The sequence below is a fragment of the Capricornis sumatraensis genome, chromosome 19 (assembly GCF_032405125.1).
Source record: "Capricornis sumatraensis isolate serow.1 chromosome 19, serow.2, whole genome shotgun sequence".
Taxonomy (NCBI): Eukaryota; Metazoa; Chordata; class Mammalia; order Artiodactyla; family Bovidae; genus Capricornis; species Capricornis sumatraensis.
Genome location: NC_091087.1, coordinates 73,174,138 through 73,245,594, shown reverse-complemented (window position 1 = coordinate 73,245,594; position 71,457 = coordinate 73,174,138). Strand labels below are relative to the sequence as shown.

The window sequence follows — 71,457 nt, the reverse complement described above, 5'->3', positions numbered from 1 at the left end:
AGCACCCCACTTCCTACAGAGTGGGTCTGTGGTTTGATATGATGGTCCACGGGCCTCACGCCAAGGGACTTTGCATTCTGTGAGCTCGAAGAGGGTGATGCCGGCTGAGGCCCTGTGGGAAGAAAAGGTAACCTACACCTCTTACACTATTTCTTGATTCCTCATTGCCTCTTCCAGGATGGAAGCAGTCCAGGGAAGTTAACTTGCTTCTAAGAGGCTGGTGGGTTTCCTTCAGGAATGAGGCCCTACTAGGGTCTCAGCATGGGGCCCTGTTGCTGGAAGGTTGGACAAACAGCTGTGGCACAAGCTAGACCAGCCTTGGAAAGTGAGAACCCAGGCAGCTGGGCTGCCTTAAGCTCTCTCGATGGCTATTGCAGTCGCATGCCCACTGTTCCAGTGTGGGGGTGGCCATTCAGGGGCTGGCTGCGGTCAGAAGGCTGTCTCTCTCTCTGTTGTTGCTATTCAATCGCTAACTCATGTCTGACTGCTTGCAACCCCATGGATTGCAGCTCCCAGGCTTCCCTGTCCTTCATTATCTCCCGGAGTTTGCTCAAACTCATGCCCATTGTGTCGATGATGCCATCCAATCATCTCATCCTCTGTCGCCCCCTTCTCCTCTTGCCTTCAGTCTTTCCTGGCATCAGGGTCTTTCCTAATGAGTCAGCTCTTCACATCAGGTGGCCAAAGTATTGGAGCTTCAGCATCAGTCCTTCTAATGAATATCCAGAGTTGATTTCCTTTCGGATTGATTGGTTTGATCTTTCTGCAGTCTTATCCAGCACCACAATTCGAAAGTATCAATTCTTCAGCGCTCAGCTTTCTTTATGGGCCAGCTCTCACATCTGTACATGACTACTGGAAAATACACAGCTTTGACTATACAGATCTTTGTCAGCAAAGTGATATCTCTCCGTTTTAATAAGCTGTCTAGGTTTGTCTTCGCTTTCCTCCTAACGAGCAAGCATCTTTTAATTTCATGACTACAGTCACCGTTTGTGGTGATTTTGGAGTCCAAGAAAATAAAATCTGTCACTGTTTCCAGTTTTCCCTCATCTTTTTGCTGTGAATTGATACTGGATGCCATGATCTTAGTTTTTTGAATGTTGAATTTTAAGCCAGCCTTTTCACTCTCCTCTTTCACCCTCATCAAGAGGCTCTTTAGTTCCTCTTCACTTTCTGCCATTAGAGTGGTATCATCTGCATATCTGAAGTTGTTGATATTTCTCCTGGCAATCTGGATTCCAGCTTGTGGTTCATCCACCCCAGCATTTTGCCTGAGGTACTCTGCATAGAAGTTAACTAAGCAAGGTGACATATAGCCTCGACGAACTCCTTTCCCAATTTGGAACCAGTCCATTGTTCCTTGTCCAGTTCTAAATGTTGCTTCTTGACCCGCACACAGATTTCCCACTCTTCAGGGCGATTCCTGGAAGGGGTGTTTTCTAGTGGATATTTTAAAAAATCATTAAAGCATTATTTATTTATTTGGCTGTGCTGGGTCTTAGTTGTGGCATGCGAGATCTCTAGTTGTAGCATGTGAGCGCTTAGTTGCAGCATGACCAGGGATTGAACCCAGGCCCCCTGCATTGTGAGTGTGGGGTCTTAGCCACTGGACCACCAGGGAAGTCCCTCTGGGGGGTGTTAACATATAATACCTGATGTTTTCTCCACATATGCACACTCCATCCGCACACTTCCACCCCAGGATCCCTGAGCTTCTATTTCTACTCCCAGGCCTCTGGCCAGGTGACGGAGCGATTAGTCACTGCGCACGCATCCAGCTATACTCTAACTCTGGGCTCCTTCTCCTTCCACACAGAGTGGACGACTGCCCTAAGTCTTGCGGCTTTATTTGCAAGACTCTCCCTTTCTATTGCTCTCAAGGCCATTACAGGCGGTTTGGAGCAGCCAATGTCCGTTTTCAGTTCGCACCCATTTCCTGAACCATCGCTGTGCTCACCATATACTATCCCTCCATGAGCCAAGCTCACACTGTCCCTCATCAGCTGGTCATGAAAATTTCACGTGGTTAGAAGTGTGAGCTGAAGGAGAGGAAGCGGCATCATCTAGTCCTTAACTAAACTGTGCTCAATCTGAGGCGTGGCACGCAGGGGTTTTATGCTGGAGTACTGCTGGGCTTTCCCATTCTACTGGTTTCCTCTACTCTGCATTGTTCACTGAAGAAGGCTTTCTTATCTCTCTTTGCTATTCTCTGGAACTCTGCATTCAGTTGGGTGTAACTTTCCCTTTCCCCTTTGCCTTTCACGTCTCTTTTCTCAGCTATCTGTAAGCCCAATATGGGGAAAAAGTGGAAAGAGTGACAGATTTTTTGGGGGGTGGGGGCTCCAAAATCACTGTGGGTGTTGACTGGAGCCATGAAATTAAAAGATGCTTGCTTCTTGGAAGAAAAGCTATGACAAACCTAGACAGTATATGAAAAAGCAGAGACATTACTTTGCCAACAAAGGTCCATCTAGTCAAAGCTATGGTTTTTTCAGTAGTCATGTACAGACGTGAGAGTTGGACCATAAAGAAGTCTGAGGGCAGAAGAACTGATGCTTTGGGACTGTGGTGTTGGAGTAGACTCGTGAAAGTCCGTTGGACGGCAAGGGGATCAAACCAGTCAGTCCTAAAGGAAATCAACCCTGAATTTTCATCGGAAGGACTGATACTGAAGCTGAAGCTCCAATCCTTTGGCCACTTGATGTGAAGAGATAGTTGAATGGCATCATCGACTCAATGGACATGAGTCTGAGCAAACTCTGGGAGATAGTGGAGGACAGGGAAGCCTGATGTGCTGCAGACCATCGGGTCACACAGAATTGGACGCGACTTAGCAACAGAATGACCAGCAGCAACTGCTGGACTTAACTGACCTTATGTCTTGGCAGGTCTGACAGAACCCACTTCATGCTAGCAGATTCTGACCACATGGTCCCTTGGTTTCCCATGGCTGAGCACAGTCTCTGGGAGGGTCCACACCACGAGCTGTTTATTGAAAGACGCATAATTCTCCATTGTAGATGCCATGGGCTTGATCCAGAAATGGAAGCATGTGATTTGAGATTTTCCCATTGGGGTTTGCTGTAAAATCTTGGTGTCTTTTCCCACTGCTGATAACCTCTAAGGTCATAACATAGGACAGATCATATGGTCCAGGGGGCAAGGAAGCTTGTTCCGCAGCCTGAACCTGCTGCAGAGCCTCTTCCTGCTTCCAGGTCCCACTCAGAGTTAGCATTCTCTTGGGCCACCAGGTATGGGTGAATGTTGTCGTTGTCCAGTCACTTAGTCGTGTCTGACTCTTTGCGACCCCATGGACTGCAGCACATCAGGCTACCCTGTCCTTCACCATCTGCTGGAGTTTACTCAAATTCATGTCCATTGAATTGGTGATGCCATCCAACCATCTCATCCTCTCTCGCCCCCTTCTCCTCCTGCCCTCAGTCTTTCCCAATATCAGGGTCTTTTCTAATGAGCTGGCTCTTCTCACCAAATGGCCAAAGTACTGGAGCTTCAGCTTCAGCATCAGTCCTTCCCATGAATATTCAGGGTTGATTTCATTTAGGATGGACTGGTGTGATCTCCCTGCAGTCCAGGGGACTCTCAAGAAGATTTTTGAGAGTGAATACAGGCAAGTATCCCCAGGTGTGGAGCATGCTGCCCCGAAAACTCAGAGGCCTTCCGCACTTTGTGTTTCCTTCCTTGTGGAGCGGGTAGAGGAGGGGTGCAAGATGCAATGATTTGTCCTTTGCTTTTGAACAGATCCTGAGAGCACTGCCCTAGGTCACTGGATCGCTAATATTTGCTGATCCAGCAGGCATGCGAATCTTCACCGGGTTTATCTCTCTCCCTTTGGAGACGAGGCCTCCACTGTGTCCATCCAGCTCGTGTTGCATGGTAGCCTCTTGGTAGTGGACCAAAGTGATGTTCTGTGGGGCATCCAGCCAGGAATGTGATGGGGACTTCAGACTGAAATGTGTCAGGGATGAGAGAGAGCGCCGTAGTGCAAGACGAGATGTGTACTATAGTTCTTCCCGAGTCCATGAGAACTGTTCTGTACGCTCATTTCTTATGGGGATGAAAAGAACACAATGGTCCTGTACCTCGTGTCCCAGCCACATTCATCATCGCTAACAAAGACCACATCTGCTACAGGGGTTGCGGCTGGGGCAGCTACTGGCTTGAGTTAATGGTAATTCGTCACCACCGTGCAAAATCCTTCAGGGCTTTGGGGCGCTGACAGGCAGATGAAATGGAAATATGATGGGGACCGCACTCTGCGTCATTTACCTCTTGAAGGTGGCATTCGCGTGTGCCATTCTCTGGTGTGTGATTTTGGTTTTGGCCCAAGTGGGAGAAGGCAGTTTCAGATGAGGCCAAGGTCAGGGTGGTATCAACTACCAAACAAGTCTGTCCAAACTGTTCATTCCAGCTCCAGGGAAATGACCACTGGACCGCAGACTGGGGCCTCACAGGAAGCCACGCCCGGGTCAGGACTCCGTCGCCCCCAGCGGTCTCATTCTGTCAGGGTCATCTGGTCTCTGATATCATCATCAACTCGAATCTTGTGTCCAACAGCCTTTGGGGTGTCTGGGCATCCTCCTTTCTCAGTCTAAAGATGCTCAAGGCGCTCAAATCAGTAGCCTCACCCTCATGTGTGGAAGGACTGGCGCGTTACCGCCTTGTACACTTGCGGTGGCCCAGGGCCCTTCCTCCTGAAGAAGTGTCCGTCGGATTCCCGGTCTGAAAACTAGCTCCAGAGGGAAGCCAGGAGGGGAGCTGAGACTTTTTATTGGGGCAGCTACCGTCAGCATCCTGATCAGTCATTCTCGATTTCTTTTCACCGTGCAGGTTGCACTTTGCCCTCCGTGGCTGCCCAGCTGTTCTGCCCCATGCTCCAATAACCAGGTTAACCGTTTCCAGAGCCCCCGAATGCCACTGTGATCCTGTTGCTCATTAGACTGGTTATTGTTGTTTAGTCACCAAGTCATGTCTGACTCTTTGCGACCCCATAGACTATAGCCCGCCAGCCTCCTCTGTCCACCCAAGAATACTGGAGTGGGTTGCCATTTCCTTCTCCAGGAGATCTTCCCAACCCAGGGATTGAACCTGAGTCTCCAGCACTGCAGGCGGATTCTCTACCACTGACCCCTCTGGGAATGTCCATCACAGTGGTTCTTCTGTCTACTTTCCTACAGCTCCACGTTGCCCCCTTGCCTCTCCCATGTTACCCCCTTGCAGTCAGGGAGCCTGGTTCTGCAGGCTTAGCCCTGGCTGTCACTAGCCCTGGATCTGGAGGACAGACGTCACCGTGGTGTTCGAACTTTCCTTACATTCCTTCCCGCTTCGGTGAATGGTGTCCTTTCCAGGTCTCTGCATTCATTGTCAGCTTGAATCCTGTGTCCGACAGCCTTCCACGCGCCTGGGTCAGTTCCTATTGTGCTGGTCTCACCACTCTCGGAGCCTCGGGCGTCTTCCTGGATCTCCCCCATCTGACCAGCAGGCAAGGGGACCACGAAAGTAAGACACGTGAGACTTTGCTGTGGAGGGGTGAGTCTCACGTTGCATTGGGCAGAACTCAGCATCGGGAGAGGGGAATGATTTGATAACTACCCCGCTGGTCCCTGCCACCCCCCTCCAAGGTATCCTGGGCAAAAGAAGTAAGCTTGCCTCCAGTGGGCTGAACTAGGGGGCCTCACAGTTGGGCCCCACAGGACACCCTGCCAGCCTTCCCTGAGAACCTGCCTGCTTGAGGGCTCGGGATCCAGAGGGGCCCCAGCCTGGTGGGGAGGTTGACTCCTGAGTAAAGGATGGTCACCCTGGGGCACGGCTGAGCCCCTGCCGGAACAATCTGGAGGAGCAGTAAAGCCTTCTAGGGGAGGGGTGGACGGGGAGCATGCCAGGACAGGCACTCTGGCTGTCCCTGGGCACAGGCCCCGCAGGCTGACAGTGAAGCATGGCGCACACAGAGGGAGCAGCTTAGGCAAAGGTTCAGGGAACTGCGGCGACTCCGAGTGGCTGCGAGGCTGGGGAGGGGCCGGTGGGGAGGGCTGGGAGCACCCCGCTGAGGATCCAGAGGGGACACCCCCTGGTTCCCTGGCGCCTGACTCCCTTTTGCCACCCTACGCCTTGAGCACATCAGAGTCAACTTTCCAAAACAAACCCGGGCTGTGTCATGGCGGGATCGAAGCCCTCCCTGGCTCCCACCCCTCCAGAGCCCACACTCCTTCACTGGCACAGACTCCCCATCCAGGCTGAGTCCGCCCAGCACGGTTCCTGGACCCACCTCTCCACGGGGCTCCCAGCGGCCGGCTCTGGCCCTTATGTGGGTGTTCTGTTGTGGCTCAGCCGGTGGGGCCCTTCTGCTCCCCACTCGAGGCCTTTGCTCCTCTGTTCCCATCCACTGGGATGCTCATCCCCCATTGGTCTTCCAGTTGATTCCTACTTGGCCCTCAGGAGCCGCCTCCTCCAGGAAGTCTTCTCTGATTCCCTCCCCAGCACAGTGGCTGGCCCATTTGGTCATCCTGAAAGATGGCTGCCATCGTTGGCCAGCACCATCTCCTGCTCCAGGTGGAGACTCTGCGAGCAAGGCCAGGGGCCACGCTGGACTCCTCTCTGGGGTCCCAGCCTGCAGCCTGCAACCCAAAGCTGAGCAGCCCACAGGCTGGATGAGAAGAAAGCGAGGAGATGACGCCCTTAAGCTCTGCAAAGACATTTTCCCAAGCAGCTGGCAAGGCCCCCACCCGCTCTGGGGGATTTTCCAATCTGCTCCAAAAAGGCCCAGCTCTGAGCATACTGGGATCATTCCGGGACACGGCGAGGCCCACTTCACTAGCCCTGGCCACGGGCAGAGCATGTCTGAAGGTCCCTTCTCCTGCTTTTCCTCTTCCCCCCCTTTTCCCTCCTGCTTTTCCTGGCAGCGGGGCAATTGGAGATGAGGCGAGATGAGCCTCCCAGAGCCCTTCTCTCCTTGGCAGCCTCTGGCCCCATCCCAGACCTCATCCCAGCACAGGCAGCATCCTTGTGTGGCATAGAGGCTAGCACAACCTGGATGACTCGCAGCGCCAGGGACCTGCAGAGACGATGCTGGCAAGGGGGTGGGGGTGCGACTGTATCTCGGAGGGTGGGTGCCAGGGAACCTGGGCTGCCTGCCCTGCTCCCCTCCGTTTCGTGTTCCTGGGCCTGTGTGTTGGGGACGGGGGTTGCCGGGAGCTGGCTGCTGGCAGCGGGGGTGCTCCTACTGGTCCAGGGGTGGAGGGGGAGGCTATGGATGGCCAGGAGCAGGGTGTGGGTGGAGGCAGAGGGAAGAAGGGACTGGGTCAGCTGTGCCAACGTGACGGGCATCTCCTGGGATTTCCAGAGACCGAGCGGAAACTCTTTGCAGAGGGGCTTGTTCCTCGCTCTGTCTGGCACCGCCTGGGACCTTCTGGGAGTTGTTTTGCTCGTGGTAATTGGTGAGAAGTTTGTTTCTAAAAGTCTGCCCAGAACCCCAAAGTGGAAGCAGGCAGAGGGCCAGGGTGAGTGGAGAATGTTCTTTTCAAACACATTTTTAAAAGAATGTGTTCAGGTCTGCTCTTTGGACTTTGCGAGTTTAGAATTTGGAGTTAATTTAAACAGGGCTGGGTGGGGGCCCACCTTTGCCCCCTGAGGCCCTGGAGGACAGAGGGGGTGTCCCTGGCCCTGGGGAACCGGCTGCCCTGGGGCAAATGACCTCATGCTAATCACAGGCGCTTCTTATCTGTGCAGGGGAGCCAGCCCCTTGGGGTGTCACTGCCTCGGTGTGGGCTCCGCTGCTGAGAGTAAGGGGGAGGGCATCTGCCTGGCCTCCTCTGTGGTCAGAAGCCAGTGCCCTTTGCCAAGTGCTCAGCCCGGGTAGAAAGGCAGGAGTCTGCCCATCCCAGTCCCAGCTCCGACTCTGAACTCAGCTGGTTTCTGCTGTTCACAGACAGCTGCCACCCAGCCAGACTGCCTGACCTTCACAGAGTAGGCTGGTAAATGCAGAGAGAGAGAAATGAGACCCCATGTCCCCTTCCCAGGGTACAACCTGGGAAGAGAAGTCCCCAGCAAAGTGATTTTCTGAACCTGAGGCAGCAAGGCAAGCCATCAGTTTCTGCCCTGCTGGGTGATGGCATTCAGTCTCTTGCCCTACTGAGCCTCAGTTTCCCCATCTGTCAAATGAGGGGAGAGCGTCAGAAGGGATGTCTTTTCGAGTTCCATACTACTTAAAATATTGTCCTGTGATGCCCCCTGTGTTGGTTGCCCACCTGTGAAAGGAGGCAATTTGGGAAGCAACTTCAGAAAAGAAGCGTGATACTTGATTGGCAGGTCCTGGTAGCTTGGAGAGAACCAAATGTAAAAAATGGTGAAAAATAGGAGAGATGGTGTGTTTCCAGCCTTTGCCCAGGGAATGAGGGCTGCCTCTGTGCCAAGCTGTTTACCCCCGGATGGGCAGGGCCCAGCCACCGTCTACAGCATCCTTTTTTGGTAGGTCCTCAAAGCAGCTGGATGTCAGCCGGGATAGGACTGGCACACACACAGGGTCTTCCTCTGCCTGTGTTTGGCAAGGAGGCTCTGAAGCTCGTGGTGTGTAAAGCATTCCTGAGTCTAGCCAGAGAGAGGCAGGCGGGACACGGGCACCAGGGTGTCCTGAGGGATCGCAGCCTGCCCCGATCTTGATGACCGGTCATGATGCCCACTCCTGCGTCTGGCAGCTGTTCGCTTAACCCAGTGCTGACTGTCTCCTGTGGGCTCTGGATCACCGCCTCCATTCTCACGCCCGGCTCGAGACAGAGCATCATCCCCATTCGAGGAGGTGGAAACCTGAGCTCAGAGAGGCCCCGTCACTTGCCTGAGATCACTCCACTAGCGACAGGTGAAGCCCCAGGGTCACTGGACTCACAGGACTGCCCTTGGGTCCCCGTCCTCCACCCCAATTAAAAAAAGATGGTAGGCCCAGTGGATTCCGAGACTGTGTTAGAGGCGTGCGGATGGATTTTTACATACTTGTGTATTACAAACAAGTTACGCCATCAAACCTGTGGTTTCAGTGAGAATATTGCCTAGGAGAAAATCAAGGTTTAAGAAGCAAGATTATTTAGGATTGAATTTAAGAATGACTGCTGTTGTTCAATTGCTCAGTTGTGTCCAACACTTTGCAAACCCATGGACTGCAGCACACCAGGCTTCCCTGTCCTTCATCTCCCTGAGTTTGCTCAAACTCATGTCCATTGAGTCAGTGATGCCATCCAACCAACCCATCCTCTGTCACCTGCTTCTCTTCCTGCCCTCAGTCTTTCCCAACATCAGGGTCTCTTCCAATGAGTTGGGTCTTCGCATCAGGTGGCCAAAGTATTGGAGCTTCAGCTTCAGCATCAGTCCTTCCAATGAATATTCAGGACTGATTTCCTTTAGGATGGACTGGTTTGATCTCCTTGCAGTCCAAGGGACTCTCAAGAGTCTTCTCCAACACCACAGTTCAAAAGCATCAGTTCTGTGCTCAGCCTTCTTTCTGGTCCAACTCTCACATTCATACATGACCACTGGAAAGGAAGTACAAATTTGGTCTAGCCTTGCAGCATGGCAAAAAATCAGGGACTTCGGATAAAACCTAGTGCTGTGTAAGTCACACCATCAGCCTGCTTCCCTCCTGACCCTCGGTTTCCACCTGCAACCCGGGTACCTTGATACTCCCTCTCAAATCCCTCTCCCTTGGACCTCAACCTCGGGCCAGCTCCCCACACCCTATTCTGTCTCAGAAATGCCTGTAAAGAATGACCTCCACCGTGTGCCCCCCTCTTGAACCCTCTGCACTCTGAACTCTGCTTCCTGCCCCCACTGAGGCCGCCGTCTTCGTGGTCCAGTGGCCTCCTTTGGCACGGCTGCCGGCAGCCCTGATATGGGTGGCTCCTCTCTCTCAGGACTTCTGGACCCATGCTCCTGTGACTTCCCCCCTTTCTCTCTGGATACTTGCCCCCAGGCTCCTCTGAGGATCCGCGCTTCCACCCACCTTGGAATTTCGTTCCTTAGACCCATTTGGATGCCCTCCTTGCTCCCTGCTTAGCTGGTTCACTCCCTCCCTTGGGTTTAATATCAACCATGAACTGATAACCCCCCTGCTTATATCTGCATGCCATCTCCTGAAATCCCGACCTGCCTGCTGGGCGTCTCCCCTCGGGCCCCTCACAGGCTCCTCCCACTCGACTGCCTGAGCTAAACCCTGGACCACTTCCGCCCCCTGCCTGAGCTGGCTCTTGCACCCAGCCTCATGGGCAGATGAATATTGGGCTCCACGTGCCTGGCCTCCTCTGGCCTCGGGAATGTGTCTGGGATCTAACCTCTTCTCTCTCCTCCCCACCACCCTCCTACTCTAAGCGTGGTCCTCTCGCGTACTTCAGGGACCAGTCCACTTGGATAGTAACAGCTGGCAGGACCTTTTGAAAGACACAACTGGAGTCCAATCACCCCCTGCTTAGAGTCCTCTCCTCCACTCTCATCCTGTCCCCTTGGGATACAATCCAGACTCCTCGGCATTTACAAAGCTCCCACAGAAACAGCTGCAGCAACGAACCTCTGTGGCCAGAAGCTGGTTGCAGAGGGTGGGAGCCGGTCCCCGTTTTACCCGCTGCCAAAGCAGACACATCCGGGCGCTTGTGGCCGCTGCTCAGTGTCAGCAGCCCAGGCCCCTTCCGCCTTGTGGCTCTGCTGGTCTCGTGGGTCTAAGGCGACTGTTCGAGGTCCCGTCATTCCATGGGGCAGGGGAGGTAGGGAGGGAGAGAATAAGCAGGAAGTCGGATGCGGTCCTGCTCACGTCCACGGACCAAGCCGCATCATGTGGCCACGCCTGGCTGCCAAGGAGGCTGGGAAATATTGTGTTTGGCTGGGTGGTCATGTGCCCAGCCAACTCTTCTCTTACGACAGAGGAAGGGGAGAAAGGGGTGGGAGCACCGCTGAAATTCCTTCTCAGGACAGGATGGTGTGCCCCTATCGTGGGGAACCTCTCCAAGGCTCGGTGCCCATCTATAACATGGGCGGGGGGCTGCAGGGATGCACTGAGCTGGTAAGCCGTGAACGAGCGCTCTGAACCCCATCAGGATGTCTCTCCACTGCTGTCTCTCTCCTTCCATCCCTGCCCCCGTCGCCTGGGATGTGGCATCCGTGGCTCACGAATCTTGGGACTGAATCGGCGCTTAGTAGGGCCAGACAAAAGCAGCTCTGCGGCGTCTGCCTTGTTGCCTTGTCTGTGCCGAGGTTTTGGCACAGGCGGGGTTGGTGGGGGGAGGGTTTGGGGGCCTCGGGAGACGAGGCTGGCGGGGCAGGCGCAGTTGGTGCGTGGCAAACCGAACCTGTCAATTCCAGAAGCTTTTGGCACATTGTGGAAGCACTAGATGACTTTGAGAAGTGTCTGTGTGTTTTTTCCCCAAGTGCAGTTATTTTTGCCGCTGTGAAATGTTCTGAAATCTGACAGTTTTGTTTTGAGTCTTAGCCCGATGGGAAGATGGAAAGGAACACTGCCTCCTAGTTCTGTGGCACTCGCTTCTCAGGGTCTCCTAAGGACACGCAGATCCTGGCAGAAGTGGCCAAGGAGAAGCCAGGCAACCAAGATCTCCTGGGGACGGGTGCACAGTGGGTCAGGCGTGCAGTGGGTCACGACCAGGAGCTCTCAGACCCACTCAGGGCATGAGACCCAAGGGCTGAAACTTGGCTGATGTAAAAGTACCTACTCTGGGTCAGGCCCTCCTCCACCAAACATTTGTTGAGCACCTACTGTGTCTTCACATGTCAGATGTAGACTGTGCACCTACTGTGTGCCAGGCCCTCACCCACCAGGCATTTTCTGAGCCCCCACCATTGGTGCGGGGCATGAGAGGGCTCTTGGTGGAGGAGTGGGTGGTGGTGGTAGGGGGGAGATGAATGGGGATGATGCTGAAGGATGTAGACCCCAGAAGAGAGATGACTCAGATGCAGACCCTGGCCATCTGAAACCCACAGGGGTCCTGCCAGGCTGCAGGGAGGATGGGGGGGCGGGTCTGAGTGCACCAGGGGAATGGGCGTATCCTGGTCTCATTGCTGGACCCATCCCCTGTCTGTCTCCTCCTCCTTTTCCCAAGGCCACAGCTCTCTAGGGCTGAGCCAGACACCTCTACTCTTCCCACCTGCCTGCCCTCTAGCTGATCTCAGTTGCATCTTCACAGATGGCATCCTCACTGCCAGGGATGCCATGTGCTTCTCCACTCCGGCATCTTCAGGCTCCTCTTGCTGGGTCCAGTCACCTGTGGGCACCTCCAGTCATCTCTCTCTCTGTGTGGTCGTCATGAGCTTGTCGCGTGCCCCCTAACTGCCCAGGCTCTGTTTCGGTGCCCATCACAGGCACTGGCCTGCAGCATCTCCTGGACTGCTCCTGGACCAGCAGCATCTCAGCTGCCTTCTGACTTGGGAGTCCCAGGATCCCGGCACATGGATTATAATGCAGTCGGTGACTTCCCCGGGCACTGGCTGAATGCCAGGCATGGAGCCAAGGGCTTTACCTGCACCAGAATCCCAACAACAGCCCTGGGTGGCAGCAACCACTGTGATCTCCATCTTCACAGATGACAAAACCGAGACCCAGATGAACAGATTACCGGATGACGCACACTGCATCCAGTATTTCCCGAAAAAGCCCAGTCGTTGACTTAACCCCGGATGATAGCTGGGGGAGTGGGAACTGAGCTATAACAACAGTGACTTCTTACACGTGTACAAATGGTTTTATGTTTACAAAGTACTTTTCTACATTGCTATGGAGACTGAGGATGTAGCCTTTCCCTCTGAGAGGTAGACCTAGAAGTAACTGACAATCACACTACAGTGTATTTCTGGTTAAGAAGGCAAACAAAAACAGGGCAAGGCTCCCGCCCTCCCTCCCCAGCCTTCGCTTTGGGACCTTCATGGAGAGACACTGCTGCTCTGTTAGTTACAGGACTGGTGGCTCTAACAAAGATGCCAACGTCACAGCGAGGAAAGTAAGGATGTTTCCTTCTCTTCCTTTAAATGTAAGCTATGCAGGGCTGATACTGCGACTTCCTGGCTCCCGGGGCACAGGCTTCTCCTACCCCAATTCTGCCACCTTCAAGTACCTTTCACTTTGTAGCTCAGGAAGGTCATGCCTACAGCCAACCACACGACGCAGCCAGAGAAGGAGGAGGCAGAGAGCAGAGTGCACGGCTCTTTCCTTAAGGAGCTGCACATGCTGCTTCTGCTTGCATCCCATTCACTGCGAGTTGCTCACAGGGCCTCATCTAGCTGCAAGGGAGGCAGGAAGCATTGTCTCAGGGGGCGGCTCTGTTCCTAGCTCAAACTTAAAGGGCTCTGTTTTTAAGGAGTGAGGGGGCAAACGGACACTGGGGAACAACTCACAGTCTTGGCCATGGTCCCCCCCTTTGGGCCCCCTGACTTCCATGCGGGCTCTCCCTTCCAGCCCCTGGACACATTCAACCCCTTCTCTTGAGATCAGTCCTGAAGTCCCGCCCAGGCATTGCATCCGGCCATGTCCAGGGTCCAAAGGGCATGTGCAGACCTCTTATCAAGACCAGATGTGAAGGCTCATGGATAGGGAAACCATTAATAAAAAAGACAGTGGTTTGTAGCCCCCGTTAGGTGATGATGAGGCAAGAACAGCAGAACTGCTGTAAATCTTGCCTTTGGAACAGAGGCACATGGACAAGACAGCTGCTGCTGTCCAGGATGGTGACTGAATCTGGTTGGGCAGGCATCACCACCGCTCTGCTGCAGCTGACCCCTTTGGTCACCCAGCCTCTGCTTCTTGGAGGAGTGCACTGTCCACCATCTCCCGCTGGCCTTGCTGGGTCCTCTGAGGACACTCTCCTTTCCCACCCCCGTCTCCAAATCCCAGTGGGCATGGCTGACTACACGCTTCCTGGTGGCCACCAAACTTCCACAGCAAATTTCTGGCTGTGTCTACATTTTAGGAGTGTCTAGGGATCTCTTTGAGGCGGGGTGTCAAAAAGTAACAAGCTTTGGGAAGCTGGGCTATGGTTTATTTGGCAACACAATTCCCTGCAAAACTTAGTAGGTCTATTTGCATCTGGTTATTCCATATTGCATGTAACCCCACTTGAGATCTTGTCCATGTCTTGCTTTTTACTCTGATGAAGCTGCTCTTTTGTTTCCAGGCCTCTGTTTTCAGCTCATTTCACAGCAGCTACTTTGATGTTATCTGAACCACAGGCTTGAGTGGGGAGATGGAACCACATTCAGACTGTGACCCCCAGCACAGCTGGCCTTGCCTGTTTGAGAACTCTTTATGGGAGGAGCTGGGAAGGGATTGGGTCCTCTCTTTCTCCACCAGGACTGCACCTCCAAATCCATCTTCATAATTTTCCTGTATCACTTCCTAAAGGCAGCGTGCCACAGCCAACACATCTGTACTGAGTCTCAAACCAGTTTTCTATTCTCAGGGGCCATCACGATGTATTCAATCTTCCAGACATCGCAGGGAGCATTTTTATGACAGGCTTTCGGCAGCACCAGGGCTGAGAGCTTTCCAGTTCACAAAACCTGAATCCTAGACTCTGGAGGCCAGACCTTGGAAGTCTGGGTTTGTTGTGGCAATGCCCCAGCCCCACTATGTTTGTGTAGCCAAATCTGTTAGTAGTCAACATATTGGCTTGACTGCTAGAACAAATACCTAACCCTGAGCCCCCCAAAGTGGCTTAACATGATGGGAGTTAATTTTTTTCTTATGTTACAGTCAGGATGACATGGTGACACCAGAACCTCAGGAGCCTAGACATGTGTAGCCTGCTGCTTTACTGGCCTCAAAAGAAGCTTTGAGTTCACAGTCTAAGGTGGCTGCTGCAGCTCCATCCATCCCATCTGCATTCTGGCCAGGGCTGAGCAGAGAAGAGGAAGAAGACAACATGCCCTGCCCCTTCCTCTCAAGCCCAGGGCCTGGAACATGCACGTGTCAGCCTACTCATATTCTGTGGCGAAGAGGGATCTGAGGCTCAGGACACTGGGTCGCCCGTGTGCCTGAGTGTCTGTGAGGACATGTGTATGTATGAGCTATTGTGCTGCCCAGGTCTCTCTCTCCTTCATCCAGTGCTCTTTCTTTAAGCAGCAACACTGGAAAGAAGCGGGCCTGGGAGAGAAGTGAGATCCTTTGTTCCAACTGTGAAATGCCTGTGCTTGGAATTGGGAACCCGGGGAACGGAATGAATGGCTTGTGCATTGTGGTCATGTACGCTCAAGGCCCAGGACGCCCGCTGGCTGGGCAGCCGTGAGCCAGCCGGCCTGTGGGTGAACAGTGCCTACTGCAGTCCTGGCAGGGCCCGAGCCCCACCTTCCTGCCCGTCTTGCTCTGACGTTGCCAGCTGTGTGCGTCTCAGGGTTTTTGCCTGTTGTTGTTCAGTCGCTCAGTATTGTCCGACCCTTTGCAACCGCATGAACTGCAGCACACCAGGCCTTCCTGTCCTTCACTATCTCCCGGAGTTTGCTCAAACTCATGTCCATTGAGTTGGTGACGTTATCCAACCATTTTCACCTGTAACATGGAGTTAATGCTTTTGTCCTGTTACATCACACGTATTTTTGGGACTTCAGACGGGAGACTGGAGGCAAAAAGGCCATCAGCTGGAACATTGCGAGTGGTTGAAAAGGGGACCCCAGAGGGACTCTGCAGATGAGATGAAGCTCAGGATATTGAGGTGGGAAAATGGTCGTGGATCACCCAGAGGGAGGCATGCAACCTGGAGGGTCCTTAGGGAAAGCGGGAGATGGTAGGATCAGAGAAAAGAGGATGTGATGTTGGAAGCAGAGGCCCTGGTGATGTAGCTGGAAGGCAGAGAGAAGGGCCAGGAGCCCAGGCATTGGAGGGCAAGACTTCTCCCCGGAGCCTGCAGGAACAGCCGCCCCACGTCACGCCTTGGCTTTAGCCCGGTGAGACCGTTTGGACTCCTTCTCAGCCGTAAGCACGAGGGTTTGTGTGGTTTTCGGCTGCGGAGTTGGTGGCTCTTGTTACAGCAGCAACAGAAGTCAGATATGTGAAGGCCTGGGGCGCTGGGACCCTGTGGGATTGCAGCTGGCAGGATGGGAACCAGTGGGCGGAAGGAGACTCAAAAGGAAAGGTCCAGAAGGAGCAGGCAGGCTCTTTGCTGGATGGTGAGCGGCCTCTGGGACCAGCGTGTGGGGGGCTGGGAGGGGCTCCCGGGGAGGCCAGCCAGGAAGGCCCTGAACCCGCTTCTCACCCCCATCGAGGGGCCTGCGCTTAATCTGGAGGAAGAGAGACCCATGAGGGTGGTGTGGGGGCCAGTGGAGATGCCTCCAGGCCAGGAAATGACTAGCGTGTCGGGAGGCAACCGGAAACGGCCTCACGTAGCCGGAGTGCTTGCGGTCGCGGTGTTGTGCAAAGTTTTGGAAGCCGGTGCGTCTCAAGAAGTACCCGGGTGTGCAGGGCCGCGGAACGAATCTTGGATCAGCCAGACCAGAGCCCCAACAGCACAGAGAAACCAGAGGCAAAGACCCGGAGCTTTTATTGAGAGTGCTTTCAGAGACCGCTACACAATCCAGGGTCCAGCGGCCGCTGGCTCTCGGGGGAGGGGCTGTGGAAGTGCAGAGATGCTCTGCAAGCGGAGCCCAGGAGGGTCCCTAGGAACTGGAAGCGTGGCTCAGCCAAGACGCACAATGAAAAGAAATGTGTGACCGTGAAAGAGACACTTTCAGAACCGCACGTTTGTCTTCGGTGTTCACGGAAACATGCCCATCAGCGGGGGTGGGCGCAGGGGGGTGGGGGAGGCCCGGCGGAACGCGGCGAAGGGCTCCGGGAACAGGATTTCTGCGCGCGGCGAAGACGCCAGCCTGGAAAGCCACGTGTGGACGCGTGCGTCCAACCGCCCCACGGATGGTTTCAGATCCTGCAGGGAAGAGAGAAAAAAAACATTCTGAACATTGCCAGAATGGTATTTGAGTAAACAGTGTGGACAGCTGCTCCTCGCTGTCGGAGCCAAAGAAATTCTGCTGTCGTCCAGGAGGAAAACGCGTTTGACGAGGGACCCATTAACCGGGGGCTGATCTATCCGGCAGGATTGGCGCCCTTCCAGGGGCACCCCGGGGGTCTGTGGACTCCACCTCGAGCACCCTTTTTTCAGCTGACTGTGGGTTCCCTGATTTGCGGGTTTTTCCCCCTTCCTAGAGAAAGTGTTAACTGTGCGTGGGAGGGGGAGGCGGGCTGCAGCCTGGCTTGAACGCCAGGTGGAGATGTGGGAGGTGCTGGGAGAGCCCGGTGCCCCTAGAAGCGGCAGGTAGGGGCGGCGGGGAGGCCCGAGGAGGCCATGCCAAGGCCTGTCCGGCCCAAAGGTCAGAGGCACACAAAGGATGCTGGAGTTCGCCCTCTCCCCCGGGAATGACCCGAGTGTGAGAGCCGAGCTGCTCCTCCAGCAAAGCGCCTGGGGATTAATTAGTTTAATTGGTCCCTGCTTTAGGCCAAATAGTCAGTGTCAAAAGAGAAAAGTAAAAGATACTTTCCCATTTGGGAAGACAAAAACGGCCCCTGGCAATGGCGGAGGGTGGCAATAACAACAAAAGCCTTTGCGGGAGTTGACTTGAATGGCCTGGGAAGGCGGCTGGACCCCAGCTCGGACCGCCTCGCATACCAAGCAGAGATGGGAGCCCTCTGGGAAAGGCCGGCCCAGGAACTTGCTCTGGCCAAGGCGCCACCCCCAGCCTAGGGCAGAAACATCTTGCGGGGGGGGGGGGGGGGAGTGGGGGGGGGAGTGGGGGGGTGGGGGAGTGGGGGGTGGGGGGGTGGGGGTGGGGTGCCCATTGAGCTCCTTATCAGGGTTTCTACCGCAGGCCGCCCACAACTCTCCCCAGCCTCATTTGCAAGAGGAAACCAGGTCCCCAGAGGACTGGCTGGTTATGGCTGCGCCTCGCTTCGCTTGGGCTGGTGGACTCCGATTTTCGTGCAGTAATTGTTGTGGGGCTGAGGAGCCTGGTGGGGAGAGGGGCTTGAAGCAGGTCCACGGCTATTAAGATGCGCAAGGACCTGTCTTATGTCTTAGAGGGTGGAGGTGTGGGGGTGGGGTGGGGGGGTGTGGGGGGTGTGGGGGGTGGGGGGTGGGGGGGTGTGGGGGGTGTGGGGGGTGGGGGGTGGGGGGTGGGCAGGGCCAGAGCCCACAGCCCAAGGTTAGGCTAGCTGTGTGACCTTGGACAAGTCGCTTGGCCCCTCTGGGCTCCTGTCCCCATCCCTCTTCTGTAGATCATGCATGTGCCCGTGTGCACTGTTAGGATGGTGAGCACAGACGCCAAGGGCAGCTCTTGCACGAGGACGGTTTGCAGTCCCAGGGGAGCTGGGACGAGTGAGGGAATCTCGGCTAAGGCTGAAGGAGTGGTCCCAGGTGCATTTTCCCAATTAAAGAAGGCTGAAAGAGTTGGTCGCGACTGATCACGCACGCACGCAAGACAATACGAGAGTCGGAAAGATTGTTTGGGGAACCAAACGTAATGACTTTAAAAATCACACTGGACCTTTTCTATTTATATTCTCTTACCCAAGCTGAGGCAGAAAATGTTTATCTGTGCTGTTTTATAAGAAATGGCCTCTGGCCAGATGAGACACGACATTGGTCCACAGAGCTCAGAAGACAAAGGGAGGAAGGGAGCTCCGTCAGGAGCATTCATTGTGTCCAGCTACCCCGGAGAGACCAGGGTGGCCACTGCTTGTTTTGTTTTGTTTTACAGCTTTTTAAAAAAAATTGTAAAATCTACTCTGTTGTTCTTGTTTAGTCTCTAAGTTGTGTCCAACACTTTGTGACCCCATGGACTATAGCTTGCCAGGCTTCCCTGCCCTTCACCATCTCCCAGAGTTTGCTCAAACTCATGTCCATTGAGTTGGTGATGCCATCCAATTATCTCATCTTCTGTTTTCCCCTTCTCTTTTTGCCTTCAGTCTTGCCTAGCATCAGGGTCTTTTCCAACGAGTCTGCTCTTTGCCTCAGGTGGCCAAAGTATTGGAGCTTCAGCTTCAGCACCAGTCCTTCCAATGTATATTCAGGGTTGGTTTCCTTTAGGATGGACTGGTTTGATCTCCTTGCTGTCCAAAGGACTCTCAAGAGTCTTCTCCAGGACCACAGCTCGAAAGTATCAATTCTTTGGCACTCAGCCTTCTTTATGGTCCAAGTCTCATATCTGTACATGACTAGTGGAAAAACTGTAGCTTTGACTATACAAACTTTTGTCGGCAAAGTGATGTCTCTGCCTCTTAATATGCTGTCTAGGTTTATCATAACTTCCCTTCCAAGGAGAGTGAAAAAGCTGGCTTAAAACTCAACATTCAAAAAACTAAGATCATGGCATCCGGTCCCATCACTTCATGGCAAATAGAAGGGGAAAAAGTGGAAACAGTGACAGATTTTATTTTCTTGGGCTCTAAAATCACTGCGGATGGTGATTGCAGCCATGAAATTAAAACATGCTTGCTCCTTGGAAAATCTACATAGCATATTATTTACTGTTTTAATAATCTTCAAGTGTATAGTCAAGTGGTGTTAAGTACATTTCACATCATTGTACAACCATCCCCACCATCCGTTTCTAGAACTCTTTGATCTTTCCCAACTGAAAAACCCTGTCCCCATGAAATAACCCCTTCCTCTCCCTGCTTCCCCCTGGCACCCACCCTAAATTCCTGTCTCTGTGAATTTGACTGCTCCGAGTACCTCATACATGTGGACTCATAGGCTCTTTGTCCTTTTTGTCTTACTTATTTCACTTAATGTTCTCAGCGTTTGGCCAGGTGATGGGATAAGTCAGATTTTCCGTCCTTTTTTTAAAAAGCTGTATGTCTTTCTTCACTTGTTTGGCGGCCTCGGGTCTCAGCCGCAGCTCGTGAGCTTAGTGGTTGTGGTGCTCGGGTTTAGCCGCTCTGTGGCACGGGGGATACTATTTCCCCAACCAGACACTGAACCTGAGCACACCTGCGTCCTCTGTTTTGCAACGTGGATCCTCAAGCACTGGACCATTAGGGCCGTCCTTTCTTCCTTCTTAAGGCTGGAGAATATGCCAAGAGGGCTTTCCAGGTGGCAGTAATGGTAAAGAACCTCCCCCTGCCAATACAGGAGACATAAGAGATTTGGGTTTGATTCTGGGGTCAAAAAGATCCCCTGGAGGAGGGCATGGCAGCCCACTCCAGTATTTTTGTCTGGCGATATTCCAAGAGGCCTTTGGTTTTATTCTGTGGTGTGATGGTGGTGAGGGATACAAAGAGAGAAAGAGGGGTTGGCCCAGATCCAGTGGCCAGAAGGGAGGTGGCCGTGGGCTCTTCTGGGGGCGGGATGAAGTTGCTGAGGTTGACTCTCTGTGGGAGGATTGGGGGAGATTTCATCCTCTTAGTAGCTTAAACGGAATACCTTAGGGCCAGATCGCAGGTGAGGCACTGGGACTACATGCAAAATTTCAGGAAGCATCCTCAATATCAGTGACCCAGATAAATCACATTTCACTGCAGTATTTAACAAAATCGGAGTAATCAAAAAAAAAATCTGTGATGAACAAAATACCAAAATTTAAAGTGAAGACAGGATTAGTCTGGTTCTGTCTCACTCAGGCTCTCACAAGGACTGGCCCAGCAAAGATCTTGTCTTTATTTTAAATTTTGGTATTTTGTTCATCACAGATTTTTTTCCATTATTTTTGTCTAAGTTATGGTCAGATATACATAACACAAAACTCATCATTTGCAGCCATATTGAGGTGTACAATTCAATGGTATTAAGTACATTCAACTGCGTGCGTTCTCAGTTGCTCGGTCCTGTTCAACTCTGTGACCCCATGGACTGTAGCCCACTAGGCTTCTCTGTCCATGGAATTTTCCAGGCAAGAATACTGGAGTTGGGTAGTCATTTCCTCCTCCAGGCAGTCTTCCTGACTCAGGGATCGAACCTGCATCTCCTATGTCTCCTGCATTGGCAGGCGGGTTCTTTATCTTTGAGCCACGTGGGAAGCCCGTTAAATACATTCACATTGTTGTGTAACTATCACCACCATCCATCCCCAGAAATTTCTTATCTTCCCCAACTGAAGCTCTGTCCCCATTAAACACAAACTCCCCTTTCTCCCTCGCCCAGCTTATTGGAAGCTACCCTTCTACTATCTGTCTCTATGGATTTGACTACTCTAGGGAACTCTTGGAAGTACAATCAGAACTCTTTGTTCTTTTGTTATTGACATTTCACTCAGTGTATTGTCCTCAGGGTTCGTCTGTGTTGTAAGAGTACCAGAATTATCTTCCTTTTTAAGACTGAATAACATTTTGTTGTATGGATAGACCACATCTTGTTTATCCATTCATAGGTTGATGAACTTTGGGGTTTACTTCCACCCTTCAGCTATTGTGAATAGTGCTGCTATGGACATGGTTGTGCAAAGATTTTCTCCAGTCCCTGGCTTCAATTCTTTCAGAAGCACAATTCCTGGATTATATGGTAATTCTGCGTTTAGCTCTTTGAGGACAGGCAAAACTGTTTTCCAATGCACCAGGATTTTAGTTTCTCTACACCCTTCCAACACTTGTTCTTTTCATTAAAAAAAAAAAAAAAAAATTTAGCCAGCCTGGTGAGGTGGTATCTCATGGTGGTTTTGATTTGCATCTCCCCAGTGACTAATGATGCAGAACATCTCTTCATGTGCTTCTTGGCCATTTCTGTAACTCTGGAGTAATGTCCATTCAATTCCTTTGTCCATTTTTGAATTGGGCTGTTTTACTTTGTTGTTGTGATTGAACTGTCTCTTCATTACTTTTGACTTAAAAATTATTGCCTTAAATGTGACTAATCTCCATTGCTGAGGTTTTTGGTATTTCCTTGAATTCTGCATGAAGGGACCTCATTTGCCTCGCCCTAGTTCCAGACCTGGTTCTCTGGGGGGAGGAAAATTCCTGGAGGGGCGGGTGACAGCCAGGCTGGGAGAAGGTCAGACGAGGGGGAGTGGGATGGGGTGGGGGGCGGCTGGTGGGAAGGGCAAAGTGGAGGGCTGAGGAAGGCCTGACCCTTGGTCTTCTCAAGGCTGCCGTGTCACAGCCCCTGTCTTCGAACAGGAGCCCTTCACGAGTGGTCTATCATCGGAAAGGAGGAGGAAGGGTTGAGTTCGATGTTTGGGCCAGTGCCTGGGAGAGGTCACAGAACAGCTGCAAATGTGGTGTTGAGGATGGGGAAGGACAGGTGGCCAGGAGAGGTGGGTGCTCAGCCATGCCAGCCTCTTGGGGATGTGTGCCCAGCCACGTGGATCCTACAGGGATGGAGACCCCAGAGGCAGTGCAGACCCACCCTCCTCCCTTACCCTTTGACCTGCCAGGCAGTTGGGGCTGCATAGGAGGTCCACTCACCAAGCTCAAACAGACTGCTTCCCTCTTCTAAAGGACGGGTGCCCTTCCTGCATCCTGGGTAGCATGTGGTGTATCCATCACCAGCTGTGCATGTGTGTGCAGCTGAGTCCGACTCTATGGTGCCCTGCAGAGAGAAGCCCGCCAGGCTCCTCTGTCCACGGGATTCTCCAGGCAAGAATACGGGAGTGGGTTGCCATTATCTCCCGACCCAGGGATGGAACCCGCCTCTCCTGTGTCTCCTGCATTGGCAGGTGGGTTCTTTACCACTGAGCCACCTGGGACGCCTTATCCATCACCATGGCCAAGCCCAAAGGCAGTGGTGGTGATGCGTCGAGTCTCCAAGGAACTGAGAGAACCTCAGATTCTCACCAGAATTCAACCCACATCACAGCGTCGCTAGCATCAAACTGGGACCTGCTTGTTCTGACTTCTGGACAGCATCCTAAGAAGAGTGTTTATTAGGGTCATTAATAATAATCAGTTGGCCTTTATTCTCAAAGACAGAAGTGTTCCTTCTGGGAAGCCTAGCTGAAATGCCACATCCTAATTTGATAAAAACTATAAATATACACATCTGAGTTCAATGAATATGAAATAGAATAAATAAAAAGAAAAGCACACTGAGCTCTATCCTAATTAATTTTCTGAATTCAGAGATAAACAGAAAATACTAAATGCAGCCAGGTAAGAAGGAGACCTAGAGAGGAACAGCATACAAATGCCAGTAGTATTCTTTTCGCCAACAGTGCAAGCTGGAAGTCAGTGGGGCTAATAGCTTTAAAACAGAGAAAGAAATTGTTCATCTAGAATTCTATTTTCTGCAAAAATATCTTTCCAAAATGCAAGGCAAAATAAAGAGTTTTAAAGACCCTAGCAGACTGACATTACAGGAAATATTAAAGGAAGTTAATATTAAACGAAGCAGAAAGAAGATAATATTGGGTAGAAATCTGGATCTACAGAAAAAGAGGCAAGAGTATTAGAAGTGGCAAATATGTAGAGAAATGTAAAAAAAAAAATTAAAAACAAACAAAAGCTCATTTTAAGACTGATTATTCACAGTGATATTTGTGGCATTCTGGCAGTTCTTAGTTTTATTTAAAAACTTGAATTAATATATTTAAATTATAGATGTCATGTATACTCATTTCATTCAGATTCAAATAGAAACTCAATAACAATAAAATTTCAATCTATTCCCTGAAAGAAGTAATGTTTGATAATCAACCTCCTATACCTTTTGTATATTAAACATTGAAATATACAAACAAGTATGGAATATTAATTTTTACATGAAATATTAAACATTATTCTGCTAATTGCATTTAAAAACACTAAAAGAAAAATTTTCTTCAACTTTTAATTTCCTTAAAAAACAACTGACCATTTAAAACAAAATATCAACAATATACTCTGAAAAGTAAAATCTATGACCGCAGTAGTACATAGGACAGCGGAATTAAATGAAAGAATATTGTTGCAGGATACTTACATTATATGTGAAGTGGTACAACATTTGATGGTAGACTGTGATATGTACATTTAAATTCTGGAGCTACTTCTGAAAATTAGAACAAAGAGATTCGATTGATTAGAGAGAATCAATCTGTGGGGAAAATGGAAATTAAAAAAACATAATTAATTGCAAAGAAGAAAGGAAAAAACGAACAAAAGACAGATGGGACAAAGAAGAAACAAGTGGATACGGCTTCTCTGGTGGCTCCGTTGTTGAGAGTCCTCCTGCCAATGCAGAGAATACAAGTCGCATCCCTGGTCTGGGAAGATTCCATATGGGGCAGCTAAGCCCGTGTGCCACAGCTTCTGAAGCCCACGGACCCCGGAGGCCATGCTCTGCAACAGGAGAAGCCACAGCAATGAGAAGCTTGTGTTCGGCACCTAGAGAGTGGTCCCGCTTGCCACAACTGGAGAAAAGCCACCGAGCAATGCAGACCCAACACAGTCCAAAAAAAAAGTGGAAAGACGGTAGACCTACACCCAGTGATTCTGATAATTATATCAAACGTTTACATCTGCACATACTTTAGTAAAAGGCAGAGACTGTGACACGGGATGAAAGAGCAAGGCTCAACTATATGCTGCTTGAAAGTGAACACGTTAGCTGCTCAGTCGTGTCTGGCTCTTTGCAGCCCCATGGACTGGAGCCCGCCAGGCTCCTCTGTCCATGGAATTGTCCAGGCAAGAATTCTGGAGTAGGTAGCCATTTCCTTCTCCAGGGAAGCTTCTCGACCCAGGGATTGAACTCAGGTCTCCTGCATTTCAGGTAGATTCTTCACCATCTGAGTCACTAGGGAAGACCCCATATGCTGCTCATAGAAACCTATTTTAAATATACAAAAATCAATTGTATGTTCACATACTATCAAAAAAAGTTGGTAAGTGAAAATTTAAAATGCTGTGTTATAAATGAATTATATAAACGAAAAGCAAAAGAATGAGGGAATATTGAAAAGGCACCCGAGCCAGTCTGAAAGAGCTCCCAATGGCCAATGCTGTAACAATATTAGAAACAGAATAAACTATGACAGTATTGGATTATAGAGGAAAACAATGGAAGGGGAAAGACTAGCGATCTCCTCAAGAAAATTAGAGATATCAAGGGAATATTTCACGCAAAGATGGGCACGATAAAAGACCGAAATGGTATGGACCTAACAGAAGCAGAAGACATAGAGAATACACAGAAGAATTACACAAAAAAGATCTTAATGACCCAGATGACCTTGATGATGTGATCACTCACCTAGAACTGGACATCCTGGAGTGTGAAGTCAAGTGGACCTTAGGAAGCATCACTACAAGCAAAGCTAGTGGAAGTAATAGAATTTCAACTAAGCTATTTCAAATCCTAAAAGATGATGCTATCAAAGTGCTGCACTCAATATGACAGACAATTTGGAAAACTCAGCAGTGACCACAGGACTGGAAAAGGTCAGTTTTCATTCCAATCCCAAAGAAGGGCAATGTCAAAGAATGCTCAAACAACCACACAATTGCACTCATTTCATATGCTAGCAAGGTAATACTCAAAATCCTTCAAGCTAGGCTTCAACAGCACGTGAACTGAGAACTTCTGGATGTACAAGCTGGATTTAGAAGAAGCAGAGGAACCAGAGATCAAATTGCCAACATCCATTGGATCACCGAAAAAGCAAGAGACTGCCTGGATCGCAACAAACTGTGGAAAATTCTTAAAGAGATGGGGCTATCAGACCACCCTCCCTGTCTCCTGAGAAATCTGTATGCAGGTCAAGACGCAACAGTTAGAACCGGACATGAAACAATGGACTGGTTCAAACTGGAAAAGGAGTATGTCAAGGCTGTATATTGTCTCCCTGCTTATTTAACTTATATGCAGAATACATCATGTGAAATGCCACGCTGGATGAAGCACAAGCTGGAATCAAGATTGGCGGGAGAGATATCAGTAATCTCAGATATGCAGATGACACCACTCTTATGGCAAAAAGTGAAGAACTAAAGAGCCTCTTGATGAAAGTGAAAGAGGACAGTGAAAAAGCTGGCTTAAAACTCAAGATTCAAAAATGAAGATCATGGCATCCAGTCCCATCATTTCATGGCACATAGATGGGGAAACAATGGAAAGAGTGACAAACTTTATTTTTTTGGGCTCCAAAATCACTCTGCATATGGTGATTGCAGCCATGAAATTAAAAGACACTTACTCCTTGTAAGAAAAGTTATGACAAACCTAGACAGCATTTTAAAAAGTAGACATATTACTTTACTGATAAAGCTCCATATAGTCAAAGCTGTGATTTTTCCAGTAGTCATGTATGGATGTGAGATTTGGAGCATAAAGAAGGCTGAGTGCGAAAGAAATGATGCTTTCAAACTGTGGTGCTGGAGAAGACTCTTGAGAGTCCCTTGGACTGCAAGATCAAACCAGTCAGTCTTAAAGGAAATCAACCCTGAATATTCATTGGAAGGATTGATGCTGAAGCTGAAGCTCTAGTACTTTGGCCACCTGATGTGAAGAGCCAACTCATTGGAAAAGACCCTGATGCTGGGAAAGACTGAGGGCGGGAGGAGAAGGGGACGACAGAGGATGAGATGGTTGGATGGCATCACCAACTCAACAGACATGAGTTTGAGCAAACTCCGGGAGATGGTGATGGACTGGGAAGCCTGGTGTGCTACAGTCCATGAGTTCTCAAAGAGTCGGGTATGATTGAGTGACTGAACAACAACAAGTATTGGATTATAACCCAAATAATAAACTGAATATATTTTAGTCTGAACAAATATAAATTAATAATGTAATAGATAAATAAATGAAATTATATGAAAAGGAATATCACTGAAGTGAAATGAAAAGGAATGATACCTATTTATAGAAGAAGCCCAAATAATTCATGTAAAAAGGAATAAGGGGAAATAGAAAAATCCAAATAGAATTTCATGGATATCACGGAGGCAAAATTAGTGGGAGAAAGTTTAAGAAGAAACAGAACCTTTGCATTGCCTCAAAGTATCTCTCTGCTCTGTTACAAAAAGAAAAATAGTGGCTATACAGTGGAGGAACCTGACAGACACCATCTTTACAAAATGATGAAAGTTCCTGTCCCAATAAATAAGACACGGTAACATCGAGGACTCCCTGATATGGCACAGGTTACTCCTGCGGTATTTCTCTCGATGATGCAGAATCTCAAATCACTATGAGAAGGCATGACGCAACACAAATCAAGGAACGGTCCAGAAAACACCTGACCACTGCTCTTCAAGAGTGCCGAGTCCTGACCGACGGAAACACTGAACAACCGCACAGGCTGCAGGGGCCTAAGGACGCGCCAACTAGGGGCAGCGTGGGATCCTGAGCTGCACTCCAGAAGTGAAGAGCATTTGTGGAAAAGTGGTAAAATCCAAATAAAATTTGTAGGTTAGTTAATAGTATTTTACCAATGTTAATATCTCGGTTTTTAAATTAGTCCAGGACTTAGGGGTTATCATTAGAAAAGTGAGTAAAGGGTATACGTGTCTTCTGATATTCTGTGTCTAAAAAAGAATATATATATATTGTTTTTATGTATTATAAATGTATATATATTATATATGTATATGAATGTGTGTATGTATATAAATGTGTATATGTATATAAATGTGTATATGTATATAAATGTGTATATATGTACATGTGCATATAAAGAATGTATATATTTGCATATGTATATGAATATATAGATACATAAACTAAATCTCTTTGCTGTACTCCTGAAACTAACACAACATTGTAAATCAGCTGTATGTCAGTTGGCGAGAACAGCGTGGAAACATATACACTACCACACGAGAAGTAGATAGCCAGTGGGAATTCGCTGTATAATTCACAGAACTCAATCTGTGACTCTGTAACAACTTAGAGGGGTGGGAGGTGGGAGGGATGTTCGAGAGGGTGGGGCGGTACGTACACCTATGGCTGATTCAGGTTGATGCATGGCAGAAACCAACACAATATTGTAAATCAATTATCCTTAAATTTAAAAAATAAATAAATAAAACACCAAAAGTGCATGCACCTAAGTAAAGACTTTATATATTACAGGTCTAGCCATTGCTTGATTGTAACCTTGTGAGAAGCCTTGAGCCTGAACCACTCAGTTCATGGATTCCTGATGCTCAGAAGTTGTTAATAAATTTTGTTGTCTTAAGTCACTATGTTTTGGGTTACTTTTTAAAATGTAACAATAGATACCTACTACATAGCCAGTTTTAGGAAATCGTTAATATAAACAGAATAAACATGTGGTCAAGACTGCCAAAAATAATTCTACGTCAATAAAAAGTTGTTTGTTTTGAAAAAAAAAAAACAAAAAACCCTTAACAAACAATACAGTTTACGATAGCATAAAATACATGAATGCCTAGGGATAAATGTCACACAATATATACCAGACCTGCACCCTAAAAACTATAAAACACTGAAATTAAAAAGAAAAGTAAGAGAGAAACTAAAGATGGTATGAAGAAATAAAGAGCTATATCTTGTTCATGGATCCAAAGATTCGATATGGTTAGATATCAATTTTGCCATCAATAATCTATGGATTCAGTGCGAATCTCAATTATAATCACACTGGTCTTTTTGTGGCAATTGATAAGGCAGTTCTAAAATTTACATGGAAATTCAAGGAACATGAATAGCCAAATCAATTTTGAAAAAGAAGAAAGAAGGATTTATACCACTGAATTTTAAGACCGACTGTGAAGCAGCATGCTATTGGCGTAAGAACAAATATCTAGATCAGTGGAACAGAATAGAGAACCTAGAAAAAGACCAGCTTTGTATGGCCAATTGATTTTTTTAAAAATGGGTGTGGTGAATCTTAGGGAAAAGGAAAGTCTTTAAAACAAATATTGATACATAAAAACATAAACATACATAAAAACACAAACCTCAACCCGTACCTCACATCACACACAAAAGTAATTTTGAAATGGATCACAGACCCGAACATAAAAACCAAAAATATAAAACTTCTAGGAAATGGAGAGAGATGATTTGTGCCCTTGAGGCAGGCAAAGGGTTTTTAAATTCTTCGCATTTTCTCTCTATTTCTGGTGGCCCTGGGTTGCTGCTGTGGCACGGCTTCTTGTGCTGGCTTTTCTGGTTGTGGAGCACAGGTTCTGGGCTGCGGGCTACGTGTCTGCGGCACGTAGGTTTAGTTTGCCCCATAGCACCTGGAATCTTCTGGGTCCAGGGACTGAACCTGTGTCGTCTTTATCGGCAGTCGGATTCAGATCCACTGTACCACCCGGGAAGTACTCCGGCAAAGGGTTCTTAATAAGACCCGCACCGTCACAAAGCGCAAAATGATGAAAATGGATGCCAGCAAGATGAACATCCGGCTTTCAAATGACCCGTTAAGACAATGGACAGACAAACCAGTCTGGGAGAACAGATTTGCAGCTCACAATCTGATAAGGGACTTTAGCAGAATTTAATACGTGCACCAACAACGTAATTAAAATATTGGAATGAAAACTTTGAACAGATACTTCACACAAGAAGCTCTGCAGACAAGGGAGCCCTTGGCTGTTCCCTCTGCCTGAAGTGTCTGCTCCTCCATCCGTCTCACTAACTCCCTCTTCTCTTCAAGTCTTTGCTCAAACTTCGCCTTCTCAAAGAGGCCTCCCTTGACACTTCACTAAATATTACACTCTGCCCCGGCTCCTCCCCACCACACACATATTCCAAATCCCCTCTCTTTTCTTCTCGCTTTTTTTCCCTTGGCACGCCCATCACTTTCTAACACACTGTAAAATTTACTTACTTATGCTTATTCATTATCTCCGTCCCCTGTGAGAATGAGCAAGAACTCTGTGTGTTTTTCCACTGATGCATCCCGAGCGTCTACATGAGTGCCTGACATGCAGTAGGTGTTCAAAAAAAAAAAAAAAAAATCTCTCTTTTATACGTGAGTGAATGAATAAAAGGCTGCTTTTATGCTTCTGCTTTGTTTTTGATCTCCAGCAGTGTTACTTTGATATGTCAGGCATGAATTCATTTTCATTTATCCTGCTACAGACTCGCCATGCATCTTAAACGTAAGATTTCCATCCATCATCAGTTCTGGGAAATTCTTCGTCATTATATCTTCAGGAAGTTCACCTTTTAGTCCTGTCCTGTCTAGTTGCTTCTAGAACGTCGATTAGATAACGTTATGCTATTTATTTGATCCTCGTGTCTCTTAACGGCTTGCTTTTTTTTCTGACCTCCTTTTTTCTCTTTGCATCAGTAGGCAATTTCTTTCACTCGCACCTTTTATTTGACAAATTCTGTTTTCAGGAAACAGGTCTAATCTGCTGTTTTTCCAAATATGAAGGTTTTCATACCATCAGTAAGATTTTCACAGCCAATTCTGCTTGGTTCCTTTTCAAATTTATTTGGTCTTTCCCCCCTTCCCCCGAGAGTGCTTTATTAATTCCCCATTATTTTGGTTTCCAGTTTCAGTTCTTTGAAACATTTAATGCTGTTCTCTCACATCGTCCCACCTTCTTCCCCCACTGTGTCCAAAAGTTTGGTTTTCATCTCTGTGTCCCCTTTGCTGCCCTGCATGTAGGATCGTTGACACTATCTTTCTAGATTCCAATATATGTGTTAATGTACAATATTTGGTTTTCTGACTTCACTCTGTACCATAGGCTCTAGGTTCATCCACCTCATTGGAACTGACTCAAATGCGTTTCTTTTCAGATAGCCAGTGGGAGTTTGATATATGATGCGAGGAACACAAAGCCGGTGCTCTGTGACAACTCGAGCAAAGGATAGGAGCGGGGCTTGAGAAGCAGGGGGCCCACGTACGCCTGTGACGGATTCGCACTGCTATATGGCAGAGGCCATCACAATACTGTAAAGGAATTATCCTCCAATTAAATAAATTTTACAAACATTTAAAAGAAATGTTTATTTAAGTTCCTTAATTAGTAGTTGCATGTGTTTGATGAACTCGGGGTTCTGACTTGGGACTGTAAACACCTCGTTGGTAGGTTTATATTTGTGGGGTCCTTTGAGGCCAGGTTGTGGAGGAGGGGGATTTGCGTTTGCTTCCAGCAGGAGAACCTTATTGGAAATATCTTTAATTTTACAGTTTGGGGTTTTCTGGACCAAAACGTAGTGTAAATGTGACCCACAAACTTTTGTGAAATAAGAACACAGGAGACTGGTTTTCTCCACCTAGATTCCAGATGAAGATGGCGAGCTTGGTTGCCATCTCCTTTGCCAACTTTTTAGTCAGGAAGTCCTGCTTCCCTAAAGACCAATCCCCTCTCTCTGGCTAAGCCCAACAGAGGCTTCTTGCTCCTGCAAAGGTTTCAGGGAATCTGAGCAACTGTCCAGACAGCGGCCCCACATGGAGCAACTCAGTGACCTATGTTGCCACAATCCCAACACAGCTCTGAAATCTTGACGCATGGTTTTGGTCTAGAAGTGATTCACCTCCCTTCTTCTCAGCATCCATTGGCCAGAACCAGTCCTGAGGCCAGGCCAGTTGGAAGAAGGCCGGGAATGTGTCCATCTGTGCCTGGAGATGCTGGCTCCAGGGGAATGGGGTCCCAACATCCCATCTCGCAGGTGCCATAAGCCCTCTCTCCTGTCCCTGACAACCACCGAGACCTACACTGCTAGGGCCCTGGGCCTGACTGATAGCCTGGAGTCATGTCAGCTTCAGGACTGGCTAAGCCATCACTCACTTTCACCTCTCCCTTAAATTCTGGGTGACTTCTTCACCTTCCTGCAAGCTCAATTGCACATTGCAAATGATGTTTCTTATATTTTATGTAACATTCACAGGCATTTCGTTTTAGGGGGTATTATCTATTTCTGCTTTATTGACTATGCCAAAGTCTTTGACTGTGTGGATCACAATAAACTGTGGAAAATTCTGAAAGAGATGGGAATACCAGACCACCTGACCTGCCTCTTGAGAAACCTACATGCAGGTCAGGAAGCAATAGTTAGAACTGGACATGGAACAACAGACTGGTTCCAAATAGGAAAAGGAGTGCGTCAAGGCTGTATATTGTCACCCTGCTTATTTAACTTCTATGCAGAGTACATCATGAGAAACGCTGGGCTGGAAGAAGCACAAGCTGGAATCAAGATTGCCGGGAGAAATGTCAATAACCTCAGATATGCAGATGACACCACCCTTATGGCAGAAAGTGAAGAGGAGCTAAAAAGCCTCTTGATGAAAGTAAAAGAGGAGAGTGAAAAAGTTGGCTTAAAGCTCAACATTCAGAAAATGAAGATCATGGCATCTAGCCCCATCACATTATGGGAAATAGATGGGGAAACAGTGGAAACAGTGTCAGACTTTATTTTTTGGGGCTCCAAAATCACTGCAGATGGTGATTGCAGCCATGAAATTAAAAGACGCTTACTCCTTGGAAGAAAAGTTATGACCAACCTAGATAGCATATTGAAAAGCAGAGACATTACCTTGCCAACAAAGGTCCATCTAGTCAAGGCTATGGTTTTTCCAGTGGTCATGTATGGATGTGAGAGTTGGACTGTGAAGAAGGCTGAGCACCGAAGAATTGATGCTTTTGAACTGTGGTGTTGGAGAAGACTCTTGAGAGTCCCTTGGACTGCAAGGAGATCCAACCAGTCCATTCTGAAGGAGATCAGTCCTGGGTGTTCATTGGAATGACTGATGCTAAAGCTGAAACTCCAATACTTTGGCCACCTTATGCAAAGAGTTGACTCATTGGAAAAGACCCTGATGCTGGGAGGGATTGGGGGCAGGAGGAGAAGGGGACGGCAGAGGATGAGATGGCTGGATGGCATCACCAACTCGATGGACATGAGTTTGAGTGAACTCCGGGAGTTGGTGATGGACAGGGAGGCCTGGAGTGCTGCGATTCATGGGGTCGCAAAGAGTTGGACACGACTGAGTGACTGAACTGAACTGAACTGATTATTATTGAGAAACCTAGACAGCTTATTAAAAAGCAAAGATGTCACTTGGCTGATAAAGGTCCATATAGTCAAAGCTATGGTTTTTCCAGTAGTCATGTACAGATGTGAGAGTTGGACTATAAAGAAGGCTGAGTGCTGAAGAATTGATGCCTTTGAACTGTGGTGCTGGAGAAGACTCTTGAGAGACTCTAGGACTGCAAGGAGATCAAACCAGTCCATCCTAAAGGAAATTAACCCTGAATATTCATCGGAAGGACTGATGCTGAAGCTAAAGTTCTAATATGTTGGCCACCTGGTGCAAAGAGCTGACTCGTTGGAAAAGACCCTGATGCTGGGAAATATTGAGGGTAGGAGGAGAAGGGGATGACAGAGGATGAGATGATCAGATAGCATCACTGACTCAGTGGACATGAACTTGAGCAAACTCCAGGGGAGAGTGGAGAACAGGGAAGCCTGTTATGCTCCAGCCCATGGGGTCGCAAAGAGTCAGACATGACTTAGTGACTAAGCAGCAACAGCAGAAATGAGTATTATCCACACTTTGCAGATGAGGGGAACTGGCTAGAAGACTTTGCTAACTGGCCCCAGGACGCACATGAGCCTTGCTCCTGGTCAGGCCTGTGTGACCTAGGCATTCCAGCTGGCCTTCCTCGGGAGAGGGAGGCTGGGAAGGTGTCTGGCACAGATCAGGTGCAGGCTTCTCAGAGGAGGCAACCTTCGACCGGGCCTGGAAGGGTACAAGGTTGGGGTGCAGGGGTGTGGCCGTGACCCAGACCAGGCAGAAGCCTGAGGGTGTGACAAGGTCAGGACACAGGTGAGCCGCTCCATAAATATTTACTGAATAAATGAATAAATAAATAGCCTATGAGAGGGCTGAGGGGGTGAATAAAGCTGTCAGTAAAGCCTGAGTCAGTCTCTCTCGTGATGGCTTGTGTTTGACCCCGAGTGTTTCTACCTGTTCTTGCCTCATTTCCCAAGCTAAACAAGCCGGGAAGGACTTGTGGGAACGCCAGGGAATGAGTCCCTCTTCCAGTCTTAGCAACTGCAGTTACCTAAAATTGCAAGCCTGTCTGATCTTATTAGCGAAATAAGACTCAAAGGGGGGCCTAAGGTGGAAGTTCAGCCCTGATGTGGAGACGCAGCCTCTTTGTCTGTGTCCGGTCCTGGGTAGAACCCCGGACGCTGCCAGGCTGGCCGAGTGAGAGCCCCACGCCCGCGCCCCAAGCCCGCCCCAGGGAGGAGGAGAAGGCAAACAGAGGGCAGAGCCAAGTTCAGCCTGGACCACACTCAGCGCCTGGCTCCGTCATAAACACCCTCCCTCGTCTTTATTACGAGGCGGGAACTTGAGCCCCAGGGCCTACAGGAAGGGCTCCGTCCAGAAAAGCCCACTGAGGCAGATACCGATGGGAGGCCTAGCAGTGTGGGGCTTAGGTGAGCGGCGAGGGGGTCAGGAGGAACTCGCGGCCAGGAGTCGGGGCTCCGGATCCTGTTCAAGAACCTTGACGTTCATGCAGTGAGAGAGCTGAATAGGTGGAAGCTCGCAGGACCCAACGCAGAGGTCTTATTTGCAGCAGCAAGTTGCTTCTCTAGGGAGTGTTTCAGAAGACAGAAATATTGTGGTCTGCTCGGGTGGCTAGGATGCATCACAGAAACAGCTGTTTATCGATCTCCTCCTGGGGGCCACGCTCAAATCAGTGCTTTCACACCCATTATCTTAGGCACTCCTCGTGAAAGCCTGCAGACAGGTATCATTATCCCCGGTTTTTAGATGAGGGATCGAAGAAGCGCTGGTTAAGTAACTCGCCCCAGGTCACTTAGCTGGTAAGTGTGGCCTGGGGAGCCTCTTCCCCATCAGACTCGGAGAAGGCGGTCTGCTTCAACACCGTTTTTTTTAAGGAGCCGCTGAACACCTGTGCAGTTTTGCCTAAAGCAGAAAAAATAGTGTTCAAGGACTTGAAGGCTTATAAAGCTTAAAAAAAATTTTATTATTTTTTAGTTTTTACAATATTGTGTTGGTTTCTGGCAGACTACAATGGACGTCATTCATATCTCTATATATCTTCCCTCCCTCTAAAGGAAATCAACCCTGAATATTCACGGGAAGGACTGACGCTGAAGCTCCAATATTTTGGCCACCTGATGCCAAGAGCCAGCTCATTGGAAAAGACCCTGATGCTGGGAAAGACTGAGGGCAAAGGAGAAGGGGACGACAGAGGACGAGATGGTTGGAATGCGTCACTGACTCAATGGACATGAATTTGAGCAAACTCTGGGAGACAGTGAAGGACAGGGAAGCCTGACGTGCTGCAGTCCACGGGGCTGCAAAGAGTCGGACACGACTAAGCAACTGAACAACAGCCCTTCCGTCTTAAGCCTCACTCCCTCCTGCTCCATCCCACCACTCTAGGTCATCACAGGGCACCAAACTGGGCTCCTCTGCTATACAGCAATGTGGGAGGGGCTCACGGGAGTCACAGCGCATCTTGGAGGGATTCAGAGTGGAATCCCAGGCTCTCTGGAGGTCTGAATGGATGCAGATGAAGCTGCTCCTGCGGGCGATGGGTGGCTCCGCTACCCCCACGCCAAATGCACTTCTTTTTGTTTCTTCTTTAAACTTTTAATAAGTGAAACCTCCTGAGAGAGCAAACCAAATGTTCTCACCAAAAAATAAAAAAAGGATAGATAAATATGTGAGGTGATCAGTTCAGTTCATTTGCTTAGCCGTGTCCAACTCTGCGACCCCATGGACCGCAGCACTCCAGGCCTCCCTGTCCATCGCCAACTCCTGGAGCTTGCTCAAACTCATGTTCATCGAGTGATGCCATCCAACCATCTCATCCTCTGTCGTCCCCTTCTCCTCCCACCTTCAATCTTTCTTTATGTGAGGTGACAGGCATGTTAATTATCTAGATGGGGGGGAATCCTTTCATGTGAAAGGAACATCCTTTCACGATGTTCGTACATGCTAAGTCGCTTCAGTCATGTCTGATTCTTTGCGACCCCAGGCTCCTCTGTCCGTGGCATTTCTCTGGCAAGAATACTGGAGTAGGTTGCCATACCCTCCTCCAAGGAATCTTCCCGACCCGGGGGTGGAACCCCCATCTCTCAGGTCTCCAGCATTGGCAAGTGGGTTCTTTACCATTTGCGCCACCTGGGAAACCTGTATAAGTGTATCAAAACACCATGATGTACTCTTCAAATATCTCACAATCCTATATGCGAATAACATGTCAAGCTAAAAAATAATTTTTAAAAAATGGAGTACTGTAGATTCACAAGAAGTTGCAAAATTAGTAGAGAGGTCCCAAGAACCCATCGCCTAATTACCCTCATAGTTAATCTTACATTTTGTAGTGAAATATCACATGGAGGAATTTGACGTTGGTGTGGTATTCGAGTATAGTTCTATATCATTAATTATTTTTATTGGAGTGGACATGGAACAACAGACGGGTTCCAAATAGGAAAAGGAGTACGTCAAGGCTGTCTATTGTCACCCTGCTTATTTAACTTCTATGCAGAGTACATCATGAGAAACGCTGGACTGGAAGAAACACAAGCTGGAATCAAGATTGCTGGGAGAAATATCAATAATCTCAGATATGCAGATGACACCACCCTTATGGCAGAAAGTGAAGAGGAGCTAAAGAGCCTCTTGATGAAAGTAAAAGAGGAGAGTGAAAAAGTTGGCTTAAAGCTCAACATTCAGAAAATGAAGATCATGGCATCCAGTCCCATCACTCCATGGGAAATAGATGGAGAAACAGTGGAAACAGTGTCAGACTATTTTTTTGGGCTCCAAAATCACTGCAGATGGTGATTGCAGCCATGAAATTAAAAGACGCTTACTCCTTGGAAGAAAAGTTATGACCAACCTAGATAGCATATTGAAAAGCAGAGACATTACTTTGCTGACTAAGGTCCATCTGGTCAAGGCTATGGTTTTTCCTGTGGTCACGTATGGATGTGAGAGTTGGACTGTGAAGAAGGCTGAGTGCCGAAGAACTGATGCTTTCGAACTGTGGTGTTAGAGAAGACTCTTGAGGGTCCCTTGGGCTACAGGGAGATCCAACCAGTCCATTCTGAAGGAGATCAGCCCTGGGTGTTCTTTGGAAGGAATGATGCTAAAGCTGAAACTCCAGTACTTTGGCCACCTCACGCGAAGAGTGGACTCATTGGAAAAGACTCTGATGCTGGGAGGGATTGGGGGCAGGAGGAGAAGGGGACGACAGAGGATGAGATGGCTGGATGGCATCACCGACTCAATGGACGTGAGTTTGAGTGAACTCCGGGAGATGGTGATGGACAGGGAGGCCTGGCGTGCTGCAATTCATGGGGTCACAAAGAGTCGGACACGACTGAGCGACTGAACTGAGCTGAACTGAACTGAACTGTACAGCAGAGTGAATCAACTGTATGTCTGCATATATCCCCTCTTGTTCGGATTTCCTCCCTATTGAGGTCACCATAGAGCTTTAGGTAGGGTTGCCTGAGCTATCCAATAGGTTCTCGTCAGTTATCTATTTCACGCATAGTATTGTAGTGTGTATGTGTCAACCTCAATGTCCCGATCCATCCTACCCCTTCTTTCCCCCTCGCTACCCAGATATTTGTTCTTATGTCTGTGTCTCTATTTCTGCTTTGTAAATAAGGTCATCTACACTCATGTTTTCAGATTCTACATTTATGTGTTAGTAAACAATATTTATCTTTCTCTTTCTGATTTACAGTTCCATGTCATATTTATCACTGGCTTCCCAAGTGGCCCTAGTGGTAAGGAATCCACCTGCCAGTGGAGGAGACATAAGAGACACGAGCTCCATCCCTGGGTTGGGAAGACCCTCTGGAGGAGGGCATGGTTGCCTGGAGAATCCCATGGACAGAGGAGCCTGGCGGGCTACAGTCTGTGGGGTCGCAAAGAGCCGGACACGACTTGGTGACTGAACAGCGAGGCTAGAGGGGACTGAGGCGTGAGTGAGGAGAGCCCTGGCTGCGGGCAGCTCGGGGTCTGAGGAGGGTGGCTGCCGGCAAACACCTGCATCTCAGTGACTCTCGCAGGATGGAGTGGTCTGGGTCCCTCAAGCTGGACACCAGCAGCTCTGCCCTGGGAGAGTGGCATGCAGTGCGTTGGAACTGTTTTGAAAAACGGGGTTTCTGATTGAGAAGCTAGCTTGAATAATAACATCTAGTACTGTATTCTGAAGGGATAATTGTTTTATATTTATAAAGATTCTTAATTATCTGCAGCAAATGCATTTAGTTCACTTGGTAATTGAATTAAGGAAAATGTCTTTTCCGGCATTGTAAGTCATTGCAATCATTAAAAAAAAAAAAAAAGACAGAATAACTTTAAAGTACTTCCCTACATGACCTAGACAAACTCATTATTACTGAAAGCTGAATAATTCCATTAAGGGCCCTGTCGGCTCTAATATAATGGGAATTCTGGGGATACGAACCAAATTAAAATCACAAGAGCTGATGGAAATTTCCTTTCATTGGTGAGCCTATGTTGACCCCTATATAGAAATGGTCCTTCCCCTGTGGGCTCTGGACATACTTTTTTTTTTCTTACACCTATCACACTGTATTGTGATTATCTCTGGGTTCTCTGTACCTTGTTCATGCCCCAAATGTGTTTGTCTCTTGAGAGCTAGACCACGTCTCGCCTGCGTAGGAATCACGAAAAAGAACCCCAGTGTTCATAGCAGCACTACTTATAACAGCTAGCAAGCAACCTAGATGTCCACTGGCAGAAGAAAGGATAAAGAAGTTTTGGTCCATATAGACAACGGAATCTCACTCAGTCATAAAAAAGGGATGCATTCCAGTCGGTTCTGGTGAGTTGCAGGAACCTAAAGCCTGTTATGCAAAGTGAAGTAAGCAAGAAAGAGAAAAACAAATTTCACATATTAATGCATATATACAGAATCTAGAAAACTAGTGCTGATGAACCTATTTTCAGGGCAGGAAGAGATATGCAGACGTAGAGAACAGACTTTGGACAAAGCAGGGGAAGGAGAGGGTGGGACGGATTGAGAGAGTAGCGTTGACATATATACACTGTCACGAATAAAAGCGATGGCCAGTGGGGATTTGCTGCGTGATGCTGGGAGCCCAGCTCAGTGCTCTGTGACAACCCAGCCAGGCAGGGTGGGGTGGGGGTGTGGGGTGGGCCCCCCTCCCCTCCCTTCCCTTCAGAGGGGGGATTTATGTGTACTTGCGGCTGGTTCACGTTGTTGGATAGCAGAAGCCAGCACAATATTGTAAAGCAATCATCTCCCAATTAAAAATAATAAAAAGAAGTCTAAACCTAACTGTAACACCCAAACTGAGTTGACACCTCTCCCTCCACGCCCGTGAAGTTCTTCAGAAAGCAGCCTCTCAACCTTTTATCTTTGGATGCACACATCTTTTAGTGGACTCCGACAGCCATATGGGGTTGCAAGATCCAAGTCATGGAATGTTGGTGAGGACGCCTTGGCCAGGGGACCCTCAGGCCCCAGGGGACTTGGGCCTTGATGCCGGAGCCTGGGCTTGTCAGGCAGCTTGGGTGGCGGTGGTGGGCAGGGAGTCAAGAGGAGCCCAGACCAACAGGCCCTGAACTTCGAAGAAAATTCAATACCTGTCCAGCTTTTATTGTACCATAAGGTGTCCCTGGTTGCACGGCTACCTCCTGGCCCCCTGCATGCCCAGTGAGCTCTGCTGATGAGGGAGCTGCCGGCTGTACCCCTACACGCCCCCCTGAAGCCATCGGAGGGGCCCGTGTCTGCTCTGGTTCTTTATGGTGGTAAAACCCACTGGGATTTCCCACAGCAGTGGGGCGGGGTGGGGTGGCTCCCTGGATCTTCCAGAGGAGCATGAATTCAGCCAATAATCACCCAAGTGCCATGACCAGATGCTGGATCAGCCTCTGCTGATGCCACAGGGACCCCACCAGATGGGCCACTTCATGCCCGGAGCCTACAGCCAGTGTGGAGATTGATGCTGAACTGGTAAATGACTCCAAAGCAGGGTGAGTGCAGACTGATGTGTTATCCACCAAGCAATAAACCGGGGGCGGGGGGCAGGGATGGAGGCGCGGAGGGCGGGGCAAGCGGGAGGCTGCAGACGGTCGGGCTGCTGCCCACACGCTGGGTGCTTGGCACTGAGCTGGCATCGCTAGTGGCCCCTCCTCTCTCAAAGGGGACCGTCTTCTCCTCCCTGACTCTGGGCTCTTCTCCTCTCCCCCCTTCCTCTCCCCATTACCTTCCCATGCCGACTCCAACACCTGCCCGTGGCTCTGATGTGCCCATGCCGTCAGGGCGCCAAGCTGCCGCCTCTCTCATTTCTTATTTCAAATGCTCGGGTGGAGATTGCGATCCCCATTGTCCAGTCTATGCATTGGCTGTCCCAGGCAGGTCCACCCTGGGGCCATCAGCCAAGGCCTGTGTGGAGCGGACGACCCACCCGCCCGGGACACAGGTGCCCGGCAGGGGATGCCATGCGGGAGAGAGACACGAGGCCTGGGATTGAGTCCTGATCCACCCCTTATCAGGGGTATGGACTTGAGCTGGCCTCTTGCCTCTGCGCCTCAGCTTTATCACTGGAGCCTGGGATGGACTGAGGGCGGTTGCGTCCAACCCCAGGCAGGGTTGGCAGGGGACACGAAGGGGTTTTCTGTACGGATGAGCAAGACGTAAAGGCTGCTGCCGATAGCCAGGGACTCACAGGGCAGTTTCGGATACGTGCTCGCTACCCATTTTTATAGAATTCCACATCCTTTCTGGATCTTGGGATTACAAAACAGCCACTGGGAAATCACGCACCCCATTAACACTGAGACTTTTATGTACTTACAATTCAGCTTAAATTTTTACCAAGAGAGGTTTTCAGAATGTAACATGTGTTAGTCACCGCGTGAATTGCGAAACCAAGGAAATATCTCCAAAGTGCTGGCCTTGACAATGTAATCTGGCAGGGCTTGGGGGGAATAAAAATAACGCTTCTCAGCATTGCCGCCTTGACCGGTAGGGGGGGCACGTGGAGCCCTCCCTGGGCTCCCAGGTAGCTCGCTGGCGTGTGTGCTGGTCCCCTCTCCTCCGCCCTGGCCACGCCCAGCCGTTGTGGGGTGTGTGGGGGGTGGGGAGTGGGGAAGGAAGGAGACGGGGGAGTCAGGGGGCCTGGTTTGAATTCTAGGGGAACCACCCACTGGCCAGGTGACCTTGGGCATTTTCCAGACCCCGTTGTGCACAGAGAGGTTAGGGGACTGCCCACGGGGGCACTGCAGTGATGAGAGGTCCTCACCACTGGCCCCCAGTCTCCCAGGTGGGTCCAAACCCAGAGGCACCGTGCCCCCCGAAACCCTGAGGCAGCCTCTAGGGCTGGAGCCGCGTTTGGGAGGATGGAGGGGGCGGCGCCCGGATGTCCCCCGCAGCTGTATGGCCAGCTTGGTTTTCTAAACACAACAAGCCAGCACTTCCCCACGGAGCTACAAGCCCGCAGGTGGCTGGATGAACATGTGGTTTCTGGATGTGACATGAAAGTGAGCATTTGCAAGCTCTCTGTCTGGGTTCCCTGGGTTTGTTTTTCTTGCTTTTACGGCCCTGAAATATTCCCGATTGTGTTTATGTCGAGGCAGGATGCGTGGAGGCCAAGCGCTGCTGTATCACGATCGGCTCCATCATCCCTCCGAAAAGCACCAGAGGGGTCCTGAGCCAGCCGAGCACAGAGCCCACCGCACAGGCGCCAGGCTTCTGGGCACCTGTCCACTGCCTCACCCCTGCCCATGCCAACTGCATCCTGGCCCCCACCTGGGAGCCCCTGTCCATTGGTGACGTCAGCTTCCCCCGGGCTCCACGTGAATGATTTCTGACCCTTGCTGCAGATGGGGAGTGATGGTGTGTTCAGTTGCTCAGTTGTGTCTGACTCTTTGGGACCCCACGGATTGCAGCCCACCAGGCTCCTCTGTCCATGGAATTCTCCAGGCAAGAATACTGGGGTGGGGAGCCATTTCCTCCTCCCAGGGATCTTCCTCATCCAGGGATCGAACCTGTATCTCCTGCACTGGCAGGCAGGCTCTGGATGGCTCTACTACTGAGCCATCATCAGGAAAGTCTCCCTGGTGGCTCAGACAGTAAAGAATCGGCCTGCAGTGCAGGAGACCCGGGGTTCCATCCCTGGGTTGGGAAGATCCCCTAGAGAAGGAAATAGCTACCCACTCCAGTATTCTTGCTTGAGAAATCTCATGGACGGAGGAGCCTGGTGGGCTACAGTCCAAAGGGTTGCAAAGAGTTGAATGAAACTGGGCAACTAACACTTTCAGGGAGACTGGGGACCTGGATTAATTATTCCTATGCTGCAGGGGACAAAACTGAGGCTTGAAAGCGACTTTCTGTCCATGGTGAGGCTCAAGGTCACACAGCAGGGCAAGATGAAGTTAGGGTTGAAAGCAGCCACTGTTTCTATCCTCTCGTTTCTATTCTGCATTCCCCGCCCCCGCCACGCCCAAGGGTGATGCCTCAGTTTCTCACTGCAGTTCCGAAGCTCCCACAGCCTCCCCCGATGACACCCACTGTGGCCAACAGCTCTCGCCCTTGGCTCTGTCTGGATCTCCCCTTTGGCTTGGATTATATGCCACCTAATGCCCCTGTCCTGATCGCCGGCTCTGCTTTTTAATTGTCTATGTCTTGCCTGCTCCCTGAGACTGTGAACCCCAGAAGGACAGGAGCCATGGGCCAGCTGCCCTGTGCCTGGCCTGGGGTGGCCACATAGCTGACTCTTAACCACGCTTGTTGAATGATGACTTGTTATTATTCCCTGAGGCTGGGTTCCAGCCTGTGTACGGCCACAGGAGGCTAGAACCTCCCCCCAACACACACATACCCCTGCCCCCAAGTCCTTGGCTGGCCAGCATTTCAAATGATATTGTTTCATATTAAATTATTTTAAATTCCATGGACCTGGGTTTCACAATCAAATAATTCGATCTTGTTTACAAATGGAATTTTTACTTTTTGACGGTTTCTAGCTTTGCTGGGCTGGATGGTCAGGAGAGCGTGTCCTCTCGTGCCCTCCTGCCCACCTCTGCTGCCTTCCCTGGGACGCCGTGGAGCCAGGGAATGGTCTTGGGGGGTGGGTGGAGGCCACCCAGCATGGCTGTGGGGGAGGCTGCCCCTCCAGTGGGCACTGGGCACAGAGGCCTCCCCTGCCTTTGACGTTCTGTTGTGAGTAAATCCATAAATTACAGAATAGGAAGGGACCACTGGTACTTGTTATTCCAACCCCGCTTTACAGACTAGGACACTAGGGTTCAAGACCACAGTCCCTGTGGGTGGCTGGGACCCTATCCTTGCTCTTTGGACGCCGTCCTCCAAGGGCTATTGCACATCCTGTCTTCCTCCACCTACACTGATGAAATCTCTCCATGTTGCTTTGAGCTATGGAGACCTAGATGTGGGAAGATGTGACCTTTGATTCCTAGATGCTCATAATCTGGGTGCTGGGGTCAGGGGTGGACAAGGAGACAAAAAGTGGCCGCCCTGAGGCTGGTGGGCCCCCAGACGGAGCAGGGGCAGGTTTGTGAGGGCACAGATGTGGGCTGAGCTGGGTGGTTGCCGGCCACCCCTCCTTAGGAGATGGTTGGACTCAGCATCTGAGTATGTTGACCAACGTGCGAAACTTTAGTCTCCCAGAGAGTCCCCGTCACCCTGGAGGCTGCCTCCTTGCCCCACAGCGCCGTCACCACTGGACACAGATTGGCAGCCTCTCCTCCAGAACTTTGTCTAAGCAAGTGACGGTCCCGGGGTGGGGGACGTGCTTCCTTGCTTTGTGGCCACTTGCGAGGGTGACCTGGGGTTGGCCCCAGCAGCAGCCCTGCTGGGCTTGGCTCAGAACGGTATCTGGCTGTTTCCAGAAGTTGCCGGCTCTCTGAGTTCGGAGCTGAACCTCCGAGGACACGCCTGTGTGGGCCGCCCCCACGGGGCCACGGTGCTCGCGTCTCCGCCAGCTCTAGGGGTTGCAGAGGGCTCCTCAGGAAGGGCCTAGAGGAGGCTGGTTGACAACGTCCCAGCTAACTTCTCAGTGCAAAGGCAGGCACTTCATGCTGTGAAGCTCCTGGGAGACCGCGCAGGGCGGGCCCGACAGGCACTGTGGCTCCAGCCCATGCTGCTAGGGCCCCGACGTGCCCTGGAATCCTGGAGTCCACTCCCCACCTCTGTCTCGTCACTGTGACCTTCGTGGTCCTCACACATCTCATAGGGCTGACCCCATCTGGGCACCTGGGATCAGACTGCAAACTACGTGGACAGTGGGGATGCCCCAGGCCGGCAGGGGGACGCCTCGGGCCGGCAGAAATGTACATCCAGCCAAGCTGAATGAGCGTCCACACTTTGGGCCAGAATCGACGTTCCTAGGCCTCTAACTTCTGGATATCCTGGTGTCAGTAACCATTCAGAACGTCACACCGGCACCTAAAGCCTCCTGAGAGAGAGGGAGGTGCGTCTACCTGTGTGTGTTGGGACAAACAGGTCTCCAAAATAAACAAGGTGAAAAAAAGCAAGACGCCAAACAAAGTGGGATCCATTTTCAAGTTTGAAAAAAAGATAGAGGGTTTTCCTTACTAGCCCAGTGGTTAAGAATCAGGCTGCCAATGCCGGAGACGTGAGTTCGATCCCTGACCCGGGAGGATCCCACCTGCCCGTGCGCCTCAACTACTGAGCCTGTGCTCTGGAGCCCAGGAACCACAACTACTGAGCCCACAAGTCGCAACACTGAAGCCCGAGCGCCCCGGAGCCGGTGCTCTGAAACAAGAGGAGCCCCCACGGCGGGCAGCTGTGCATCGCAATGAAGAGTGGCCACCCCTCATCACAACCAGAGAGAGCATGCAGGCAGCAGCGAAGACCCGGCAGAGCCAAAACGCAAACAAGTTGTTTAAAGAGTTACTTTAAGAGAAGATAACTAAACAGATGGAGGTATGTGCTCTGGATGTACCCTGGTGGCAGGCACATGGACACAGGCCACTGAGCACCCAGCTCCCAGGCCCTACAGGTTGTTAACTCACTGAGTCCTTGGAAGACCCCAGGAGGTGGGTACTGCCATCCCACCCACTTTGCAGATAAAGAAACTGAGGCTTGGGAGGCGAGGAGTTGAACCCCTGACCAGCGTGCGGCTGGGGAGGGTGGCTGGAGAGGGGCGCTCAGGGCTTCCAGCTTTCCGTGTTCACCTTTGTGTCCTCCGAGTTTTCATCCCAGCTGAGTGTGTGACTCTATTTGAGAAAACATCAAGGGGTATCCTGGATAGAGGTAGGAAGCCTTTAATTCCTTTACTGTGTTTTTCTGTATTAAACAGGAAAACAGTCATGTCATCTTAAGAACTCACCTTTTGCCCAAAAGAGAATAACTCTCTAGGAGCAGGCATAGAGGACAGATGGACCCCGTGGGGAGGAGCTGGGAGGCTGGGATTGACACGTACACACTATTGACACTATGCATAAAAAGGGCTTCTATTCTATAGGTTTGGGGCTTTTATACTATGCATAAAATAGGCGTAATAGCTCAGTTGATAAAGAATCTGCCTGCAAAGCAGGAGACCCTGGTTCGATTCCTGAGTCAGGACGATCCGCTAGAGAAGAGATAGGCTACCCACTCCAGTATTCTTGGGCTACCCTTGTGGCTCAGCTGGTAAAGAATCCTCCTGCAATGCAGGAGACCTGGCTTTGATCCCTAGATTGGGAAGATCCTCTGGAGAAGGGAAAGGCTACCCATTCCAGTATTCTGGCCTAGAGAATTCCATGGACTGTATAGTCCATGGGGTTGCAAAGAGTCGGACGTGACTGAGCAACTTTTACTTCACTATAAGATAACTAATGAGAACTTACTGGATGGAGCAGGGAGTTCTATTTAGTGCTCTGTGGTGACTTGAATAGTGACAACAAAGGGGGTGTATATATATATATGTACATAGTTGATTCCTTGTGGCTCACCGGTAAAGAATCCTCCTGCCAATGCGGGAGACCCAGGTTTGAACCTTGGGTTGGGAAGATCCCTTGGCGAAGGAAACAGCAACCCACTCCAGTGTTCTTGCCTGGAGAATCCCACGGACAGAGGAGCCTGGCGGGCCACAGCCCATGGGGTCACAAAAGAGTCAGACAGAACTTAGCAACTAAACAGCAACAGCTGATTCACTTTACTGTACAGCAGAGACTAACAGTATTGTAAATCAGCTATATGCCAATAACAATTTTTCATAGAGAAGAAAATTAAAAAGAAAAAGCTAGGACTGCAGCAAGTGATCCCCAGTCCTGGCGAGGGGGGTGTCCCTGGGCATTTGCTTATGGAAATCAGCTGTTTCCCATGATTTCCAGAATGTGGGATGTGAGAGACTCCTGCCTGACTTCTAGTCCAAAGCGGGCAAGGGGAGGGGGTTGGTGGTGAGGGAAGGGGTAGCCTTGCTCTAGGAGTCACAGGGGGTCCACCTGGCGCCCATGCCGGGCCCCCGGGGGGCTGCCCCACCACCCTGAGCTGGAGCTGGGAAAGATGAAGCCGGGTATTTCTTGCCATCGTCGCTTGATAACCAAGATCAAACCTGCCCAGGAACTATACTTAGTCCAGGACAGGATTCCACGGCCACCTGGCCCCCAAGCAGGGGGCCCTAAGCTGCCCATCTTGCCTCATCCAGCCTCTGAATCCAGCTCACACTTGACTCGCATGGCCATTGAGAGGGTGATGTTGCCATTGGTGACCACAGGTGTCCTGGCAGCCTGAACAGAAAGGCTACTTCAGGCTCCAACAAGGCCCAGGTTTCCAGGGGCGACAGAGGAGCCTCGGCCTGGCAGGCATCCAGCTCTGCCCCGACCAGCTCAGCGAGCTCTCTAGAAGCTCCCCTCCCGCAGGCCTCAGTTTCCCCACCTGTCAAACCATGGGAATGGCTTAGATGGCCTCGGGCCTTCAAGATGGTGGCAGACATCAGCCCCTGGCCTTGCTCCTGCTTCAGGTGAGAGGATGAACTGGGGGGCCTCTGGGATGCTGGTCCAGTCTCCATGGAGACCAGCTCACTTTCTTTCCTGGGCCAGCGTCCGTATGGTTACCTCGGAAAACAGTGGGCTCTGGCCATATGCCTCCTGCTGGTGGCTGACCTTGATTGTTAGAGCTCTGGAACACCAGAGATGGAGGTACCCCAAAAGATGAAGGGCCTCCCCTCATAGATGATAAAACCAGGCTGGAGAGGAGCTATGAGGCAGCCCCCAAGTGCTGGCCTGAGGCCCCCACCCCCTGAGGCTGAGCAGCAAGACTGCCCCACCCCCATCAGCAGCTTCCTTCATTCTCCATGTCTGCCCACCTGCACAGAGAGTCTCCTGCCTCTATATGGGCCTCCCTGCAAACCCAGGCTCCATGTCCTGAGCCTGGCCTCTTACGCCCAGTGACTGAGGTAGGGGGGCAAGATTCCCTCCGAAGTGTCTGCGAGGCTGTTTCTGCTTTGTATGTAGATTCATTTGCGTTCCTTTTTTTTCGTTCCACATATACCCACTCCAGGATTCTCGCCTGGAGAATTCCATGGATGGAGGAGCCTGGCGGGCCACAGTCCACCCGGTCGCAAAGAGCTGGACATGACTGAGCGATGAACACTTTCACTTTCACAAGCAATATCAGATAATACTTCTCTGACTTCACTTAGTATGATAAACTCTAAGTCTATCCATGTTGCTGCACATGGCAACCTTCTCTTCTTTTTCTAATGGCTGAATAACACTCTATCACGTGTAGGTACCACATCTTCTTCACCCATTCATCTGTTTATTGATGAGCTGGGTAAAGGTTGGACCACACAAGAGCCACTTCAAAGCTAAAATAGGCGGTCAGATCAACAAAACCAAATGAAAGGGACTATCAACCCAGAGATCGATAGGTTGACTATCAACCCAACAGTCATAAAGCCACAAAAGATGGGTTTGGCTGCACAGGGCAGGTCTGCACATCAGTGGGTCCCCCTGGGAGTGCCTCTCACAATCCCTGGGCTCCGGGGTGGGGGAGGTGGAACACTCTGGGTTGGAGGGGAGGCCCCACTGCTCCTCTCCTTTCTTCCCCCGTCTCTTGTCCCTTTCCTGCATCTCTGGTGCTGGCCAGGTCCTCCACTGGGCCTTTGCACATACTGATGTCAGAACCGTCCTGCACAGCCTCAAACGCAGCTTTGTCTTCAGCAGCACTTCCCTGGCCATTTGATTGATGCAGACATGATCCCTCCCCGCTGCATGCCCTGCCCTGCTGGGCCCTCTCCCACTCGGGAGTCAGCACCACCGTAAGAGACTTGGTGGCGAGGGCAGGTGTCTGGCCACATCTGGTGGGCACAGAGCTCCCCTGCCCAGTGTCCCCCATTCAGGGGCCACCAGAGACTCATGGAGCCCGAAACAGACCTGAGTGGAAAGAGCCAGGCACAGACCAGTCCCACCAGATCCATGTCCCCCGTCCCGCCCCAGGTCTATTACTTGCCCCAAGAGTAAATTTCCTAATTTTCACTTGCTGCCTACAGAAAGGCTAGAAATGTTGAAGTGTGTGTGAAACCAATCTGCCAACTAAAATACACGGAGCAGGTGTGTGTACGTGTGCATGAGTGTGTGTGTGTGTGTGTGCACGTGTGCATAGGTGTGTGTGTGCACAAATGCACGTATACCTGCTTGTGTGTACAGAGGACACAGGGGCAGCCTGTCCTGGCCATGTGATGGTGACGATCACTGAGGCAGCAGGAGAGCCCGCTGAGGCTGGAGCAGGGAGGCTGCGGTTCTGCCCCTGGGCAGCTGTCAGAAGCAGTCAGAAGAAAACGGACTCAGCTCTCCCAGGGCTCCGGGAGGGGAATGCAGGAGGCCAGGGAACAGCTCTCCTCCGTGTTGCCCGGGGCCCTTCCTCCTGGAAGACAGGAGCTCAGGGTCCCTTCCTCGGTGGAAGGATGCTGGCCGTGGACCCCAGGGGCTGCTCATCAGGCAGAGTGTCATGGTCTTCCAATGCTAGGAGAGCCGGCCTAACCCCAGCTCTGCTCTTGCTGTGTGACCCGTAGTTATGCGAACACCCTCTCTGGGCCCTGCATGCTCCACCTGCAACATAGGGGCAAGGTGGGAGAAAAGCAGCACCCACACCCCCAAACTGCCGTCAGGGCTGGCACCAGGGCACCGAGCACACAGTGGATTGTCTGCAGAGGCTGGCATGGGTGGTACAGACCCCTTGTCTGTCCCCCATGCCTTGGGGTCCCACGGGGGCAGCATGACTCCATCCAGGCTCTGAGGATCCTGTGCTGGACCGCATGGGCTCACATCTGCTGTGGGGACCCAGGAATTGGCTGGAAGAGAAGCCTGGAGCTGGGCTGGCAGCAGGAGAAGGATTTTGCTGGGAGGGTGATCTGGCGGCAGGCATCCTGGGCAGGACCACAGGTGTGGCAGGAAGGCCCAGGGATGAAAGTGGCCGGTGCGTGGGTACCTTGAGCCCAGCCCTTGCCTCCGGCACGACTTCCCTGGATTGGCACTGTGACCCAAGGAGGTGGGTGCGGTCAACTCCACTATGAGAGGAAGCCCAGTGAAGGGCGGTGACACCCCCAATGCCCGGGTGCTAGGAGGTGGTGGCCTGAGTGTCAGCAGGATGCTCTGACTCCGAGGTTGGAATCCGGGAAGCAAAGCAGGTGGGGACTGTGGGCACCCTGGCCTGCCTCCAGCTCCTCCATCCCACGCCCGCAGCTCTGAAAACAGGGATCTATGAACTCTGAGATGCAGCCCATTGGGATGAGGGCATCACTCTGGCAGGTGGCAGCCATCGCTGGGAAGGAAACGGGGTAACAAACGTCAGAATTCCCGATGCGGTTAGAAAAATCCTCTTCTGGGGAAGCGTTTTGGTTCTGTGTGTACAAAGAGCTCACCCCTTATTTCACAGGAAGCCGCTGTGAGTGTCCTGGGATGAGACTGGCCATCTCCTTTCTCACCCCAGCCACCGTCAGCAAGCCCTGGAAGCCACTGCGTTGGGCCTTTCTCGGCTCCTCAGGGGCCTCCGGGCTTTTGTTCTCTGAACAAGAACGCCGGTGCCGGGCACAGGACAGGAGCCAGGCTGCGCTGGAGGGTTTCCGTGCTGCGGCCCTACCCGCATGCTGGTGCGCTGGCTGGGCAAGGTGGTGGTGCCCCTGTGTGAGGTCTGAGTGCTCAGGGTGTTGAGGTTTGGCTGCGGCTGAATGAGGGGGACCCCAAGGCTCTGGTACGGGCCATGCTGTCCTCTCTTCGTGAGTCCCACGGAGTCCCTCACCTGCGGGCCAGAGGTGCCCCGAGGTCCCCAAACCCTAGGCCCCAAAGCTGTTCCACCAGGGCGCTCTCTGCTCTGAGAGGCGCTGAACCCTGTGTAATCCCAGGGGATGGGCAGAGAGAAACCTCCTGCTCCGGGGCCCTGTGGTTGATGAGCAGAGGGCCTCGGGGAGCAGGTGGATGTCCAGATGATGTGGAGATGGGGGAGGGGGGTCAGGGGCCAGGAAATGCCAAGCTGGCCTGTGGGGAAGAAGCCAGCAGTGGGCACCTGGAGGGCGGCCACGGGGTGATCAGATTTGTTTTCCAATCAGGTCACTGACTCTGGCTGGAGGGGGGAGCTGGCCCCGTGTACCTGACTCTTTGCTAATGATTCTCCTCCAACCAGAGGAAGGCCAGACTTGTGTTGGAAGCCTGGGATGTGAGCGAAAACCCCAGTGCATCCAGTTTCAAGGGAAGCTGTCTCCCCTCCTTTGGGCATTGCCAGACACTGCCACTCCTTTTGTTTATTATATCCATCAAGTTCTAAGGTCTCCCAGACTGGAGGCCATTTTTCTAAATATCTTTGACTATTCCGATGTTCAGAACATGTGGGCTGGCTGTTTTGATCTTAGAGGGTGCTGGGGGCCAACTTCCCCAAGGAAGGCTGGGGAGAACCTTCAGATGCCAGCCCTGCAGGGGGTTCCTTCCCTTCCTGGTCTCAGGCCTCCTGTTTGGGTAATTCTAAGTCCCTGGAAGGTGGCTCAGTGGTAAAGAACCTGCCTGCAATGCAGGAGATGCAGGCTCAATCCCTGGGTCGGGAAGATACCCTGGAGGAGGGCATGGCAACCCACTACAGTATTTTTGCCTGGAGAATCCCATGGACAGAGGAGCCTGGCGGGCTACAGTCCATAGGGTCACAAAGAGTTGGACACGGCTGAGCAACTGAACACACACACATAGGCCCCTGGAGACCTTCAGTTGTAATAAACAAGCACAAAGCAAGCTGGCTTTCCCACATGAGGCCACACGCTCCTTCTGCCCTCCTGGTTTTCCTGTTTGCTACACTGCCTGGGCCAGGTGCCACAGAAGGGGCCTTTGTTTTCCTTCTGTGAACTAAACAAATAGAACAAAACAAAAACAGAATAAAAAAAAAAACCCCAACACGCTCACACACACATGATGCCGCCACAACACGCTCACACACACATGATGCCGCCCCAACACGCACACACACACATGATGCCACCACAACACGCTCACACACACATGATGCTGCCCCAACACGCTCACACACACATGATGCCGCCACAACACGCTCACACACACATGATGCTGCCCCAACACGCTCACACACACATGATGCCACAACACGCTCACACACACATGATGCTGCCACAACACGCTCACACACACATGATGCCACCGTGTCCACAGTCAGGACGGGGGCTGGAAGCACTGTCACCTGGCTTCACGGGACGTGAACAGACAGACGGCCGTGCTGGTCAGGCTGGGCCTCTCCAGGTGCCAGGGGAGCCCAGGGGTTTCTCGCATCCCAGGTCTTGGTCCATATTTTGGTCACTCGTTTCTGTGAAAATGACCAACGGACCCCCAACAAGGCTGCTGAGGGGGCCACCGGAGAGTTTTTAAAGGAGAGAAAACATCATAAAATGGAGGAGGAGGGTCCTCCAGATGGGACCAAAACGGGGATACAGGGGCAGCACGGTACGAGGTGCCCAGGCTTGCCATGTGGGTCTGTTCTGCACGCCCGGGGCACCTCCTGCACCCCCACTGTACACCTGACCCTCTGACTGCCTTCCATCACACCCTCACACACATAAGGGGTCCGAGCCGCGTTGGCATAGGTATGAACAAACGTTTCGGCCTGGTACTCCAGTAAGCCCCCACCTGCGGAACAGCAGGGCCCCTCATACTGCAGTGTGACTAGCTGCATCTCAACCCGTCTCCCGGGTTTCCAAGAGACAACAAAAACACATTTTCCCCTTTCCTGTCCAATTTAAAGGTTGTTCCTAAAAAGCAATAGTCAACTTACTTTTGGTTTTTTGAAACAGAAAATTATTTACCAAGAACACACGGCTTATTTGTTTTACTCTAAGCTACTCCTTTATTGAAACAACATCACTGGAAAAGCCATTTCAGTACAAATGGAAGATGAATTGAAAAATGGATTTTTCCCTTTTTTTAACCATCACTGGGGTTACTGATTTAAGGGCAGTTGTAGTTCAAACAAAGCCAAGGTCACTCAGTTTGTTATGTAATAGTGAAATAGTGCTGTTTTGTACAAAACAAAACCAGATATTCTTTCAGTTAAAAAAAAAATGGTGATTTTGTCTGTGCAACTTTTGTCTCAAGTAGAAGATGATTCTAATTTTATCTGTGTTCAATAAACAGATTTTTTAAAAAAATCATGAGGCTGGACCTGTTTACTTTTCCTTACAGTTCTCTGAGCAGCTGAAGAAAGTATAATCACCTTGAATCTAATGTTTTCTGAGTACACCACAATAGCTAGGTCCCTTAGACCCATCTGGAACGAAATTAATTACATCTATGTGTTAGTTTAATAGGAAACAGTTTTATTTTCACTTGTATTTTCCTCCGGGATTTTAGGGGAAAAAAGAAAAAAAAGAAAAAAACCCAGGATATCAGGAAAAGGCTTTGGTTCCTCACGGCCCATTTTCTCTTTAGGCTTTTCTTGCTTTCCAGCTTCTGTTTTTTAAATTTTTTACTGTTTTTTTTTTTCTTTTGGTTGAAAAATATACAAAACGGGTATTTTAAATATCAAATAATTATAGAATTTGAACATGACAAAATTTGAGAGCCACTGTACATTTTGACAAAAAATATTATTAAAAATTACCGTCTGCTTTCACTCCATTTACATTCAAACGCCATCCTTTTCATTTCTTATCTTCTGATCTGTTCAACCTGCCATTTGTTATTCAGAGAATATTTGGGGGAAAAGTAAACAACCGATCTGTAAAATTTCTACGGAAGCACGATTGCTTAGTCCATATTAGTTTTAAACACCGTGTCGTGCTTGAAATGGCAAGTGTCGCTCGTGGGCACCGCAAGGCGGCTGCCTGGACTCAGGGTCGCGGCTCTTGGCGCGGCGCGGCAGGGCCACCGACGACCTTGCCCTCGTCCCGAGGCCCGGCTCCGCCCGCAGCCCCCGGGCGCACTCCCGCTGTCCCCCGGCCCGGTGCCGCGCAGCCTTCGGGTCTTTACAGAGGCGAACCGAGGCGCGGGAGAGACCCCCGCGGGGACGAGATGAAGGTGCGCGGCCTGCGTTTCGGCTCCAGCCGCGGGTCCCACCTGCTTTGCCCGGCCCCCGTGCGCCCCAGAGCCGCCGCCGCCACCGAAGCGCACGGCCAAGGCCAGCTGTCGGGACACCCCGAGCTCGTTTGGCTTTCCACTAGGCTTTTTATCTGCCTCCCCCATCCCGACTGGTTCGGATTTGCAACCTCACAGGTGTAGGAACTGGGCTGGGCCGGGCTGTTGGTTTTTCGGGGACCCCCCCAGGGTACCCCACCTCCACCCCCCAGCAATGACCCCTGTGAGCGCAAGGCTGGGCCCAGGGCCACGGGCAGGGAGCGATCTAGGAGGCCGGGGCTCCGAGCTCGCACTCCGCCGCCGCAGGCAGTGGCTCGACCTTCGCCTAGCGCGGCGCCCCGGAGCTGTTCCGGGCGCACCGCCTCCGTCAAGTCGGGCAGGCTGGAGGAGGAGACCCCAGAACCTGTGGGCACAGGGCAGGAGCCCGCGGGCGCCATCGGAAGCAGGCGCGGGAGGGCAGCGCGGCGCAGACACTTGCTCTCGGCCCCCCGCGACCCTTGGAGGCTGGGACGCCCAGCCCTCCGGGGAGGGCGCGACCACCCACGCCGCCGCGGCCGTGTGAACCTGGCCGTGACCTAGGCCTGGGGGCCCTGCGGGTCGGGGCGGGGGGGCTCTGCTTGGCCACCATTTGCCAGCCTCGCATCACCATCCCGAGAGACCTGTCCTCAGTCGGGAGACCCCCAAATCGACCTGCTCCGACCGGGCCCAGCCGACCCCCAACGCCCGGAAACCCCAGGCCAGCCTGGGCGGCTGGGCCCCGCGGGCGCCAGGCACCGGAGGGGGAGGGCCCCGAGGGCCTGGGGCGCCGTTCCAAAGGCCAGAAAATGGAAACTGTGCGAAAAGAATCTCCAAATCCGGCCGGGCCCAAAGCCCACCGGCTTACATAAAGCCCCAGGAGCCCGCCCGCCCGCCCGCGGCCTCCCCTCCCGGGGGTGAACAATCGGCCGGCCCCTGGCCAGGCCGTCCTGGGGTTGGCACCACCACCGACCCCCTGACCAAGGGCCTGGCGTGACCCCGGGGAGGAGAAGGGGGTCTCGGCCTCTTCCCACCGGCTGCCCCGAGAAACATTTAACTGGCCTTTAATCACATTAGCAGCCGGCCCCAATTAAGGCCGCGGGCGGGGGAGGCAGGGGAAACCGCCGGCCGTGTCACTTGAGGATAAAGGTCCTTTATGCCCCAGGCCTGGCCTGGGGCGACGCGGCGGGCCGCCGTCCCCAGCCTTTGATTGCCGGCGCCTGGGCCTCGCCGCCGCCGCCATCTCTTTGCCCCTTCAAACTACCCCCGCCCCCGGCCCCCCTCCCCTGTCCCCACTGTGCCATCGCCCTCGGGTGACCTGGTGGCCGGGCAGGACAGCGACCCAGGCCCGGACTCGAGCCCGCGCCCCCACGCCAGCCGGGACGGGGCCCCCTCGGGCCTGGGCCTGCGCCTGCGCGCTGGGAGCGCTCGAAGGGGCGGCTGCGGGGCTCACCGAGAGCCCCCGGGACGCGCCGCCTGCCCGCCGACGCCCAGCGCCCGGCCGGGACCCTGGTAAGGCCGCTGCGCACCAAGTGGTTCGGAGGGAGGGTGACCCTCGTCGTGGGCGGCCCGGGAAGGTCACCCGCGGGCTTTCTGGGCTCTGTCTGGCCTCCTGGGCTCGCGGTGAGCCCCGCCGGGCCCTCCGGCCGGGCCCAGGACCAGTCGGGAGCCAGGCTGGCTGGTCTCCGGGGTCCCAGGCTCCGGCGGCGGCGTCGGGCCTCTGGCGCACGGGGAACACCAGGCCGGGCGGTGGGGCCGGCCCGCGGCCTTCTGTCCTGGCTCGCCGGCCCAGCGCGGCGGAAAGCGCGCGCTCGAGGGCCGAGGGTCCCCGCGCGGTGCTTACCTTGCTCGGGTGCCCGGGCCGCGCTCCCCTCGCTCCTCCTCGAGGGTCGCCCGGGGCGCGCTCTGGACGGGCCGGGGTCGCGCGAGGACAGCGGCCGCCCGCGCCGCCGGAATGCCTGCCGAGGCCGCCGCCGCCGCCGCCGCCGGCCGCGACGCCCGGGGGGCCGCCGGGGACCCCCGCCCGCCCCACGGCGGCAGCTGCAGCCCGGAGCCGCGTGACCCCGGCCCCGACCTCGCCGCGCTCGGCTGTTTGTCTCGCACAAAAGAGAACACTCATATTTTTCTTTCCCCGGCACCGATTTAACACCCGCCCCATCTCCCCTCCCCCGAATTACCCCCCACCTCCCACACGCTTCGCTGAGAACCGCTTTCTCTCCGCACACCCACTTTGTCTCGCCTTTCTCCACTCTTGAATTCCGTCGTTGTAGTCGAGGATGTCAGCATAGCTTAGAAAGTTTCATAGAAAGTCAGAAAGCAATTAGAGAGGCCCTATTATTGGAGTTTCGCTGGTGCCATGGAGTCTTTTAAAGGACAGCCCGAAGCACCGAACACAATCCCATTAAGCCGCCCAGACTCCCACAGTCCTCAATAGGGGTGCTCAATACTTCCACAGACTTTCGCGGCTCATGGGGGAACCGCGGGGTTTCAGTCTCCAGTCCCGCAGCCCACTCAACAACAGCGCGGCCTTGAACCTCGCATTCCTTCCTTTCTCATCAGAATTTCCATTGGGAAAATGGCTTGCAGGGCCGGAGTGGACATTAATTAAAGTCTGCCAAGCGGGCCGAGGTCTCTGCTTGACAAGGGCTATGAAAACCTCAAGCAGTTTCATAAGTAACTCCCCATCCTGTTTATTTGAAGTTTTTCTTTTTCTGAGTTTTAAAAGTTTTTTTTTTTTCTTTTCCCCAGCCACTTTCTACAAATGTGAGCGCGATTGAAATCAACTTTTACCTCTGTCCGGTTTCAAATCGATCAGCTGATGTTTGGAAAATGGGTCAAAGAAATTATGCTTTGCTGAGATAAAGACCACGTATGACCAAAGTTTCAGCTTAATTGAATTTTAGTGCCAAATTATAACTCACTGAATAACTGGACTTGGGCGCAGGAGGGGTGAAGGAGAAGGCAGTGAAGGACAGGCAATTCTAATGGAAATCCAGCCACCCTGGACGGGGGTCCTGTGGCCGCATGGGTACAATAAGAACTGCAGCTTGATTCCAAGGGAGTGAGGTTTATCACACTGTGGCTTTCATGTGGGAAAACGGGGTTGGCCTCTCTTGGTTCTGTGGGTTTGGGTTGATGTTTCTGGGTATTATTTCATGTAGCAGGCAGCTCTTCTATAGAGCATAGCTTCTCTTTTGTTGTTGTTGAGACTAATTTCTGTTCTTGCCAATAAAAATTAATCTCTTCCTTTAGAAGTCAGTGTGTAAAGAAAGCAGGTGTTTTGAAGAGAGAAAGTATTTAAAAAATAAAACAGGTACTCGGTTGTCAAAGCAAAATGCCGGGTTTGGAACAACTAGGATTTTGCTCCTGGTGTGTCATCACAGATGTTCATTTTATTAAATAGACATTTGTATCTGGCAGTTTCTGGATTAATTTCAGGAAAGGAGAAGAGGTGATGGGCTCATAATGAAAGAATTATAATTTAGGTGGTAGTGCACTCAGCCTCAGTTGCAGGCAGATAGGTTGTTTGCTAAATCTATAAGGGGAATAATTAAAAATGAGCATGCGAAGGATGTTTAATTTTTGGGTAGTCTGTATTTGTCATCAATTATTTGGAGCTTTTTCTCAAAGTTGCCCCCTTTTTTCTTGTTTCGTGGCCCATCTTGGCCATGCTGCCTCCAGGCTCAGCCCCCTGGCCTCTGACCTCTAGTTCTTCATGCGTGCTGCACCCTCCGCCAGCCTACTGGGTTTTTACATCTGTTCTGCTTGCAGGACCTCTCCCTGCCTAGGTGGTTCGAAAGGGCAGCAGGCCATGCCCCCTCCGCACCACCCCCCCCACCCCCGCCCCGACCCCAACACACACACACAGATCCAACCTCGGGCACTTTGTAGCTGGGCCTTCAACACTTTCTGCCTTGGCCATATCAGTTTCTTCCCTGATTCTTAACCAGCTTTTCTTGGTCCTGCCTCTAGGCGTCCCTCAGCCCCTTTCCCCACCTGAAACACCTTCCGCCTTCCTGTCTACCTGTCCAAACAGCAGTTCTCAGACCAGGATCACAGCCACATCGACCTGGCCCCCACCGGGCTGCAGGGAACTGCCTCCTCCGCTTGGCCTTTAGGGAGGGCCCCATGCTCCAGTCTGTATTTCATTGCCCTGTGCTTCCTTCTCTCGCTATAGCTGGACTTTGGGGATGTTTCCGGTAGAAGAGAAAACAACAGAGGCGCCTTGAGAGTAGGTGTCATTTTACACTGGTCCCAGGGCTCTGCCAGCACCCCGCACCCACAGAGTGGGCCATCCATCAGCCAGCCGCACGTGGATGTGTACATCAGAACGACGTTTGGGCGGCAGCGACGGATGCGCCCAGCTCCTGGAGGTGCGAGCAAAGTCCACATGCTTCTGCGATGAACTCACAGGACCCGTCCCTGGACTTTTTCAAACGACATAAAACTCTTTAAATTCAATGGAATCTTAAACTGTTTAAAAAAGTGAATATGACTCAGTTGGACTGCAAGAGAAAGTGGAAGAAAAACAAACAAAAGCAAATCCAGAAATCCAAACAGTTGAGTCTGCTTTGGGTAGTCTTGATTTGCCCAAGAAAGGGAGCAGATTCCTGAGAAACAAGCAAAAGATTCCAGAAGTGCTGCAATGTCTCGTCTTCTGGCAGGTTACCTGCACCGGGTGTTGCCGGGGCTGGCTTCTAGAATGAGACTGTTCATCCCCGCAGTCTTGAATTGTTTAGGAAAAGTGCCATCCGGGACTGTCCCCGTGTGCCCAGGGAGGCGGAAGACAGGCACCTTCTTCGAGGAGCATGCCGAAAACCTGGCTATAGGGCTGACTCTGAAGAGGTTGATGAATTCCATTCTGGTCAATAGCGCGTGATTAAAGTAACAAGATAAAAAATGATGCGAACCAAGGCACCTTCAAAACTCTTCAGGGAACAAAGAGATTAGCAATTGCTGCAGTACAGGAAGAAATGAAAATGATGAAAATAACTCAGGAACTTGAAGGAGGAACATTTAACAGAATTCAGTGCAAGTGTGTTAACAGTCCATCTGTGGGCAAGGTGTCTTTTCTCACCACTTAATCAAATTAACCAAACCAGGAGCATTAGCATTTAGAGATCCAGCGTGGTTCAGAAGGAGGCTGTCCCAAGAGTCTTCGCGTTCAACCAAGACACTGAACTTCTTTCTGGAGTAGCAGATTCTCAGCTCAACGTTTGCAAGGAACAGTAAGATAGATCAAGAGAAAAAGCAGGTATACAAGACACAGAGCTGGACTGGAGGACTGCCAGCTTAAAATGCACATGTGGCATTCTTTGCAAGCTGTTTAAAAAACTTTGAAAAGCTTCTTCTCTTTCTCCCTGAGAGGACGTTTCAACAAATGGCTGGGTGGTTCAAGTCTTTGCCATCCGTGAAACCCCTAACCTCCTTCTCCTGTGTCTCTTTGTCTGGGGCCTTAGACTGGATGAAATGCACATCCTGCTCACATTATTTTTTGGAGAACAGTTTCAGTGTTATGATTTTGTTCTAATTCAGTCGTTTAAGAAAATATGTAGGCTCAGGTTCATTTTAAATGGGTTCACTTGGTGTCCTTCTAGGGGACGGAGAAAGAGAGAAACAAAACAAGGCAAAAGTTCCTCCTTGAGACTTAATGATTCAACACAGAGTTAATATTGGGATTTTGGGCTGGTGATGGGTGAATGGGTGCCCTGTGTTGGGGGTTTGTTAAGGACAGCTGGGGGTCAAGGCCAGGTCATCTGTTTCAGTCCTAAATATCCCCCTTCTTATTCTCAGTAATTTCGGGCCATCTTTGTCCTGATCAACCACCAGGCCCCTTGCATTCGATTTTGACCTTACTGGTCCACACAACCTTTGGGACTTGTTGTTTTCCAGAGCTTAGATTTTTTTTTTTTTCTCACATTTTAAAAGGAAGGTACGGTGTAGAGACTGTCTTATAGAATCCTGTAGCCTGGGAGTGTTCCCTTATTAAAACCTGTGGGCATTTTCACAGTCAACATATGCATCTTCACTTTCAGAGGCATAAAAAATTGAGACTATAAATAACCTCACGCCAGGATTGTGTGCTAAATTTTGGAAACAATGTTTGATTTTCAGGTTATTTTGGAGTTTGGGGCTCACATGTGAGGGACTATGGTCCTGGATTACAAAACTCTGCCTCTTTTCCTTAAATAAGAAAGGCGCTGATTCGAGGATCCTTCAAGATCCTTTCGCATGGGTCAGTTTTAACTGTAGCATTAGTCTCTGTTTAGAGAATGCTTATATATTTTGAGAGAATTCATAGTAACGTAGGGACTAAAGACCATGCTTAGCGCATCAGAAGAGCTCGTTCGGACATTTCCGAGGCCCACTTCCACGTGTCCTGCTGTAGGTGGAGTGGGAGCTGGAGGCATCCTCCTGGCTGGACGAAGCGCCAGGGACAGCAGGTGACCTCTGATGGCCACATCTCATTCCTCCCCCTGCCGGGAAAGTCTCCGAGGCTGAGAAAAGCAGCAAGTGACTTCATCTGCCTCTGACCTTTCTAACGAAAATAAACTGTACGTGACTAATAGAACCTAAGGTACCAAGAGGTCCTTAAAATGATGGAAATTGGCCACCAGCATGTGGACGGACCTCCTGCAGGCTTGGTTACATAACCCCTACTCTCCTGTCCAGTTTTGACTCAGTAAGCCGGCGTGACCTATATTAAGTTCTAATAAACATCAGCTGTTTCAAGAGATACACATACTTTGCACAGAAATAGCCACCATTCCGATTCAAATGGGACTGGGATGTATATTTTAACGGTGACATTTTTGTTTCGTAAGAAAAGTCACCAGTTGTTTGTGAATTTGACTGCATACTTTTAGACGCTTAAGGGCCAATTATTAATAAATGCACACAGACTGTGCGCCCTCTTGGAAATGTCAGAAGTCTGCATTCGATTTTATGTCGTATTGGACACAAGTGTTTGACGTACAGGAACACGTGCAGGAAAAGTGGAAACCCTGGAGAGGACCGATCTACCAGGCTGGTGTTCAGTTTTGCAGGCAATGCTTCAGGAATCCATTCAGTAGCTCAAAGCAAAAATGGTCCTGTCTTAGTGATGTGGCTTTTAGGGGGTTATTGGGGTTCTGTGTGCATTCCAGAGGGCCTGGCTTTAGGACCTGGAGGGCCTGGAGATGTCTGCTTATACTCATGAAAGAAGAAGAGAGTTAGGGGGCCCGCATTCCCTGGGTTTGAAAGGGTGGGGAGGGAGTGGACGGGAAGCATCAGCTGACAGGTGCTCTCCTGGTGTGTCCTGGAACTTTCCAGAGAAACAAGATGGACTTGAGAAAGGTGGTTGAAGTGGTGGCATCCTGCCTGATCTCTCACCCACAGGTCTGGCGTGCTGCAGTTCATGGGGTTGCAAGGAGTCAGACACGACTGAGTGAGCATCCGTGTATATTTAAGCACATGCTGCTTGGAGGCACCGACCACGGAAAGCTTTAAAACCTGGCTGATAAGCACCTCCGGAGGAGCAGGGGCTGTGCCTGCCCCACGGCACTCTTCTCATCTAAACTTCTTCGTATTTCTCACGTCAGCACCGTTTCAACTGATGATCTCAAGGTATTGTGTCCAGCTCTTTATACCTGTGAAGCATCTCTTTCATTTTGCACAGTTAAGATTTGGGGAAGCAGGTGAAGGTGTAGACAGGAGAAGAGAGAGCCGGGTTATACAGAAGGTCAGAGGGTCAGAGGACCGGGAGCAGCAAATCCAGAAACTGTCTGAGGCAGGGGGGTGAAGTCACTGCTGTCAAGGTCAAGAAGAAATCATCTCTGCCTCTTCCTGGCCCAAGGCCTGGTGAGAGCCTCAGAGCACTGGTTACAGGGCAGAGGCACTGGGTCAGATGCATCAAACAGGACAATTTTGGGGGACCCATCATCCAGGCTGAGCAAGGAGGGGACACATCCTTGGAGAGCGGCTGCCTGAGCTGAGGGTCATGGGATTAGCTGGCATTGATCAAGACAAGGGATGCTGTGGGAAGATGCACGAACAGGACGGTCCAGGGAGAGGGAACAGATGGCCCGAGAAGGGATGGTGGGGTCTCCGGGGACCCCACTCCATCACCAGGCCTCCATCCTCCACCAGGCTGCAAGCCATTGGGGTGATCTCTTTCCCTACAGCTTGATCTGCATGGTTTCCCAAGTGGTGCTAGTGGTAAAGAACCTGCCTGCCAATGCAGATGTAAGAGACACTGGTTCCATCCCTGGGCTGGGAAGATCCCCTGGAGAAGGAAATGGCAACACGCTCCAGTATTTTTGCCTGGAAAGTTCCATAGACAGAGGAGCCTGGTGGGCTACAGTCCACGGGGCCACAGAGTCAGATACGCCTGAGTGACTATCTTGGCCCGCATAAGTCTATCCTGGATTGCAGCTGCAGACTTTAATAGGTATTCACAGAAGAGAAGGTACTCATTGGAAGGACAGATGCTGAAGCTCCAATACTTTGGCCACTTGATGTGAAGAGCCAACTCACTGGAAAAGACCCTGATGCTGGGCAAGATTGGGGGCAGGAGGAGAAGGACAAAGGATGAGATGATTGGATGGTATCATCGACTCAATGGACATGAGTTTGAGCAAAGTCTGGGAGAGAGTGGTGGACCGGGAAGCCTGGCGTGCTGCAGTCCGTAGGGTCGCAAAGAGTCGGACACAACTGAGCGACTGACCTGAACAACAACAACCCAGAAGAGAAGCACCCAGCGGACCACCTCCCAGCATTTGATGTGGAGGATGTTTCCAGACTCTGATTCATGGGCCTTGTGGCTTAGGCTCAGCGTCTCTGTGTGTTGTCTTTAACTCACCTATTTAGTGAGCCTCTATTGAGCGTCTAATGGCCCAGGCGCAGGAGGAAATGGTCAGTGGAGGGGCACAGTTTCTGCCCTCCTGGGGCTTGCAGTCTGCAGAGGGTGACTCTTCAGCAGCAGCATGTGACCCAGGGGGCCTTTTAACACCTGCTGTTTCAGTGGCTCAGAAGGGAAAGAACCTTCAGCAGACATCTCCAGGAGCCCTACCGCGTGCCAAGGCACCCTGTGAGGTGCTGTGAGTGTGTGAGGTGGTCCCGGCTCCCAGAGAGTTCGGGACTGGGTGGGGAAGGTCAGGGAAGGTCATTTGAGTGTTAGCGGTGGTAGAGGTCGTGGGGCCACACGGAAGGAATATTCAGTGCTAAGCATGGGGCATTCCAGGAGGAGGGGAGACCACTACAATGCTGACTAGGGCACAGTACACCCTTTGGGGGCTGGGGGAGAAGGTGGGACGGTAGTGGTGAGGGCCAGAGTCGGGTGGCAGGGGCTGGCCTCTCCTGCGCTTGTCTGCAGTCCTTGAATCACATGCTCCAGATGACAAGAATCATGAAGGCTGAGGTCGTCTCGTTGAAGATGTTCTATTGAATTAAGTCCACGTTTTCTGTAAAATGTTCCGCAACGTTAGTTATAATTGGACATCTCTTAAAAGAAAAATCTCATTTCCCAGATGTCACCTGGATAGCTTATTTCCACGTCCGGTTAAACTTCCTGCTGGATAAAGATTTCCAGTGCGGAATGCCAAGAGCTGGTAGGGACAACAGTGGGATCAGTCATACTGATGAATGTGCCCGACTATTGCAGTAGCTCCGGCTGGCTGGCTTGTGCTGCACCTTTGGGTACCGCTTCTGGGATGAGGAAGGAGGCGGTAATGTGAGGCTGGCAGTGGGAACCAAGGTGCTCACTTGTTCTGGAGCCAGCTGGTCTGAGCGTGCTGTGATATGAGCTTGCTAACACTTGGGAATCAAGTGATCACAGTTTTTGAAGGTGCTTTGCTGCACGTTTCCTATTTTTTTTCCCCTCCTGGAGTGTGACAGAGCCTTCTACTCTGAAGCTGGCAGTAGTGGCCGAAGCAGCTGGTCAGCTTGCCTGTGACTCCTTCTCAGTCCCAGAGAGCTCCCGGTCTATATAACGAAGTTGATTCGTGGGCTCAGCTGAATGTTTTTCCTTTCCTTTTTCTCTTTTTTAAAAGAGCAACTGGTTAGTAATTAGTTGTTCAATTCGACTGTTTTTCTCTTAAATTTTTTTTTTTTTATGCGGTAGAAGTTTTATTTTTTTTTCTGGGCAAATTCTCAGGGTTTAATTGCACTTAAAAATCGTGGAGCCTGTCAGAGTAAATTGCAGATAGAATAGTTTTACCCAATAAAACTAGTCCTGTGATTGTCACCATTGTCAGGCTTCTCAGATAAAGTTGTGGGAAGGAGAATTTAAGTCTGCACGGTGAACCACACTTCAAATCAGTATTCAGCACGAGGCTCATCACGCTCAAAGACAGATACCCAGGGTAGCAGCTTTGATGTTGGAGAAATCAGACATTGATTTTAAAATGATTTTTCAAATGCTGCCCACCTAAAGAAAAGGAGAAATGTCTACCCCAATGGGCTTAAAGCAGTGCACTTAAAAAAAAAATTATCGAAATATAATTGATTTGCAATGCTGTGAAGTAGTGTAATTTGTGAAAAAATTTTTTAAAGGCAAAAGCCATTTTACAGCATGTTAAAAACAGTAAAGCACAGGCAATATTAGCTACGAGCTTCATGCAAAGTTGCATCTGCTCTTTGGCTCAGTGAAGTTTCTGTTTATTCCTGGGAGCAAATGAGGTCGCTGAATGTCCTAAGTGGCTCTAGCCTTTGCTTGGGCCGTGAGAAAAGGTCCCCTCCCACCCACCCTACGCTTCCCAAGCAGTTTGTGTGTGTGTGTGTGTGCGTGCTCAGTTGCTTCAGTCAGGTCCAGCTCTTAGCAACTTTATGAACTGTAGCCGGCCAGGCTCCTCTGTGCATGGAGTGCTCCAGGCAAGAATACTGCAGTGGGTTGCCGTGTCCTCCTCCGGGAGATCCTCCCCTCCCAGGGACTGAACCTGAGTCTTCTGTGGTTGCTGCGTTGCAGGATGGCTCTTTACTGCTGAGCCACAGGGGAAGCCCGTCAAGTAGTTTTTAATCCCCTAAAAAATAGTGTCATCTTCCTTTTTCCCTTTTTAATGAGGGAGCTTCTCATGCTGGATTTGTCTTCACAAAAGACAGAACTTTCTAGAATATGCAGCTTATCTTTCAACCCAACTGGGATTTCTGAGGACAAAAGCGGAATCTATACTTATTATTCTTCCTGCCAGAGTCCAACGCTTGTATTGACCAATAATAAACTCCAACCAATTACTGGATCTACTGAGGATGGGAAGTAGTTCCTCTAGGGTTTGAAATCATTTTTAAGGTGACTATATTATGTCAATCTATTGCTAATCTGAAATATACATTCATATTTCAGGTGGTTCCCGATAGATCAGGATGGACAGGGTAGAACACCTTCCTTACGTGGAAAGTATCAACTTGTTTCTGCTCTTCAGCATTGTGGAGAAGGTGAGTTAAATAATACGTGGCGAAGCTGTTGGAACTTTTAAGGAGAAAGATGTTGAATGAGAGAGAATACAGGGACTTCCCTGGTGGTCCAGGGATTGGGTGGAGCTTCGCCTTCAGTGCAGCGGGTGTGGGTTCCGTCCCTGGTCAGGAAGCTCAGATCCCACATGCCTGGAGGCCAAGAAGCCAAAACATAAAACAGAAGCAATATTATAAAAAATTCAAGAAAGACTTTAAAAATGGTCCACATCAAAAATCTTAAAAAAAATCAGTGCAATTAGGAAAAAAAGAGAGAGAGAGAGAGAATATGGGTATCACCTGGGAACTGGAAGCCTGGCCCCCAGAAGCTGACTGCCTCAGGCCTGGGCAAGGTCTTCACCCTCGAGCTGTGCTATGTAAGTTCTGTGACCCAGACGAACTCAGTGTGATGCCCGACCTAGCACAGAGGGTAATCGTGTGTGATCATGTTTATAATCAATCATTAAGGAGAAAGCAGTATTTCACAAAAACAAAACTAGGGGAATGAAGGTGACTGTGTATTTGTCTTATGTGTGTTAGTCACTCAGTTGTGTCCGACTCTCTGTGACCCCACGGACTGTTGCCCACCAGGCTTCTCTGCCCGTGGAATTCTCCAGGCAAGAATCCTGGAATGGGTTGCCATTCCTTTCTCCAGGGAATCTTCCCGACCCAGGGATCCTCCATTGCAGGCAGATTCTTTACGGTCTGAGCCCCAGGGAAGCCCTATTTGTCTTATGAGTGATATATCTATTTTTCCAAATGGCACATCAAGAGTACTAGCTATAATCAGTTAATATAATTATGTACATTTTCCATATCCAAGTCCTAGAGATTTAAAAATTGGTTGCCCGTGGAAGTTACTGGGTTATGTGTCTTGTGTGTGTCTGTCTACACATTTAGTGTATCCGGTCACTTTATGCATTTCATATTCATTTTGTGGGCTGCCAGATAATAACAGCAGGGCTGGCATCATGTCTATGTCTGCTTGGAAATGACCATAAACACCACCACGGAAACTGAGAGTTCTTGCGTCTAGGCAACTGCCTCTCTGTCAGCTGCAGAAGAGCAGGGGGCTGTTTAGGAGAGGCTTGGGAGGTGGGGGCTCAGAGCTGTGCTCCTTGTGCCCCTGCGGAAGGCGGGGGCAGGGCTTCCTTCCTCTTCCTCTGGGCAGAAGGGGGCAGCCAGGGCCCCAGAGCCAGTGCCCCAGATGCACCTGGCAAGTGGTTCTGGTGCCAGCTAGTCCCTGGCAGAGGGAGTCACGAGCTGGGTGGAAGGGAGGAACGTGGGCCACAGAGCAGATCTGCCCCCGAGCCCTGGGCCTTGGATAGCCTTGGGACCTTGCAGAACTGCCTTTCCCTTCTGTTGTGTGAAGACTAGCTCATGTCACCCAGGTTAGTTGCAATGACCTGCCATTCCCCTTTAGAAGCCGGGTGGGAGACAGATGCCACTGAGTATAACAATACCACATCCTAGCTGAAAAAGAGGCAATTGCTTTCTGAAATAGTTACTTCTCCGTAAGTGCCGGAGGGAGATAAAACAATTGGATGTCTGATAGAAGTGGTAACATGTTTTCTCCAGTCCTGCGTTCTGTACATCTATTTCGCTGAGTGCGCCATTTTTCACAAGAGCGTTTCCTACCTTGGGGTCATCTTTGTGCTGGAGATTACAGAAAGCCAGCTCACACCATAAATTGCTTTGCCACAAAAAGGCCCTGCTAACTTCTCACATTCTGGGTCAGAATTTTTGTTGTTGTTTGTTTATGTTCCCTCCCCAGTTCATCCCAGATAACTGTGCAAAATAATATTGTAAATGTCGAGGGTCTTTGTCTGTGGACAATAGAATAGGCCCAGTGTTAAAATATCTTACATACCTCATATTTTAGGAAACGCAAACAATATATACAGTTGATTTACTCTCAAGCTATATCTTAGGTTCAAATCTGTCCACTAAAAACCTTTCTGATGACATATTTGAGATAAATATGGTAAAAAAAAAATAGGTAGAGGGTTGGATCCACAAGTGTAAACCAGTTTGTATAAACCACTGTTAATGAGCAGTTGTTTGATTTCATCTGGCTAATACTGAATGCCAGTTTGTGTGTGTAGCCAGACTGTAAATGTGAATCTTGTGTATGAAGAGACACTTTAAAAAAAAATTACATTTACTTTGTATTGGAGTATAGTTGGTTTACAATGTTGTGTTAATGCCAAGTGCAGAGCACAGTGATTCAGTTATACGTACGTCCACTCTTTTTCAGATTCTTTCCCCATATAGGTTATTACACAGTACTGAGCCGCATTCCCTCTGCTCTATGTTAGGTCCTGAAAAGACAACATCTTTGATGGAAGCTCTGAAGCAGGATTATGTGCTACATTTTTGTACGATGTATCAAAAGTGTTTCATATTTTTTTCCCTCAAAGAGAGTGTCACATTAAATTCTTCTGCAGCTCCTACTGTCTGTACCAGAGGTGTCTTCAGTTACTTTGTCTTGAGGCCAAAGGGATTTAATGAGAGCTGACTTAATGGTTGGGCCTGACACTCTTCTGAGGGCTCTGCCTGTGTTGACTCATCAATTTCTGGTCCATCTGGTGAGACGGGGCCTCTTATTATTTCCATCTTACAGCCGAGGAAACTGGAGCTCCATGAGGCTAAATGTCTCATCCACCATTGAGCGGGGATTCACACCAGACGCCAGACTTCAAGAGCATGCGTGCTTCTCAGTATTAAAGAGGAATCTGGGGAGTCTTTGTTTTCAACGGCAGCTTATTATGTTACCAAGTCTGTAATAGTAACTACGAATGGGCCTAAATTAGGACTACTGGGCAGATGTCACAATGGTAAGTGTTTTGAACATCTTCTTGAAATACACTTCTGTTGACAGGGAACCAGCTATAACCATGGAAGTCGGAAACACTCACCCATGATGATCAGAGGATGTCTTCAGACTGGATCTGTCCTGTGAGCATGTAAAGGAGAACTAACGTTATAAATACAGACCCTACAGACATAAGAACTGTGAGTTAGCGCTTGATAGGGGAGAGTTAAAAACACCACTTTAACTAAAAAGCACTCTAGGTTTATCATGCTTTCTCACCTGCCAAGTGTTGAGAGAGTCTTTCTCAGGAGCTTGAGAAAACCAAGTCAAGAGATAATAAAAACACTTCTGGATGGACAGGAAGAGACTTATCAATGTGCAAGTGTTATTAAGAGAGATAGAAAAAGTGAACATTTGCAGAGAACAATCCTCCATTTCTCAAGGATACCAGTAGTTTCAAAGGGAGCAAGTTAAACACCGATTTGGGGAATACTAGTCAAGGGCAGTGACATTTGAAAGTGAAAGTCGCTCAGTGGTGTCTGACTCTTTGAGACCCCATGGACTGTAGCCTGCCAGGCTCCTCTCTCCCTGGAATTCTCCAGGCAAGAATGCTGGAGTGGGTAGCCATTCCCTTCTGCAAGGGATCTTCCCGACCCAGGGATGGAATCCACACTGCAAGCTGATTGTTGGTGACAATGAAATTCTGATTGCCGGTTGCATGCTGTTGAGACCAGAATGGCTCCCTGGGACTTCCTTACACAGTCGCTGGGACGGACCGACAGACTATTTGCAGGCGTAGCCGGGTACTGCATTTCTGACATCTGTGTATTTCAGTACATTCGATTTAGTGGTTAAGTGAAGTCATACGTGCATCTGTGCTAAGTCTCTTCAGTCATGTCTGACTCTCTGCGACCTTGTGGACTGCAGCCCTCCAGGCTCCTCTGTCCGTGGGATTCTCCAGGCAAGAATACTGGAGTGGGTTGCCCTGCCCTCCTCCAGGGGATCTTGTTCCAACCCAGGGATGTTTACCTCCCCTTCATTGGCAGGTGGGTTCTTTACCACTAGTGCCACCTGGGAAGCTCCTCAGTGAAGTCACTGATGATCAAATGTCCTCAAAGGAACCCCCCCTTCCAACAATCCCTCCATACTGGAAGGGTCCCAAGAACCTGGGGCGGGGGTGGGTGAGGGGTGGGAGGTGATGCCTCTGTGACTTTTAGGCTCTGGCTTGGTCTCATTAGGGAATCAGATATGTTTGTGCTCATTTCACAGAAGAAAAAATACACTTTTAGAGGAAGAAGGGAAGCTCATCTCTCATCCTGCCCACTGGAGTCCGTGGTATAACTTCCAGATGGTGATATTCAGATTCTTTTGATATTCCTCCAGCTAGGAATATGAAATACATACGAGAGAAAAAAAAACTTAAGCCCTGGGGGAAAAAAGATAAGCGCATCCTAACGACTAACAATCCCTTGTCTGTTTTTAATGAAGTGTTCCCCTTCTGGTGTGAGTGTCTGGAAGTCAGCTATGGGTGATACTGCAGTAGAAACTTCACATGGTCTTTCGGGGTGCCTGACTTCATCTGCCTGCTCGCTCTGCGTTTCCAGTGCTCAGAACAAAGTGTGGGGTGGTGTAGATGCTCAAACTATTGATGGCCAAGGGACCGAGTGATTGACAGAGATGAGTCTAGAACAGGAGGTATTCGACAGAGAAGTGCCATTTAGGTACTGATGAAAAAACACATCGGTGGACCACGGAGACCGTCACAGTGGTATCTGCTAATGCAATCTTCTTTCACCTTTCCCTAGGTTCTTTAACAGCTGCAGAAAAATCAAGAAGACCCACAGGCAAATTTCGAAGGTCGCTCGGCTAATTTACAAACAAGGGGGAAACAGAAAGCTGAGAAACTCAGCGCCTCCAAAGACTGCAGTAGATGGGAAACAATTCGGAAAGCGTCCTCCGCGGTGAGTGCAAGCCGTGTTTGCTTCTCAGTGGTGATTTCTGAGGATTAATTTTGAGAGGGAAGAGGGACTTTACTCCTGTGTGTAGGATGGCTCTCCATCATGAACCGTTGTTTTAACGGACTAAAGAATTTGTTTGGCACACACTTGCTCAGAACCCAAGGGAAAAAAGCCAAGTTCCCTTGAGGCTGTCAGCCCCGGAGGACAGGAGTCAGTTTGAAACGTTTTAGCTTTAAGAAGGTGGCAGAATTACATAATTATTCACAACTCATAAGAAATTAAAATACCTCTTCCAAATATGAAGTTGTGAGATAACACAAACCACAAATTCTAGACTTTCAGAGAGCGCGTGCCTCGTTCGACCTCCTACGCAGAAACCCACAGCAGAATGTGTGCGCGGCGAGCACGTGGCCACGCTGCCCTCGCTTCCCCCGAGTCCTTCCGCGCACAGGAGGGTCCTTGACCAAGCACAGGAGGGTCCCATCGCGCACAGGAGGGTCCCATCGCTCACAGGAGGGCCCCATCGCGCACAGGAGGGCCCCTCCACCGGGCTCCTTTGCGATGCCTAGGAATCTCAAGACGGAGCATGTTGGGGAAGCAAGCGGTCATCACAAGGCCCTTGGGACCCCGGAGGAACCTCTGCAGGAGGTAAGGAACAGCCTAGAAAGTCCTTGAATAAAGGCACAGCACGATGGGACGGAGGTGGGGGATGGGGTGGGTTGGAAGTATGGAGAAATGGTCACATGGGCCCAAGGAGTCTGTCTTTTTCTTGCGGGGGGTGGGGGGAGGAGGGGGGCGGGGAAGGGGGGGTGCCCTAGGGGCACTGTGCGCTCTCCATGTTTGTGAATAAGTTTGAAAATCATCAGTTCAGTTCAGTCACTCAGTCGTGTCCGACTCTTTGAGACCCTATGGGCTGCAGCATGCCAGGCTTCCCTGTCCGTCACCAACTCCTGGAGCTTACTCAAACACATGTCCATCTAGTCGGTGATGCCATCCAACCATCTCATCCTTTGTCCTCCCCTTCACCTCCCGCCTTCAATCTTTCCCAGCATCAGGGTCTTTTCAAGTGAGTCAGTTCTTCAAATCAGGTGGCCAAAGTATTGGAGTTTCAGCTTCATCAGTCCTTTCAATGAATATTCAGGACTGCTTTCCTTTAGGATAGGCTAGTTTGATCTCCTTGCAGTCCAAGAGACTCTCCAACACCACAGTTCAAAAGCGTCAATAGCACCACATTAATCCAGGTTCACTTCGAAAGCTAATGTGCCTGCATGCTCCAGTCACTCAGTCCTGTCTGATTCTTTGTGAGCCCACCAGGCTCCTCTGTCCACAGAATTCTCCAGGCAAGAATTCTGGAGTGGGTTGCCATGCCCTCATCCAGGAGATCTTCCTGAACCAGGGATCGAACCCGTCCTCTCTTTCACAGCAGGCACATTCTTTACCGCAGAGCCACCGGGAAAGCCCCTTGAAAGCTAATATCACCTGTTAAACACCTTTGATGGATAAACTCAGCCCCATTTTGAGGATCTGCCCTGCCTCACGGCCAGTATGAGGCCCTGGGGCTTCCAAGGCAGAGTAGCTGGGTTCCTGCCCGCAAGGTATTTATGTCACTAGCAGGGCGGTCAGATGAGGAAACCACCAGGGGCTGGACTAGTACGGGGGTACCGTGGTCAGGAGTGAGCCTTGGACTGTGGGGTGGGCGTGGGCTGCAAGGGTGGGAAACCAGGATGGTGTTTGGTGAAGGGGAGGCCTCAAGGAGCAGGGCTGCAGAGGTGGGGGGCCCTGGTGACTTTGGGGGGTTTTGTGTGCTGCGCTGAGGGGCTAGGTCTGGCCACAGTA

At 50.6% G+C, this 71,457-nt stretch overlaps 1 long non-coding RNA gene across 1 annotated transcript; it reads right to left on the bottom strand.

The window, feature by feature from the left end:
* Window positions 1-16,588: 16,588 nt before the first annotated feature.
* Window positions 16,589-55,350, bottom strand: LOC138095515 (uncharacterized). Its single transcript, XR_011146312.1, has 3 exons — window positions 55,268-55,350; window positions 23,868-23,936; window positions 16,589-16,910 (listed from the first exon to the last, which is right to left on the bottom strand). It is a non-coding gene; the product is annotated as an uncharacterized lncRNA (long non-coding RNA).
* Window positions 55,351-71,457: the final 16,107 nt, after the last annotated feature.